Source organism: Silurus meridionalis, chromosome 24 (assembly GCF_014805685.1).
Source record: "Silurus meridionalis isolate SWU-2019-XX chromosome 24, ASM1480568v1, whole genome shotgun sequence".
Taxonomy (NCBI): Eukaryota; Metazoa; Chordata; class Actinopteri; order Siluriformes; family Siluridae; genus Silurus; species Silurus meridionalis.
In genome coordinates this window covers 12,232,541-12,288,521 of record NC_060907.1, presented here as the reverse complement: position 1 = coordinate 12,288,521, position 55,981 = coordinate 12,232,541, and the positions used below count along the sequence as shown (strand labels likewise).

At 39.4% G+C, this 55,981-nt stretch overlaps 1 protein-coding gene and 1 long non-coding RNA gene across 3 annotated transcripts; both read left to right on the top strand.

The window, feature by feature from the left end:
- Positions 1–10,965: 10,965 nt before the first annotated feature.
- LOC124377793 lies at positions 10,966–14,458 on the top strand. Its single transcript, XR_006924113.1, has 4 exons — positions 10,966–11,108; positions 11,394–11,452; positions 12,812–12,899; positions 14,380–14,458. It is a non-coding gene; the product is annotated as an uncharacterized LOC124377793 (long non-coding RNA).
- A 5,965-nt stretch (positions 14,459–20,423) lies between these two features.
- gsk3bb (glycogen synthase kinase 3 beta, genome duplicate b) lies at positions 20,424–51,038 on the top strand. Of its 2 annotated transcripts, none has more exons than XM_046837457.1 (11): positions 20,424–21,366; positions 35,287–35,480; positions 36,956–37,039; positions 43,448–43,558; positions 43,665–43,795; positions 44,129–44,235; positions 45,024–45,121; positions 45,554–45,649; positions 46,112–46,298; positions 47,193–47,291; positions 47,487–51,038. In XM_046837457.1, the coding sequence occupies exons 1-11, from the start codon at positions 21,276–21,278 to the stop codon at positions 47,555–47,557; spliced, it is 1,269 nt and encodes a 422-aa protein (XP_046693413.1). In that variant the 5' UTR covers positions 20,424–21,275; the 3' UTR covers positions 47,558–51,038. The 2 variants fall into 2 exon arrangements, with proteins under 2 accessions (XP_046693413.1, XP_046693414.1); XM_046837458.1 differs by lacking the exon at positions 20,424–21,366 and adding an exon at positions 27,919–28,141.
- Positions 51,039–55,981: the final 4,943 nt, after the last annotated feature.

The window sequence follows — 55,981 nt, the reverse complement described above, 5'->3', positions numbered from 1 at the left end:
GTATATTTCACACTGTGGTGTGTAACAGACGTAAAGTGAACAGTAACAAAAAATGTAAACAAATGTAAACAAAATGATAAGTCACACACGAGTCCCTTCTGAATCAGGCAGGTTATTTATGAATCTGTCCTTAGTGGTCGGAACAATAGTGATACCAGGTCGATAGCGTGGTGCAACACGGCTAATCTGCTCTACCGGTAGTGTGTACAGTATAAGATAATGGTCTGTGATGTCATCACTCTGAGGTAAAATATCTATATCAGTGACGTCTGCGACGTGGGATATTATTAAGTCTAATGTGTGGTTAAAGCGATGAGTTGGTCTGGTGACGTTTTGTTTAACCCCAAAAGAGTTTAATAAGTCGACAAATGATAATCCTAGAGCATCGTTTACATTCTCTACATGAATATTAAAATCTCCTACGAGCAGCACTTTATCAAAATTGATCAAGAGGTCTGAAAGAAAACAAGCAAACTCTTGAAGGGCCCTGGGAGTCTGTAAACGGTGACCAGAGCGAGTTTTCTATGTATGTCTGAAAGTACAATTTTAAGGACGAGCACTTCAAATGATTTAAAGCTGAATCCTAATCTCTGACTAACATTAAGAGAGGCACTATAAATGGTTCCTACACCCCCCCCGTCGAAAAGGGACGTCGAACCGCCGCATGGCCGCAAAGGGGAAGTCGTACCGCCGTCTCCAAGTACCCCACAAGGCTACGTCTCGCCCCCAAGTCTCCCTGAAGGCGACGTCTCGCCCCCACATCTCCCTGAAGGCGACGTCTCGCCCCCAAGTTCCCCACAGGGCGACGTCTCGCCTCCAAGTTCCCCACAGGGCGACGTCTCGCCTCCAAGTTCCCCACAGGGCGACGTCTAGCCTCCAAGTTCCCCACACGGTGATATCTCGCCTCCAAGTTCCCCACAGGGCAACATCTCACCTCCAAGTTCCCCACAGGGCGACAACTCGCCTCCAAGCTTCCCAGAAGGCAACGTCTTGCCTCCGAGCCTCTCTGACGGTGACGTCACGCCTCCTCTTTTCTCCAAGTTCCGCTTCAGGCGACATCTCTCGGCGAGGTTCCTCTGAAGGCGACAAAGCACTCCCGAGACCTGCCGTGGACGTTGTCACCCCCCCGAGTTCCTCTGAGGGGGTCGCTTTACTGATCTCCGCTGTGGGCGTTGCACGGCCTCTGAACCCCGCCGTGGGCGTTGCTTGGCCTCCGAACTCCGCCAAGGATGTCGCTCCAACTCTAACCTCCGCTGAGGATGTTGTTCAGCTCCAGATCTCTGTGATGGGCGTCACTCTGTTCCAGATCTCCATCATGGGCGTCGCCCCGTTCCAGACCTCTGCAGAGGACATCGCATTGTTCCAGATCTCCATGATGGGTGTCGCTCCGTTCCTGATCTCCATGATGGGCGTCACTCTCTTCCAGATCTTCACAAAGGATGCTGCTTGCCTTGGGTTCTTTCCGGTTTTCCCATGTCCCACGGCGATGCTAACCGGGCCTCTTTCAACCCTGGACGGTTGGAGAGGCCTTCATCGGAGTGCCCTGGCCCACCTGGCATAGGTGGGTTTTGGGGCGTCGGGTGTCACCCCTGGAGGGGGGGTAATGTCAGGGATACACCTGCCATGCCCCCCATGGTAGCTGTCACGCTGCCTTCGCTATGCCTCAGCCGGCTTTGATTCCCGAGAGCTGTGACTCGTTAAGGAAACGGCTATATAAACTCACGTTCTCGAGTCACAGGCTGTCGGTTCTTGAATGTCATGCTGGTGATCCGTGGATCCTCAACCGCCAGCCTTCCCGCTGGTTCTGTCTCCTGACTCTGTCTTTCCGTTGGATATTTCTTTCCTTTGTGTATTACTCGTCCCGATCGGATACTTTCAGTTTGTGAATCTTCACGGCTAATGTGAGTGTTTTGTTTAAATGCTTTTCTGAAATAAAGACATGACTGAGCTACTTCCGCTTCCGCTTCGTGATCGCCACCCTGACAAAGTACTGGGTAAAAGATGTTCGCTTTTAAAAGCAAAGCATTCGCTCAGACTTCCAATCATTTTTAAAGCAATATAATTTGCCCTCTGTGGTCAGATTGACATGAGATGACTGTGCACTAGTCAAAGTGGTAACGTGAAGTATCATCATGAAGCAAAACACAACTTGAAAGTGTCTCAAACTGTTACCGATGTTATATCAATTCTAATAACAGTATCACCGTACAGATTTATATTCGGGGTATAACGGTACACAAAATTCACGATTCGCTACGTACATTGCTCAGTTTCTGTACAATTTCGGTACGGTCAGGGGGAAGAAATGCAAAACAAAAAATAGCTTTAAGTTTTTTTTTTTTACTAAAGCAGATTATTATTATTATTATTATTATTATTATTATATTATTATTATTATTATTATTATTATTATTATTATTATTATTGTTATTTTTCAACATCAACATTTGAAGAGTTTACATTTTTAAAACAATTTAAAATAAAATGGCTGCTTTGTTAAATAATATATCAAATATCTGATATTTTTATAGAAGCAATATAAAATGACTAAAAATAATTTACATTTTTTTTATTATATTGATCAAATTGAATGATCAATTAAATTGACACAAATGACATTGAATTAATAAAACTGAATAAATGGAAATATGAAATTAAATAGTTTAAATTTGTTAGACCCTATTTGGGTAAAATAGATGTGTGTGTGTGTGTGTGTGTGTGTTGTACATATAATATTTAGTTTTCTAAAGATCTGATCTACTTAAATGTTCTTAATTCAGTGTACTTTAACAAATGTCTTCATTCCTTCCTTCTTTCATTCATTTCCTTCAAAATGTGAAATTGTCAGGATTTTCTTCTTCTTAGAGAAATTCTTGAAGCTGAACATAAGTCCGAGGCGGAGACTAAACAAACTTAATACGTTTCTGAGGGAACTCAGATTTTAACCATTTTGCGCACGTAAAAAGGATTGTATTCGGTACACGTTGTTAGGAAGTTTTCCTATCTAGCTCGAATGACCAAATGTTAGGAAGTTTTCCTATCTAGCTCTAAAGACCATATAAGGATTCTCACTATCTGGTATGCGCTGATCAGGGGATTGTACTCGCCCCAGCGCGTCAGTAAAAACACGATACAGGATTCAGAACACTCTACTTTACTGGGTATAGAATTGATTGTATATGAGGTGATTCTTGCTGTCTTCTGCTAGCTGCTGTTCAGTGGGTTGCGTGATGCAGAATGCATGCCGCAGCTCCGTGTTCTGGCCTTTTATACTCTTGGTGGAGGACGGTGTACTTTGATGTCACGGGTAGCTTGTCATTGCTTAATAAACTGCATATCTGCCTCTAGTGGTGAAGCACGGAAATACAACTAAATAGGAATCCTTTCTTTCACTGCCGCCCCCAAATATGCATAGCATATTTGCTTCTAAATCGGTTTGATCTTGGTGTCGTCTTCAACTGTTATCTCTGGTAGATTAATGAGTCGGGTAACTGGCCGTGTATATAATCGACCTTTAACGTTGACATCAGGGAATGTCTTTGACACTATCCCAATCAACCAAAGGGCTCGTGGTAACTGGGGATCAACAATCATGACGACAGACCCAACTGCAAGGGTTTTAGTCTCTGCATGCCATTTGTGGCGTAGTTGGAGATTGGGTAAGTAGTGTCTCACAAAGCTTGACCAAAAATGATCAGAGAGAACTTGACTTGGTCTCCATCTACGTCGTCCTATGGATTCATCGGCAGGGTATATCACTTGAGGTAAAGAGCTGTCTAGCCGCCCCATGAGCAGATGATTTGGGGTGATTGCATCTAAATCTGCTACATTGGAGGAGACATAACCTGAAGGTTTGCTATTAAGGATTCCCTCTATTTCGATAAGTACTGTTTGAAGAACTTCTTCTGGTACTGTTTGTTCACCTACTACTGTACGGAGGGCATTTTTAAGAGATCGGATCTCCTTTTCCCAGCTGCCACCAAAGTAAGGGGCATTAGGTGGGTTGAACCGAAATTCGATCTTCTGCTTGGCTAGATGCCATTGAAGTTCTTGGCTGCAATTCTTTAAGGCATCTCTTAACTCTCTCTCTCCACCCTGGAAGTTAGTGCCTTGGTCATATATCAGTTCTGAGGGGGTGCCTCTACGTGCTATAAATCTCCTCAGAGCCATGAGGAAGGAATCAGTGTCTATAGCTGTGAGAAGCTCAATGTGTACACATCGAGTTGTAAGACACTTAAAGATTATTCCCCATCTTTTCTCCAGGCGCCTGCCTATTTTGGTTTGGAAAGGTCCAAAACAATCCATAACAGTACTGTAAAAGGGTGGTTTATAAAGTCTCAAGCGTGCTGGAGGAAGGTCAGCCATTTTAGGGTTCTCAGGTTTAGCCTTCCACTTATGACATTCCATACAATTATGTTGGGATTTTCTAATTGCTTCACAACCTCTTTGTATCCAGACACTTCTCCTCATTTCAGCAAATACTTGTTCTGGTCCTGGGTGGCACAGCTTACTATCATGATCTTGAATGAGTAATTTGGTGGCTCGATGATGTGGGTCTAGGACAATAGGGTGAACTGTTTGGAGTTCCAAGCCCTCAGCACGACGTAGGCATCCTCCTACCTGTATAAGCTGACTGGCTTTGTCGAATTCTGGAGCTAATGTGAGTAATCTACTTGTAGGGGATACGGGCTTACCAGAGTTTAGTTGCTCGTATTCCTCTGGAAAACGATCTTGTTGAATATTACGGAGAAGGAGATGTTCTGCTGTCAATTGTCCTTAGCTGTAAGTATACTAGATTGATATAAATCACTTTGACGTTGCTGAACTGTGGCTTCGATGAGGTCTTTCTAAGAATTGTATTTACTGGGATCTAAGGGCTTTGATGTTCGCGTGACACCGCAGAATATTCTGGCTCTCCTTTCCACTTTATCTTCAGGGGTTTTAAGGGATGGCAGGATTGGCCACTCTGATTCAGCTTGAAGTAAAAAGGGTGGACCTTGACTCCACCTGTTTGGTGTAACAAGTTCTAGTCTCTCAATCTCTTCATTATATACAACTGCCTTTTCAGGATCCTTTGCCAATCGCCGCTCTATGCTTTTTAGTTGGGCATAACGGAGTCCTTAGTGGTACAGAGTTGCGGCATATTAGCTTTCCTTAAAAGGGCGGTTGCATAACGATCCATCTACCATCACTCTAGTTGTTCTGGTTCGTAGTAAATCCATTGCCACTTGATCCTACTTTGATCGCGTGACTTATTTCTCATTTCTGTGTGGAAGAGTATCACTTTGCCAGAGTCTCTCTACGTTTCGGGATAGTTCTTCCATTTGGGGAGTGATAGAGATATGTAAGCATTGTTAAGGCTGTATCTGTTGCTGCAGAAAGCGTGTTGGACCTTGTAGTGTCCAGCCTAATCTAGTTCTAATGGCTGCTGGACCTCCAGGGGGCCCTAGGCGTACAGGCTCAACGGGTGTTATAAGGTGGGGATGGTCTGCTCCTATCAAAAGGAGTGGTTGTACTTTATCTATGGGCTGTAAAGGAATGTCCTTTAGGTGTTGGTATCTCTGCTGGAGTGTTGCAATGGGATAAGAGTGTTCAGCTAAACCTAAATGCTCAGAGGTAAAGGCATTCTGGATCCAGTAACTCTGTTGGTGCTGCGATATAGAACATACTCTAAAGAAAACTGCCGCCCGATTGAGTTTCTTGATATCTTGTCGAATAGTTCTTTATGTTAAATCTTCCTTCTGTCCTTGTAACCCTAGTTTCTTAACTGCAGCTGGGAGTAACATAGTCCTTTCGGATCCGTCATCAAGTACTGCATAAGTGTTCAGGGCTCGATTGTTGTGCTGTAATACAACGGGAATCACTTTCAGCAGGACACGCTTGGAACCTTCTGGCCTGTCTAGATACAGAGTTTTGTTAGTGGAACTCACTAGACAGGTACTCTCCCTTTGAGGTCGGCTATTAACCTCATGAAGGATTTGAAGATGTTTCCCACTGCACAGACGACAGGGCTTCTTTAGCGTACAATCTTTTGCTAGGTGTGATCAGCCACATTTCCAACAACGCTTGTTGTCTTTGATCCATTTGATCATCTGCTTTGTACTAAACGCCTGGAAAGTGGTACACTGGCTTAAATAATGTTCGGTACTTTGGCAGTATGAGCACAGAGGTCTGCTCTGTTCAGATCCCCGTGCTGTTTCTGGTGGTCGGTCAGCTCCATGCAGGACAGAAGCGAGTTTATGCTTTCCCACTGGGCCTGGTTTGGGCCGTACCATCTTACTTCTCTGTTCCTTTGTCTGATTTGAATTCTCAGAGTCTTGACACCGGGATTCAAGCTTGAGCCACTCTGCCAGATCTGGTAGGGTGTAGGAATTATGATAAGGTAGGTGTCGTTTGAATGCAGCACGCAAATCCGGGGGTAACTTGGTGAGTAAGCGGGCTGCATGTGAGGCGCACCCTAGTTCACCTTCTCCCTGAGAGCCTAATGAGTTCAGGAGACCCACGAGAGCCTGAATTTCAAGGGCGAACAGATTGAAACTAGTTGTATCTCCAGTCTGTACATTAGGAGCATCCATGACTTCTGCTATCTTAGCTAGGGCTAACTGGAAAGGTAGTCCATATTGGTCATTAAGCATAGTCATAGTGTCTGTGTATGGCTGAGGGGAATTCAGGAATGTGTCTGCTATTAGGCGAGCCTCTCTAAATTTGAGGTGTCCTAAAAGAATCTGATACTTGAAGAGTTCATTTGCATCGGGGGGAAGAATGTTATCAAGGGCTAACTTTAGATTAGTGAACTCTCTAGGGTCTGGACTGGTGAAATCTGGAATTGTTGGATGCGGGCCCCTATAAAACATGTCCGGAGATGTGGCACTCTGAAGCCCCCATCAAGGGTGGATATTGTGAATTAGGTAGATGGGCATATGTATCTACTTCTGACTTTAAGGGACTCTTACTAGGGGGCACTTGAAGTTTGCTGGGGCTAGTTTGTGGAGTATAAGGCACTGGCTTAGGCGCTGCTCCTGCAGGTGGTTTATTGATAGTCGGGGGCAATGGGACCGGGGTCTCTCTGACTCGATGTTGCCGAGGAGCCAGCAGCTTTACTGTTAACTTCTGCATATCCTTGTAAAAGACCTTAAGTTCTCGGAGTTCCTCCAGAATGGCCGCCTTATCTTCACGGAGTTGCCTAATTTCCCTCTCCATGTCATGACACTTTGACCTATGCCTAAAGGGTGTGAGGGCAGCCTCGTCCTCCTGTGAAGAAGGCTCCTCCTCTTCATCACTTTCAAAAGGCTGTGTGTTATTATTATATCCATATGACAATTCCACAGTCTCATAGGTTTAAAACATGATTATAATTTGCAGTTGCAGTAGACTGGAAATGCTGCCGTGCTCGTGTGGTTATTAACTATTAGGATTAGCTAGAGGAAAACCTTTGCGATCTTCATAGATTCAGGTGTGTGGCGCCTGTGTCCACTCACAGTAGACTTCTGTTGACTCTTTGGAGTGGTACTTGACACGTCTTCTGCTGTCGTAGCTCATCCACTTCAATGTTTGGCATGTTATTTGTTCTGAGATTCTTTTCTGCTCACCACGTTGGTAAAGAGTAGCTGTTTGAGGTACTGAAGTGGTAGATATGTGGTTAAAATGCTGGATTTCTGATCTGAGGCTGAATGTTGGGCTAAGGAATGTTGGGCTAAGGAATAATGTGATTGATGTGAGAATCAACCAGGAAGTAGTTCCTTTGCTTATTTCAGTAGGACGTGAGGAGGGCAGGACTTCCTGTTAAGCGCTCACAGAGTGAAGGGCACGAGTTCAGTAGAAGACGAGGTCTCGATTGCAAGGTGAAGAAGGTTGTGTTTTGAACGAGTATTCTTTAAATGTGTATTATTATTATTATTATTATTATTATTATTATTATTATTATTATTATTATTAAAACTGTTAAATTAGATTTAAAGATATTCATGTTGTGTGCGGTGCATGTAGAGCGCAAATGCTAGTTTGCTAGCATGGTTTATTTATTGTTGTACTTTATCAAAGGACATTCCTTTACAGACCATTAATAAAGTACAACCCCTCCTTTTGATAGGAGCAGACCATCCTCACCTTATAACACACGTTGAGCCTGTACGCCTAGGGCCCCCTTGAGGTCCAGCAGCTATCAGAACTAGACTAGGCTGGATACTACAAGGTTAGGTGCACAAACAGTAACAGAAGAAGTTCTACAAACAGTACTTATCGAGATAGAGGGAATCCTTAATAGCAAACCTCTAGGTTACATCTCCACCAATGTAGCAGATTTAGACCCAATTACCCCAAATCTTCTGCTCATGGGGCGGTCAGACAATTCTTTACCTCAAGTGATATACCCTGCCGATGAATCCATAGGACGACGTAGATGGAGACAAAGTCAAGTTCTCACTGATCATTTTTGGTCAAGCTTCGTGAGACACTATTTACCCAATCTCCAACTACGACACAAATGGCATGTGTTAGATTTTTATCATGCCCAAACGAAACTTAATTCTTGGAGAGGTTTTCCATGCGACCTGCTATGCCCGTGGTACCTTTCTGATATCAGGGAAGAAGAAATACACAGCACACAGAATGCATGTTCTTCCTCTTCCTCTTTATTGCAGGTAGCAGAACATATTTATACACATACAGAGAAAAGAAACCTGACCTAGTTGTTTCCTGTTTAGACAAGAGGATATACTAGCTGGTGATGTGTGAGTCCAGATAAGACTCCCTGTTTACCTTACAGACTAACATCGTAAATATTCTATAGACACTGAACAGACAAAGGAATGTGTGTGAAACAGTGTGAAAACCATCTTAACACTAACAGCATGCAGAGACTAAAACCCTTGCAGTTGGGTCTGTTGTTATGATTGTTGATCCCCAGTTACCACGAGCCCATTGGTTGATCGGGAGAGTGTTTAAGACATTCCCTGGAGCAGATGGACAAGTAAGGTCTGCAGAAGTCAACGTTAAGGGTCGCTTATACACACGGCCAGTTACCTGTCTCATTAATCTACCAGAGATAGCAGATGAGGACGACACCAAGATCAAACTGACAGACCTTTATCTTAGATTTAGGAGCAAATATGCCATGCATATTTGGGGGCGGCAGTGTAAGAAAGGATTCCTATTCAGTTGTATTTCCACGCTTCACCACTATAGGCAGACATACAGTTTACCAAGCAATAACAAGTTACCTATGACCAGAGGTGGCAAAAGTACACACATCTATTACTTAAGTAGAAGTACAGATACTCATGTTTTAAAATACTCGGGTAAAAGTTGAAGTACTGATTAAACTTTTTTACTTAAGTGAAAGTAAAGAAGTCTTGGCTCTGACATGTACTTAAGTAAAAAGTAGTTATTACTTCTACCTGTTTTAGCTGTTAACTGGACCTCACATCATATTAGATAGATAGATAGATAGATAGATAGATAGATAGATAGATAGATAGATAGATAGATAGATAGATAGATAGATAGATAGATAGATAGATAGATCGATCTTAATTGTCATTGCATTGTACAGGTACACAGCAACGAAATGCAGTTTGGCATTCTTCTACCAGAAGTGCAAAAAGTAGCAATCGTGCAAATAGTGCAGATAAATATGTAGCATATTTACAGCATGTGAGATATATATCTATATATGTAAGCATATGTACAGTGAATAAATATAAAGGCTGTAGCAGTGCAGAGATGTGTGGCCATCATTAAGAGCCTTTGCTATGTTTCCACACGGACAGTTAATGAGGTGATACCGGTGCAACTCTTCGAATCAAGTCGAGAAGTTTTTATATATAAAATCATAGACATTTTACAGATTTGAATGATGTATTCTTTTTATCTCTACGATCAATAAAGACAGTAATTTAAGTTTGTGTCGCCATTATGAGGGAAAAACCCACAAAACGCCACCCAGAGGGTTAATTGTGTAAAACATGGTGGATTTGGTGTTTGATTTGAGACTTCACGCAAAAATAAAACAAATGTTTACTGATTAAAAATATTTTTATCTGGAGTTTATTTATTTATTTTAGATCTAAGTAAAGAAAGGATTTCGTGGATAAATGTATTTTTTGCCGAAGGTTTTAATTTTGCCTCTTTTATATTTAGTTATTTATTTATGTATTTATACTTTTTATAAACATGGTAAAAACAGAAATGCGCGCTGAATTGATAGCGCGTTAATAACATTTAGTGCCGTTTACAATAATTTTAATTTTGACAGCGAAATATATATATATATATATATATATATATATATATATATATATATATATATATATATATATATATATATATATATACTGTATATATTTGTATATTAATACAAAACTAATTAAAAATGTTACCTAATGAATGTATCCAAGCTGAATATTCACGTATAGAACACAAGCAGAGAAAAGATGATGATGATCATGAATGTGTCTGTTCTCAGTCATGTTTACATCACTGACTCCCTCTGTCTCATCCACGTTAACCCCAAACTTCTTACTGCCTTCTGCCTGCTCATTCTTAGCTCTTAGCTTCGTAAACTAGTCTAGATCTGTGGTAAATGAGAGTCAGGACTTTATACACCAGCGGATTGAAAAAGACACGCAGTAACAGGAAATCGGTTGTCCGGCTGAAATCGGCGCAGTGAAAATAAAAAATATTGATTTCACCAAATTAATGGATTAAAACTAAAGTAACGAGCTGGTTTAAAAAATGTAAGAAGTAAAAAGTACAGATATTTGTGTAAAAATGTAAAAGTAAAAAGTTGTCTGAAAAATAAATAGTGGAGTAAAGTACTGATACCAGAAAAATCTACTTAAGGACAGTAACGAAGTATTTGTACTCCGTTACTTCCCACCTCTGCCTATGACATCACAGTGCACCGTCCTCAATCAAGAGTATAAAAGGCCAGACCACTGAGCATTCAGCATTCATTCTGCATTACGCAACCTATCGAATCACCTCATATAGGATACATTCTATACCCAGTTAAGTTGAGTGTTCGGAATCCCATACCGTGTTTTTACTGACACGCTGGGGCAAGTACCATCCCCTGATCAGCGCACACAAGATTGTGAAAATCTTTATATGTATGTATATCCTTATATATTCGAGCTAGAGAAGAAAACTTCCTAACAGCATGTTACAGCCTTATATTTGTTTAGTGCGTATAAAGTGATGTTTAAAATCATTGATCTGAATGAAGATCGCTGATTATTAAGTGTTAGCTGGCTGTAGAAAGCTCTGCACTTGACATATTTGTGTGTGTCTGTGTGTGTGTGTGTGTGTGTGTGTGTGTGTGTGTGTGTGTGTGTAAGAGATTTCTGAATCCCCTCTGGTCCAATCATTAACTTGACCTTTATTATGGTGAACAGCATCATGGCAGGTCACGGCCAAGTACTTCAACTCCTACACCATCACTGGAAGGAGGAATGTAAGTCCTGACCTTCTCATTATCCTCAACACTTCACTCTGATGACTGTTTTTCATTTAGGACTAAATGATTGTCACTGTATATGAAGTGTGCTTCAAGATCAGTGACGTCAAACTAAGTGATCCAAAATGACATACTGGGTCAAAACAGGACAGATGGGATAGAGAATTATCATCATCATCATCATAATCTTGTGGCTGCTCCCATAAGGGGTCTGCCACGCTTGGGTCCCTTGAGTGAGGCCCTTAAACATCTGTGTTGTGACTCCAGCTTCCTAACATCACAAGGATATGCAAAGAAGCATTTCACTGCTCTGTTATGTACATGTGACCAGTATAGAGCACCTTTTCTTTTTTCTTTACATTTCCAAAAAGTGTTCAAGCTTTAGTTAGCCATAGTTTCAGGTGTGAATCATAAAGTGTTAAGAGTCAAACTTCACAAGTTATAATAGAAATGTGACCTCGCAGCCCAGATATACTGAACCCACAGGCTTCCAGTGGTCTGGGGGTCTTGAGTTTGACATGTCTACATAGATGGTCAAACATTACATGGGAGCTGGAAGTTTGAACTCTCAATGAAGTGGGAACAGGCAGTCAGGAGCTCAGAGGACAAAGGCCACATTGATTAACAGAGCATCCTGGGAGCATATTGGGTCAAATTTGCTGTGTTTTTTTGGGAATAGACGACTAATTAATTTGTACAAAATATGTGGAAGTTTGTGAGGAAATGGAATTTAAAGCCACGTGAGCTTGTTGATCTTGGAACCAGTGTTGGACGAGTTAAAGTAGAGATACACTTAGTACAATATCACTCCAGTGAAAGTGCCCCCTTTAAACCTTCACAGGAGTAAAAGTACAAAAGTATTTGTTTTTAAATTAAGTATCCAAAGTACTAATTTTTATGGTTCCTATTATCTTGTGACACTTTTTTCCTTTATCAACTTATTATTTTCTTGTGTCTGTTACTCTTAGCACAACAATCTATAAATCGAAAATAAATAAAATAAAACAGAGCACGCTCTGCCCTGATTATTTGACCGGATACATTTTTGTTTCTTGTATTTAAAAAAAATTAGTAAAAAAAAGTAAGATTTTTTTTTTACTGGAACTACATTTCAAAGTCTCGCCAAATAGAAATACTTCAGTAAAGTACAGATTCACGAAAAACCTCAAGTTTAGTAACAAATTACTTTTACTTTGTTACTGTGCACCACTGCCTTGAACCATCAATCATACCACAATAGTGCAGCATTTAAGTGTAACACCAAAACCCACTGACGTCACATGATTTTATAATCAACAGTAGTTGAATACATTTTTCCGCAATTAAGTTCATCGTTGCATTTGTCTGCATTTACAGTGCGTCTTGGCCACGTATGCCAGCATCGCCACCCTTATCCTGTTCTTCAAACTGAAGCCTAAGAAGAAAGCTGCAACGGTGAGCTGAGGTACTGTAGCGAATTTGAGAGAAGAAAAAAATGTATAAAGATAAAATAAAATAAGTGGTCTGTTCTTCACCATTTTATTAATTCTATAAAAGAGGTATCTCCCTGGCCAAGAAAGACGCGACCCCCCTTTACTTTATACCATACAATTAATAGAGCATGTAGTTCAGATCTAATGTTACAGGAAACTTGAAATGTGAGCGGCACTCAGAGACAATCACTTATGAAAAATACGGCGTTTAATGAAAGAGACAAACACGACATAAAACTAACTACACAAACATACAAAAGAAATAAAGAAAATTAAAATAAACAAAAAAATAAACAAAAAGTTAAAATTAGGAAAAAGGAGACTGTGGTATACCAACATTTAATAAAAGTGTAATCCGTGGTGCTCATCCTTTGATTGAAAAGCAGATGTCAAGGGTTAAAAGGAATGCCTGGGACATGAAATCTAAATGACCTGTCCCAGACGTTACAGTACACAATCAGATCCGAGTCGAATTTCATTTTTAATACTTAAAGGTAGGGCTGTGCAATTAATCGCAATCACAAAAAAAAAAAAAATCTCGATTTAAGCACGATTTCTAAACCGCATAAGGCTGCGATTTTATCTATTAATTTATTTATATTTTTATTCAGAATACATTCTTGTGCGCATGTTTTTAAGATGTTAACCAATCAGAGCTCACGCAGTGCACCGCGCAAATTACAGCTAAGCTGAGCGGAAGAAAGATGTTAACCAATCAGAGCTTACTCCGCACACGACGTAGCCGAGCGGAAGAACCGAACAGGCGAGCGGGAGGAAAGAACATAAAATATGGATGCAGGTCAAAATAAAAATGATTTGGTGCCAAAGAGAAATTTTGGGAGTTTGGGAGTATTTTGGATTCAGGAGAGAGGATGTATCACAAAGCAAGGTAATTTGCAAGACTTGTGAAATGATTATTCCAATGAAACAGAGCAATACTACAAATGTGTTCCAACACTTAAAACAGCGCCATAAAAAACTGCATGATCAATGCATGTCGACATCGAAACAAACAAAAGCACACATTAAAGCCAGCCCGAACAGATTAAACAAGTATCCATTGTTTTTTTGGTTTTGATTTCTGTTTTTATTTATTGTTATGACTGGAGTTGAGGTTAGTTAATCTTAATTTATTTTATGTTGTCTGTTTTAAAGACAATTTTACTACAGTTTTCTTTATTAAACAATTAATACCATGTTATTTCATTGTGAAATGTTTTGTCATGCACTTCTTGTGCACTGAATACATTTGGAAAAAGCATGTTTGAAAAAGTTTGAAAAAAGCAAAAACAATTGCGAAAATCGCAAATAAAATCGCAATCGCAATATTCATGTAGAAAATCGCAATATGATTATTTTGTCCATATTGCACAGCCCTATTTAAAGGTAATAATGATTAGCTTATAATAATAATAATAATAATAATAATAATAAATTTTTCCACTTTTGCAGGCTTTGTGAATGTTGCTGTACAGGATGAAGATTCAACAAACAGTTGTTTTGATTCACAATGTTAAATAAAACTTGTACCAAACTCTAATACATAGAAAACTGTTATTTACACAATTATAAAAGACTGTACAGTAAATGAGGCTCTGCTAAATCCTGTATGGAATTGATGGAGATGCACACATGGGGAAAGTCCAGTAGGTTGAGCCGCTTCACATTATTAGTCTAATTAAGAAATGAGGGTGAGTGGTGCAATACTGATGCCTCTAAATTTTTGTCTGGCCACTGGTGATGGAAGCTGTGGTACTGGGGTCACTAGATGTATGCACCGGCAGCCAGGAGCAGTGGATTTAGTCAGGTACGTCCCCAGTAATAAAACTTTATTTCGGCTTCTCCCGTTAGGGGTCGCCACAGCGGATACTCTGCATGTTTGATTTGGAACATGTTTTTACGCTGGATGCCCTTCCTAACGCAACCCTCCCCAATTTATCCGGGCTTGGGACCGGCACTAAGAGTGGCTGGGGTCGGTTCCCTGACCGGGGATCGAACCCGGGCCGCACCACTAGACCCCAGTAATACCTCCTGGAAATTGTCGGGTAATTGAACGTGACCGTTGGCTGCTGTAAAGTCATCCGTTTCCACGTCGTCCACGGCTTTTGCGAAGTCCCACAGCCGGACTGTGTTGTCCATGGAACCGGCAGTGAGGAAAGATGATGGAAGTTTGGGTGGAAGCGGGTGGAGGTGACGTCAGAGAGATGCCCAGCGAAAAAACGCAGTGTTTGGTGTTGATCCAATGCCCACAACCTACAGAGAAAATGGCAAGATAATTTTCATTTGATATGAATGATAATTTTATATGACCAATTGATAGTGTCTATTAAACAAAAAAAGAAAGAAAAAAAAATCTCTGACCGTGCCACTCTGTCATGTCCTCCAGAGACAAAATAATATCCATGTGCACAAAACTGAGTGTCCCACACTGGGTAAATGTGTCCTTTATAAGCTACTAGACAGGTAAATGTTTGCAAGCTCCACAGCCTGATGGTGCCATCTTTGGGTTTCATTAAGAAACCTAATTTGGATCCAAACACGCTATTGAATTACAGACCCATTTCAAATCTCCCATTTATGTCTAAGATTTTAGAAAAGATTGTCGCGTCGCTGCCCAGTTATGTTCCCACTTACAAGAGAACAATATCTTTGAAGAGTTTCAGTTAGGTTTAAGGCCCCATCATAGCACAGAAACTGCTCTAGTTAATGACCTGTTTTTAGCTTCAGACCAAGGCTTCATCTCGCTGTTAGTTTTACTAGATCTTAGTGCTGCATTTGACACTATAGATCATGATCTCCTTCTAGATCGATTACAAAATTATATTGTCATTCAGGGACAGGCATTAAGCTGGTTTGAATCCTACCTGTTCGATCGTTACTATTTCATAGGCTTAAATGGAGAGCTATCCAGGTTGATGCTAGTAAATTATGGCATGCCACAAGGTTCAGTTCTAGGACCCCTGCTTTTCACAATATAAATGCTTCCCTTAGGAAAAATTATTAGAAGCCATAGAATTAGCTTCCAATGTTATGCTGATGATACCCAGCTATATATCTCATCTAAACCAGGCGATATAGCTCAATTAGCTCTGAGTGTGTTAAAGAAATAAGAAATTGGATGACTCATAACTTTCTACTATTAAATTCTGATAAGACAGAGATTTTGCTCATCGGCCCAAAAACCAGTACACAGAAGCTCTAGCATTTCAAGCTGAATTTAGATGGATGTTTTGTAACCACTAGTTCAATGGAAAAAGACCGGGGAGTTATTTTAGACAGCAACTTGTCTTTCAAATATCATATCAACCAAGTTACAAAACAGCCTTCTTTCACCTTAGAAATATTTCTAAGCTAAGAAACATGATGTCTATATCTGATGCAGAGAAGCTCGTCCATGCGTTCATGACCTCCAGAATAGACTACTGTAATGCATTACTAGGTGGATGTCCTGCATCATTAATAAACAAGCTTCAGTTAGTTCAGAATGCGGCAGCCAGAGTTCTCCCAAGGTCAAGAAAATATGATCACATAACCCCAATCTTATCGTCCCTACACTGGTTACCTGTTAAGTTTCGAATTGACTGCAAACTACTGCTTCTTACTTATAAAGCACTAAATGGATTGGCTCCCATCTATCCAGTCTTCTAACACACTACAAACCGTCACGCTCCCCGAGATCTCAAAACTCTGGACTTCTAGTAGTTCCTAGAATAGCAAAGTCCACTAAAGGTGGTAGAGCATTTTCATATTTAGCTCCTAAACTTTGGAATAGTCTTCCTGACAGTGTTCGGGGCTCAGACACACTCTCCCAATTTAAGTGCAGATTAAAAACGTATCTTTTTAGCAAAGCCTACACATAACATCACATATCATAACCTTGGGTTCTAGAACATCTGATCACATGCACATTATCAACTTGTGCTTGTGGACTTAATATCATGAACAGCAGCTACGCTAATTTCTCTCCACTGCTTCTCTTTCTCTACCCATCCCGAGGCTTCCTGAGGTTGCTCCAGCTCCAGTCACGTCCCACCTCATGAAGATTATGGACCTTTAAAGAAGTAGACGCCAAACTCGCAAACATCCCAAACCATCTGGAGACGTACCAGTGCCAATTGGATCCCACTACATGTGTGAAGTTTTGACATTGGACCTCCTGGAGTGTTTAAAGGTTCTGGCATGGAGAAGCTGGTTTTGGATCTGTGATGATCACAAATGTTGAGCTATTTTATATAATTATATATTAATATATATAATATATTATCAATATAAAAAACCCATTAAAAACTAAACCACGGTAGAATCGGCAAATCCCCCTGCTATTAGACTTGAGTCGTCTGTAATGTCCACCGCCGTCAGACCCTATGATCAGACATCGAACATCAGTTCAGCTGCAACTCACAGAATTCTATTCTACCCTTCCTAACGATATAAAAAATAAATATGCTTGGTGTCTTCAAAAGAATAAATACATCTGGACTTGTCCAGTAACACAAAATGATTAACCATCAATTATTACAAAAAATCTGCTGATTTGCTGCCTACATGGCAACCAAAATATTTCAGGTTGGCTACAGTATCACACAATAAGTTTAAGGCACAGATAAAACAAAACATTTAATATAACACACGATGATGTAAAGACGTGTGTCTTATTTACATTGGGTCGAAATGAGCCTTCGTTTCTATTTGACGAGGAAACTAAACCCTCACGATCCACAGCAAAACAATTATTAGTTTGTGGACACCTGACCCTAAAATTCGTATGTGCTTTTTCCTATTCCATATTTAGTCCCCATTTGCTTTTATAATAACCTCCACTTTTCTAGGAAGATCTTCCACTGGATTTTGGAGTGTGCTGAGATCAGTGCTCATTCAGCCACAAGGGTTAGGGTTAGGGTTTAAAGCGCTGGCTTTGTGGACAGGGCCACTGTCATGCTGGAACAGATTTGGGTCTCCTAGTTCAAGTGTCCAGAGTGTTACAAATGTTTGCCTCCAAAATTGCGATAACAGTTTGGAAAAGAACCACATATGGCTGGAAAAGTCAGGTGTCCCAATACTTTCGTCTATATAGTGTACGTAGAAGCGAACCTGATTTACCTGGTAGGCATTGAGAAACGCGTAGAAGCATATTGAGGGAAGGGTCTCTGTGCCTAGACGTACACACTTAAGAAACTATCATCCAATACAAAACTTTCCATAGACACTGAACTAAAGCTTTAAAAATAAAGTTGCATTATTACGCAGATTACAGTCATGTTTTCTATTTGTTTTTAAATATTATCAAATAAATGAGAGCAACCAAGACAACTTCAATATTAATATCAATATCAAGTTGAAATTTTGGCCCTTCGAAGGAATATTTTTGGGCAAAAAATCACTTTATATCAAATTAATAAAAAATATTTTTTGACAATGTGCTTTTAATTATGTTTATAGGTAATATGCTTTATAACTTAAACCTTTTAGTTTATTGGTATCGGTCAAGTGCAGAATACTAAATCATTTTATATACTTATGAAATATGCAAATGTTAACAGCATCATGGAACAGGTGCAATGTAACTTTTTCTTTTGCTTTTGTTTAATATATTGCTTTTTCATGATTTCATAAAACCAGAGAACCAAGAAATCCAAAAGTACACCATGTAAAAACTTATACTAATGCCAAGCTCAGGATCAAGCCAAGAACCCTGTACCCACTACACCATCATGTCCCAATCACATTATTACTTTTCTACAGCTTAAACATACAGAACATAACAGAAAAACACCTTAAATAACAGCTGTTCTTCTCGCACCCCATCTTCACAGTGGAACACCCCTGATCAAATAGTATAAGGACAGAAAAAAGGGTATACATCAGCATAGGCAACAGCAGAAAAGGTAATGAATTACAGTATCTCACAAAAGTAATTACACCCCTCACATTTCAGCAACCGTGTTTATGTTTCAATATAATTTTGGTCCATGAATATGTATGAAATTATTCACACTCGTCTCATAGAGTTTCTCTCAGGTGTGCTGCTCCTTGAGTGTAATTTTCGGTGAGAGTTTCTATCTCATCAGACTTCGGCTGTCACATGTTGCTGGGGTCAAAGGTATCTGTCTGCTGTAAGTCCTTCACGGTCAGCACCTGTAGGCTCTTTGTGCGTAAACTCCATGTTGCTTGAAGCTGTTGCTTTTAACCAATCAGAGAGGCATTTTATGAGGTTAATATCGATGCTAGAAATGATGTAAGCAGGGCAGTGCAGCTGTGGCTGCAATGAAAGGAGACTTGCTGAATGAAATATATATATTGCTGAATACTGCGTTTCTCTCTAATATTGATGTTTCATTTAATTTCGATATATTTATTTGAAGTTGTGCATACACTAATTAGGCATTATGATCAAGTCAAAAGCTTTTATTGTCATTTCAACCATATATAGCTGACGCATTACACAGTGAAATAAAACAACATTCCTCCTGAACCCTGGTGCTACATACAACAACAATCACTGAAAACAGAAAACACAGGGTTAAGGACTAGTCAATGTCCTCGTCACATAAAGTGCATCGTGTGCAACCTGGTGCAAACAGTGCAAAGACAACACAAGACAGTACAAGACAAATACATAAAATACAAAAATAGCTCCGCCAGTAAACCTGTTGTATATTTCACACTGTGGTGTGTAAGAGACGTAAAGTGAACAGTAACAAAAAATGTAAACAAAATGTTGTGCAAAAGAGCAAATAGCAATGATGATATAACATTTTTATAATAGCATTGATATAACATTATGAGCGGTGAAGTGAATGTCACTGATTATCTCTTCTTCATGGTGCCTGTTAGTAGGTGGTGTGTATATTAGGCTGCAAGTGAACATTTTGTCCTCAAATTTGACGTGTTAGAAGCAGGAAGAATGGGCGAGCGTAAGAATTGTGAGTTAGTTTTCCAAATTGCGATAGCTAGACGACTTGTTTAGAGCATCCCCAAAACTCTTGTGTGATGTTCCTGGTCTGCAGTGGTCAGTATCTATCAGAAGTGCTCCAAGGAAGGACCAGTGGTAAACAGAGTCATGGATGGCCCAAGGCTTACTAATGCACGTGGGGAGTTAAGGCCGGCCTGATGATGGTCTGATGAGCTGCAGAAGCTGAAATCGCTGAAGAAGTGAATGCTGTTAATGCTCAGGACATGTTTTGGTACCAAAATGCAACACAATATTAGGTAGGTGGTCATAATGGTTTTCCTGCTCGGTGTGTTATAGTATACTGCACATCCCAGCATGCGCGAGCTTTGCCGCAACGCCGCTTCTCGCGCTGTGCTCCTTTTCGACGCCAGGGGTCGCATTAAGCGAGCGCTGGGTGGGGGGGGTGGGGTTTTGTTGTTTGGCCACGCCCACCCATCACACGCTCCTCTTTTCCGATTGGTCCGCGCCGAAGCCGCGCGTGCACAACGCCCCGATTCCCGAACGCGTTTCCCTGTTACTTGTTTTTTTGCGTAACGCGCGCGCACCAACCGCGGTGCGGAAAAACCGGCTGTTTGACGCAGGCCGCGGAAGAAGCGTAACTTCAGTCCGGGTCCGGGCGCAGAGCAGAGAAGAGCAGGAGGAGAAAAGAGAGAGGGACGGAAAGGAAAGGCAGGATTCAGCGCAGAGCATTTTTTTCTCTATACACTAGCTGGCCTTCTTCAGTGTGAAGATCCCTAACAGAGCTTCTCAGCCATCAACTGACAATCATTTCAGGGTTTATGGATGGTGGAAATCGGGATTCGGTTCCTCACGGTTTTTATCCCCTGACTGTTTTTTTCCTTTCCTGCGTTTTATACGTTGGGCACAGCTGAACCAGGCACAGCCGCCATGGCCAGTGGATGGAGCGTGGATCCTGTCGGTTTTAGCAAAGCTAGCTAGCTTCATTCGGAGAACATAGTTAGCTACCTCAACCTATTTCAAGTGGAAAAAGATAACGCCTTAAGAAGATTTTTGCTCATTTTTTCTCATTTTAACTCCTAATTTTACGAAACCGGTCATTTTTTTTCTTGTATAGTTTCTTACCTCTTGCTAGCTAACTCGCTAAGTCTAAACGGACCGTTTTTTCCCCTCAGTCTTAGTTACTGTGAATTCGGCTACGTCCCGTGTTAGTGTCGGACTGTTTTACTTATTTATTGATTATATAAATGATATAAATTGAAATAAATCGAGGTTTTGGAGTAGGAAGAACCGCCCTGGTCTCTACCGCCAGCCGGAGGAGGAATTTAGCTGATCAGCACAGAAGCGTTAAAGAGGACGAGACGCAGGGTTTTTTCTGCTCAAGAACCATTATTAAGAAAGACGCCCAAGGAAAAGAGGGAAAGATTTTGGCTAAAAGATGTCTGGTCGACCCAGAACCACGTCGTTTGCTGAAAGCTGTAAACCCGCCGTGCCGCAGCCTTCAGCCTTTGGGAACATGAAAGTCAGCAGTGAGTATCAGTTTCCTCCTTCTCACACAAATGTCAGCTGAAGGAACCATCAGCTCATGTCTTTTTAAAGTCTTTTCGTCCATCCAGGTTTCTCTAAAACCATCTAGATTGGGAAGGAAACGAGAATCTTGAATGAACCTCCATCCTTGGGTGTGTTAAAACCCCTAATTCATAGTGTAGAAATATATATCCCATTATGAAGAACTTTAAAAAGAACTGGTCTCTCGCATCTAAATTGTCTGAGATGTCTCCACTTTCAGGAAGATGTCAGATCGATCTGATGAGTCACACACACGAGTCCCTTCTGATTGTTCCCCATGCTGGAAAGTTGATGGAGCGTGCATTGATTCTGGTAAACCCGAGTGATGGGATCCTCAGAGAGAGAGATATCTTGAACGTCAATCAGTTAACACAGCTCACACTTTTCTGCTCCGAGGACGCAATGGAGACGTTTTGGGAAAAAATCCAGGTTTAGATGTCTATCGATTCTAGAATAGATCTCAGGACGGGGAATGAAAGCTTCTTTTGAACCCTTGCTTGCAGGAGGTTTGGGAAAATTGATGGTCAGATGATGAAATTCGTGCTGGTTTGAATCGATTCCATGCGTAATCGTACAAATCGTTACGCAATATGCTTTGTTTTTTATTCCCCCTTTGCTTTCCGAAGCTTCAGAACATTTATGTGGGACCCGTGAGAACACTCAGGAATTTCCCAGTCAGCCTGCGACAATATCAGCATTACAAAGGCTCAAACGATAGCGTTATAAATGAGCGCTATAACGCACACCCCTGATGCATATTCACGGATTGGGCCGGTGCTGGATAACGGCTCGAGCTCCTCAGGGACTTTAGACCGGTATCCAGTTGCTTGGAGAGTGTGGGGATTGGCTGTGGAGTGATGTTCTCTACTGCAATGAAACATCGCTGCAGCTGTAATGTGGCTTAGAGATTTAGAGATGATTGATTTAACAGTTTAAATGCTGCGTGTGTGTGTGTTGGGGGGGGGATGAACTACGTACTGCTTTGTCATTAATCATCATGTGTCATGCATTTTTAGGAAGAACAGGTCACTGGATTGAGTCATTGGCTTTGTCCCAACTGACCTTCAAATCCTGTCCTAGTGCCCTGTTAGTAACATACTTGGCAGGTTACATGGGACATGTTGCACAGCTGTTTAATTTCCAGGTTTGGGGTGAAGCGTTTTGTGATTGCAGCATGGATTAAGGTTTGGGTTCTTGGGTTTAGATTTACACAAGATTTATATTGTATTATAGCATTGGAGGATGGAAAAAGTCATAGCTATAATTATTAGAAGTATCCATCATGCCAGCATTCATCACCAGGCATTAAAACTATAAAAGTGGACTGAACTAAGTATTTAGAAGGGGATAAAAGTATTGAAGCAAAGCTGATGACTATATCATGCAGCCAATAACTTGTATTTATGTAAGTACAGAGTAAAATACAAAAAATTCGCTTTAAAATCCAGAGCATTCGCACAGACTTCCAATCATTTTTTAAGCAATATAATTTGCCCTCTGTGGTCAGATTGACATGACGTGACTGTGCACTAGTCAAAGTGGTAACATGAAGAATTTTATGAAGCAAAACACAACTTGAAAGTGTCTCACACTGTTACCGATTCTATATCAATTCTAATAACGGTATCACCGTAGGGATTAATATTAGGGGTGTAACGGTACACAAAATTTACGGATCGGTACGTACCTCACGGTTTCGGTAAAAAACTTTTATCAACGTAGTTTATTATTACTATTATTATTATTATTATTATTATTTTTCAACATCAACATTTAAATAGTTTACATTTTTAAAACAATTGAAAATGAAATTGCTGCTTGGTTAAATAATATATCACATATTTGATATTTTATAGCAGTAATATAGAATTAATAAAATGAATTATATTAACTTTATTATATTGATTAAAATTGAATGATCAATTAAATTTACACAAATTACATTGATTAAATACAATTAAATAAATGGAAAAATGAAATTGAATAGTTTACATTTGTTAGACCCTATTTGGGTAAAATAGGTGTGTGTGTGTTTACATGATATTTAGTTTTCTAAATATCTGATCTACTTAAATATTCTTATTTAAATGTACTTTAACAAACGTCTTCATTCCTTCCTTCTTTCATTTATTCACTCCTTTGAAATGTGAAATTGTCAGAATGTTCACACGTAAAAAGGATTGTATTTGGTACACGTGTACCGTAACCGAAATCCCTGTAGCGAAAAGTTTTGGTACGGATACGTCTATCGTTACACCCCTAATATATACCTTACCAAAAGCCACCGTTCCGATTATTATACCCATATTACAATTCCACAGTCTCGTAGGTTTAAAAGCATGATTATAATTTGCAGTTGCAGTAGACTGGAAATGCTGCTGTGCTCTGCCCCACACTCCTGACAGAGATGTACTGTAGCACAGATTTGTACTCGGCACGTGGGTTGGATAATGCAGAAATCCCACTGATCTTTATTACGGCTCAATCAGCCTCCTCTGGTACGGAGCTCATTGCCGGCTGGCGCAGGTCTTCAGCAGTTCAGCTTCTCTTTCTGCTTTGATGTGTGTGCGGAAAGGAGAAAAACGACTGCCGAAGCTGTTGCCTTTGATTAGTGGCTCTAAACATTTAGCATTTCCACTGGAAAAGCATTTCCTTATAACATCTATAGGGGAATTGGGGCAATGCGCCATATCAGCATGGTTCACCACATCCAGACCCCGCCTTGTTTTCAAAGCTGACCAATCAGCAGTCTTCGATTGATATCCAAAGTTTTTTTTTTCCATATTCACGGTGAATCTGGCTGTGATGAATACCGGCTAGACGTGTGGTTATTAACTAGTAGGATTAACTAGAGAAAACCTTTTCAATCTTCATTGATCCAGTTGTGTGTCCACCCACAGTAGACATCTGTTGACTCATTGGAGTGGTACTTGACACAAGTCTTCTGCTGTCGTAGCTCATCCTCTTCAATGTTTGGCGTGTTATTTGTTCTGAGATTCTTTTCTTCTCACCACGTTGGTAAAGAGTAGCTGTTTGAGGTACTGAAGTGGTAGATCTGTGGTTAAGATGCTGGATTTCTGATCTGAGGCTGAATGTTGGGCTCTTTTGATTAAGGCCCTTAACCCTCAAGTGGCTCCTCACACTTCTATCAACTGGGTGTTTCTGCTAGAAAAACATCCATCCATCCATCCATCCATCCATCCATCCATCCATCCATCCATCCATCCATCCATCCATCCATCCATCCATCCATCCATCCATCCATCCATCCATCCATCCATCCATCCATCCATCCATCCATCCATCCATCCATCCATCCATCCATCCATCCATCCATCCATCCATCCATCCATCCATCCATCCATCCTGTTGCATTTGATTAAGTAAATACACAATGCTAAATCCAGACTTGATACATTTCAATGTGTAAAGGAAACAGATGTAAAGAGGAATTTGGTGCGTATTTCTGTGTTTCTGAAAGTGACACTTAAACAAAGGACGATACGTTGAAGGAAAAACATATTCAGCTCTCATATGATAGCGGGTCGTATGTGTGTTGCTCCACCTGAACTTCTTTAGAGTGTGAGAGATTGCTCAACATTACCAAACCTTGAAGGAGTCTCCAGCTGTCTTAAAACACATACTTACACACTTACACTACTCTTGAGTGGCTCTAAGTGTTCTAAGCTTGTTCTCACTTGCAAATACTAAAAAATAAATACATCCTGTGAATGGGAGTGTATTTACTGAGAAAATGCAGTGTGGAGCTGTGGGTGTTTTTCTGCATCCTTAAGTCTGATGTTGAATTGGTAAAGAACGAGTGATTCCCGATCAGATATAATATGAAATATAATGGAACACTTGAAGACATTTCTGGATGTGCACCTGGATGTTAATGCAGTCATCCAGTCATGTGACAGGCTTCATGCAGAATGGAAAAACTCTTTATAACAGTAGCAGAAAAGCAAGTTCTCAGGACACTGAACACAAGGTCCCATAGTGCGTGTCCTCTGTTCCCCATAAGTTCCCGATCATGCGGTGATCTGCATTTGTTGCTTTTCTGCGCATCGCGGTTGTAACGATTGATTCAAGATTTAAGACACATCGTATTTGTACAAACTGAAGGTTTTCTTCTTGGTGAAGCGCTGCTCTGTAGATGTTTTTTTTGTTTGTTTGTTTTTCATGCTATTCTGGGTAAATGCTGAAGATAGACGTGTGTGTGAAAATTCCAGGAGATCAGCACTTGAAATACTCAAAACAGTCAGACACAACCATTGTCTCTGAGGTTGTATTCTTTCTACATTGTTCTGATGTTTTGACCTGTATCTGCATGACTTTTTGCGTTTTGCTGAGCGTATTGGTTTGCTGAGAAACATCCAGGGAAATGATCACATTGCATAACATTTGTCAAACAGTGAGTGGTGACTTGTCACATTTTTTTTATACAACAGGGGAATAGTGGGAATCCAAATCAGCCGACTCCACTTAGTCTCTTAAAAGCTTATTGTCATCATATCTTAATATTAATCTTTTTATTATTATATTGTCCAGCTTTATAGGGAACTGCAAATTCAATTACTTTATCTTCTCAGGGTTTATGGAAATTGTAGATAGGTTTTTTTTTTGTGAAAGTCCGTGTATGTCAGTAGCAATTACCACAAAAATGAGTAGACGGACAAATCAACCAGACTATAAACCAAAGACAATTCCTGAACTTCCATTTGAAATCCAGACATGACCAGACCATATACTCAAGGTGCTGTATTGAACAATCCAGACTCTCGCACGCTTTCCTGCTAAACGAAGAAGAACCCTCCTGTCATCAATGTAAAACAAACATGAACATAAAACACACATTAATGGACTGTAATGCAAAAAAACACAGCTTTTCTGCTCAAAATGCCACCAAAGAAAATCCAAAAATACTTACGGAACATTAAACTGGAGGACTTTATATAACCACAGAAATCTTCTCTCGTCTAAACTAAAATGCAATCAACATATCATACCCACCTTGATCTTGCCATGGAAATAGGCACTGATACTGGCATGGTATTAGACAGACAGAGAGATAACGTGGACAAAAGTTTGTGGACATGAACGTAAGCTTGCTATTTGCTTTGCTATGTCGTTTTCTTTGGTGTGAATCTTCTCTTCGCCCCTCGCTGTTTTCTCCCCGTTCCTCCATTTTTCAATCGCAGCGTGATCTGTGTTGTATGGAAGCCCGTTTTCACCAAAAAAAAAAAAAAATTGCCGACTTTTTCTTGTAAACATCCAACATTTCTGGTGCATCCATAAAGCTGTTGGTGGTGTATGAACGAGGCTTCATCTGCTTCATCAGTGGTATTCCGTCTCCTCCAAAGCTGATTGTTAGATGTTAGCATTCTCTCCAGGCATCGGAGGCTTAGCCGGGGTCAGAGTGCAGGGTCAGTCACGATAGAGTGCCCCTTGAGGACAGAGTGTTTAAGTTCATTGCACAAGAGTGGCAGCTTGGTGATTCTGGGCTTTGAACCCTGTTTTTTTTTTTTTTAATCCTGAGCCCAGATCCTTAACCACTTAGCTTCCCTAAATCAGGTGAATGGAGATTAAACGTTACCGCATCCAAAGACAATTGTGTGCCAAATTTGTGATAATAGTTTGGGGAAAAACCACATTTGGCGCATAAGTCAGGTGTCCTAATACGTTTGTCTACATGTTGTAAATAGATCTGTTTGAAGCCCATCAGACTGATCAGACACATTGTCTCGCTTTCAGTTCCTTATATAACCCTTTACTATTTCTGTGAGCAGCCTCGAAGCAGACGTTCTTAAACTGGGTGTGGTTTAGCTGGAGGTGTGTGATGCCTGCTGCTACATTTCAAAGCCAGCGTGTGTGCAGACATGCTCTTTCAGACCACATCTTTTAAATACAGTATATCTCTATCTGGATTATATCAAAAGTCCTTCATGCAAACTGCTGCTGTGCATAAATCCTTCCGAGGTAAGGTAAGGTATTTTGGGATGCGTGTGTGTTCGTGTTTAAGACTGCTTGTTAATCTGATCGGTTTTCGACTCCGAATGTCACGCGTAAAGCAAAGGGGCACAGTAACCTAAGACCTAAAATCCAACGCACAAATGCAGAAACGCTGACCGCGTGTGCGCACGTCAGAATGTGTGGGCGTGTACTCTGACCCCTCACATGACACGGCTCAGTCGATGGTTCGTGCTCTTTGTCCCCTTCCTTACATATACGTGTACGCACAGGAAATTAAGAAATGTAATCTGCTTAGAAAGGTCCAAAGGAAAAGAATATCACAGCATGCGGTCTTGATTAAAAAAAAAAAAAAGCATGACCTTAATTTTCACTCCGTGTTTATTAAAAGCTTCCCCGAGCTCTTTCCTAAAGTATGAATGAACTCTGCTAGGTTTCGTTCTCTCAGCCTCACAGCTTTGCATTTTCAGGCTGGTCTGACCAGTTTAGAATTTTTTACTAGGTGAGGTAGTGCTAGCAAGCAGACCGATCTTCATGTCTGTCGCAGTGAGGTCGTTTTCACGAACGACATAACCAACGAGCGCAAGCGTCTGTTTTCTTCTGTTTTCTTGCGCTCGAAATAACATGACTGCGCCTGAACGCACGCAAGGTCAACATAAAGACAAAGTCGCAACCCATGTGGCTTCATGGTGATGGTTTTGAAGGAATTGTGTTTACTTCACTGAGAGACAATGGGGAGTAAAGAGTGCAAACCCTCAGACAAAGGTGGGTCTCCTGCTAATAATAATAGTTTGATAAATCTGAGATTTCTTCGATCTTTTTGGATAAATGGCTGAAATATTCCCGCTTAGAACTGTATTCGTGAGACTGTCGGGTTGTCGTTCGGAGCGTCGCGTTCTTAAATATTAAAATTGCGCATCCCGGCCATGTAAAACCTACGGGAAAATATTGTCAGTATTGAACCATGTGATATTGTCCACAAGAGTGTGGAGTATGTGTGTACTATTAAAGTTATTGAGTATGAACATTTGAACTAAACATGTTCCCCATCATTGGAATTCCAAAAGCTTTGGCCACCTTTAAACCTACTGAAAATTCTGATATGTTTTTTTTTTTTTTTCTGGATTTCCTGAATTTGTAGATATATTTAAGTGTAAATTCAGATTTTTTTTAATGTAGACACGACGATCATGTTGCCAAAGTTTTAATAAGAAATGGAGGTCGTCACTACTGTGTATGAAACCAGAAGGATGGGAAAGTTTTGGCAACGTTTTTCCACGTGCTTTTAATTCTTTCGATGTGCATAAAGAATGCACTTTGATTACGTCATCGATTACGGTCATGTTGCTGCTGCTTCTACACGCATTAACCTGGCCGTAATTCAACCCGTTCAGTCGAGTACACAGTACAAATGTGTGCAAATCTGTGGTTTAATCAAATCATGTGACTGAACTAGTTTTTTTATTTATAGCGATCTGACGGGGAAGTTGTTTTAGAAGCTGGTGTATGAGTCAGTTGTATTGTTTCTCTCGCAGAAAAAAATTTCATTCAGTATGTACACCGATCAGGCCTAACATTGATATTATAACATTATGGTGAAGTGATTAACACTGATTATCTCTTCATCATGGCACCTGTTAGTGGGTGGTGTATTTATTAAGCAGCAAGTGAACATTTTGTTCTCAAAGTTGACGTGCTCGAAGCGGAAAAAATGGGCAAGCGTAAGGATTTGCGCGAGTTCGACAAATTGCGATGGTTAGACGACTGAGTCAGAGCATCTCCAAACCTGCAGCTCGTGTGAGATGTTCCTGGTCTGCAGTGCTCAGTATCTATCAAAATTGCTCCAAGGAAGGAACAGTGGTGAACCAGCGACAGGTTCATGGGCGGTGGTGGGCAGTAACGAAGTAAATTAAATTTGTTACTCTACTGAAGTAGTTTTTCACGAATCCGTAGTTTGCACTAGTGGTCCCCAACCCCTGGGCCGTGGGTCAATTGGTACCGGGCCGCACAGAAAGAATACATAATTTACATTATTTCCGTTTTATTTATTATCTGATTCTGAACGATGTTTTATTTTGCAAAATTCACCACATCTGTCTATAACTCACTCTTGATGCATGTCATGATGTTTGCCTCGGTCACATGTCTTACCAACATCCACTACCTTCTTAAAGCTGCTCCGGCCGCTAACACATAATGCATCACTGCTAAATTTAAACTCCCAAGCTAGCAAAATGAACAAAAAACAACACCGTGGATTCACGTTTATTATTATATTTAGAAAATATCAGTTTTTATGGTGCTTGTATCATTTTACTTTGTTGTATTTATCAACAAAATAAAAATAGTGGCTGACATTAAACTGGTTCGTGGTTCAAAAAGGTTGGGGACCGCTGCTTTACACATTTCCAAGTCAAATATCTTACTTTTTACTTGACTACATTTCAGGAAATCAGTCGTTCTTTTTTTTATTTATTTACGAGTGGATAAAATCTGGTCAAGTACGCAGCAAGCCATCGAATCAGTGTTGAGCCCACGGTCTGTATTAAACCTTTGGTTGCTGCTCGGCATCTTGCCAATTGTTTATTTTTACCGCTCGTTTGCACGCTCACGTCCATTATTATATCATGTCAAGGTCAATAAACCTGGTTGGGACTCGGGAGTGCTCACCCATCGCCCCGAGACGTTGGTTGTTGTGGTTTCTGACTGAAGAACTGACAAACCCTGGAGTGACGTCACAGTACTCAAGAGAAAGTTTAAAGGGAGCACTTTTACTGGAGCAATATTTCACCTACTGTATCTCTACTTTTACTTAAGTAGCAACCACAATGTTGTCACTATAGCACTCCTTCTGAATCCCACCCCTTGGACACTAGACAGCGTCTGAACACGTCCATACTCTTGATGAGACAAAGTACGACGTTAGCCCTCGCTCTCATACAGAGGTGATTCTGGACACAAGCCTCAGAGATGTTCCAGATTCATTTATCTTCACTAAAGCGATTAATCTCGATCAGGCACACAGCTGCTTCCTCATCCATCAATCATATTTTAAAGACCGGTTAGAAGGCATGCCAGGCATTCTTCCACACTGACCTGAACATTTCCTTAAAGGAAGCTGAGGTGCATCTGGGACGAAGGAGAGACAGACATAAAGTCTGTGGGAGTCTTCGCTGTAGTCTGCAGTAGTGGTGGAACTTTCTCTGCAGTGCGGCTGAAATCTCGTCTCCATACTGTTGCGTGGAACATTTTTGTCCGGTGTCTGTGATTTTCATAACTGCATCTATTCTTAATATTCAGTGTAATGTTGCAACTATTTGCACCACTTTTTTTTTTCTGTTAATAGGAGTTTTATTTTGGCTCTTCATGATGCAGGGATTTGTGGTTTCCTTGTTATCATGATGAGCTTTTAGAGTAAAGGAGAAGAGAAGCTTCTCACAAGCTCAGTTCGTTTTTTTTTCTACTGCATTCATCGTTATGAATTCAACGTTCAACTTGCTTTTAAAAATACACGAAATGGACAAAAGTATTGGGACACTTGAATTTCTTTCTTTTTTTTTTTCTTTTTTAATCAGACATGGATCTTTCCCCAAAGTGTTGAAAGTTGAAAGCTCTCGATTGTAGAGTAAGTTTTCGGATGAGGTTGCATCAAATATTCTCTTCACTCAAACTAGGAGATCCAAACCTATTTAATTAAACGTTGGGGTGAAAGATCTTGAATGGCCTGCTATAGAGCACCAACCTTAATCTTAATGACCACCTGACTTTACTAACGCCCTTGTGGATGAATGAGCACAATATCCAAAAATCTAGTGGAAGCTTTAGTGCTTTAAAAAAAACAACCCTCTAACTTTAATATAACTTTGAAAATAGTTTGTTTTAATACTCTGTTGTCCAGAATTTACAATTTTTACAAATCAAGATATGATGTTTATTCAGTCGGAGACACTGCGTCTTCATTATTATGTTCATGTTTGTGTTGTGCCACCTATGATCTTTTAAACGTAGCATATACTGCGGTTGTACAGAGACACTTCAACTATAGTCAAATTGAAACAGAAATCAAAGTCTGATTTGCAGTCGTACCTAAAGAATGTAAAATCTCTGGATATTCTCGATGTGTGAGGCAGTGAAAAGAAAACAGTTTTTGTATCCGGGTTGTTGTTGATAAACGCTTTCTGTCTGTGTTTCTATTAAATAAATTTTATTGAACTTTTTTTTTTCCCATAACAATTTTTTTTAATGTACAATTTGACCCCTTTCTTAAATTTATTTATTTAAATTAGTTCAAATTAAAACTCATCAGAGCATCTGTAAAATGTCTCACTGCTACTGATGAAATCAGTTTGTTCTCTTTATTCGGCCCTTAGGGTGTACAAACTGCACATTTATCAGCGTGAATCATTGGGATTGCTCTTTAGATTTGCTCAGGGGGAAAAAATGAGTCATTTTCTGAACACCATTCAACAACAGTTGCGCCGTCACAAGCACCGACACGCGGAATTTTCTGGTCTTCGTCAGGAGAATCGGGTGTTCATGACGTGTTTATTCATAACACTGGAGTAATCGGCCTACATCGTGTATGAGCATCCTCACTGCCTCAACGTGTGTGTGAGGCTTTAGGAATGTAAAAGTGGAAGGATTGTCTTTGTATGACTCGTTCAAAATTTTTTATGTTTCAATGACTCATCACTTCATTCATGCCTGAATAGGGGAGTGGTGGATCTGTCACACACTCGCACACCTATTTTCTGTCCTCTGGGGCAGGAGAACATTTTGTAATGTTAAATGTAATTATATTAGGGGTGTAACGGTACATAAAATTGAAGTTTCGGTACAAAATGCCTGCTTGGTTAAATAATATATGAAATGATATTTTATAAAATAAAAAAAATAAAATTAATGAAATAAACTTTATTATATTGATTAAATTGAGTAATCGTTCAAAAAGCACTAATTGGTTTGATTCAATAAAGTTAAATAAATGGAAAGATTTAATAAAAGTGTACATTTGTTGGACCCCATTTGGGTAATACAGGTGTTTTTTTTTTTTTTTTTCCCCCACATTTAATATTTTTTCCATCCTTCATTTATTCACTCCCTCGTTATGCAGAATAGTCAGGGTTTCCTCCTTTTAAAAGAAAATATAAAATATAAAATGCAAAAGAACTGTCGTAAAAACGGATGTGGCAGGGATTTACTTGCGCATGCTCTCTTCAATCATACATTTATTGTTAAAAAAAAAAAAAAAATACCTTTACACATCAGGCTGCATCACATGATCCGTTCATTGATAATTCTTTTAGAACAACTTACTCCGGCTTGTTTTATTCACTTTGCATATTATAAACTTCAGACTAACAGTCAATGGAAATCATTATAAATGCGTTCGTACTCATTTCTTTAATAAAATGACGACTCTACCATGCCGCAGGTCACAAGACTTTCACAGTCAAAGGATCTTAGAATAATTCAACACTGAGTTATACAAAATCTGTCATGTTTGACACCCCTGCTGTTTTATACCTTTAATATGTGATCTGCCAATAGGTGAATCAATTGTTCATTCTTTTTTTGACTCAGATGGATGAGTATACAGACAAGTTTGAGGCCTTTAATAGATTTTTTTTGTTGAATAAAGGAATCAATGACATAAAACCAGTATAGATACAGTGTGATCAATCTCTTCAAACCAGTTGGTGAGAACTCTAGCTTGATTTCAGCATTTGACGAACCGCTTTTCCTTTTACAGTCTCAAAAAAACATGCAAAACATGTTGTTCTCTGCTTTTGCCATTGTTCATGAGCACCAATGTTTATCTTTCGAATGGTGAGAGTTTATTAGTGTTAGGGTTGCAAAGGGGTGGAACATTTCCAGGAAATTTCCAGTAACTTTCCATAGAAACTTCATCTGGGGAATTTTTTGGAAATATTCAAAGTTGGAAACTTACCAGGGACTTATAGTAATTTATGGGAAGTAATTTGATTGACTATCCTGCAAGATTTTATATATATATATATATATATATATATATATATATATATATATATATATATATATATATGTGTATGTGTATGTGTATGTGTATATGTGTGTGTATATATAATTTTTTTTAACTATATTTGTTCCTTCTTATAGTGTAACCTGCAATTTTGTAAATTCCCAGTTAATTCCCATTTTGAAATTTCCTGGAATTCTGCTAACCCTAATTAGCAACAACCTTTTTTTTTTTTTTTTTTTTTTCTTTCTTCAAACGACTGCATGTCTTCAGAGAAATTACGCTCCTTGTCCCACATGTACAGTTCCAGTCTCATAGTCCGTGTGCCATGCAGCATTGAACCTCCTCTGGCAGCTCAGAGTCTCAACACCCCACTAAGAAGCTTAATTTTTAATTTGTCACCCATGTGTAGAACGAATGAAAACGATTGACTCATAAAACTATTTTCACCTCATGCGATCATGTTCCAGCTCATGCTGCCGTACCGTTTTTTTTCTCCCTTTCGCGTTTTTCCTCAGATGACACGTCTACAGCTTTGGTGTTAAGTTGTGTGCGAGTGTCTGTTGAATTACTGCTGGTGCTTAACAAGTACCGATCCCACTGCTGCATAAATAGTTAGTCTGTGTGTGTGTTTTTATTTCATGCCAAGGACTGCATTATGGTTCAGTCAGTGGGTTAGGGAGGAATTCCTTTTTGTTTACAGCTTGAGGGCAGTATATCACATCGTACAATAATTGTACACCTCAAATCGACGTGAATATCTGATCACGTGACGCTAGGCGACGTATGCGCGGTGTACACGTTAACAGACAGCATTTTGCTGATAATGATCTAGGCAAAGACCAGCACATGGCAGACTGTTGTTTTGTGGAAATGGTAAAGAAGCAGAAATACATCATTTGCCGCAGCGAAGTGCTCTGCGTTTTCCCAAGCAATTGTTTAGGTTCCTGGTTTCTGTACTAAATCAGTGAGGACCAAAATCATGTCCTTGCACTTGTACAAGTCCTAAAATAATAGCCTCCCTGTTTATTTTTGGAATCGTGTGTGTGAAATTGTAATCCTGCAAGCAATCGCAGAGACGATAAGGCTACAGTCTAATTTGTGCTGCTTCATTTGAGCTCCTGTGTGTGTTTGCAAAAGAGAGTTTAAGAGAAATGAGTACTGATAGCGCAGTGAAATATCGCCGCCACCACAGGCGAAGAATTATGCATTTAATATGGAAACATTACGGAAAGCGATTCTGCAGCCATCCTATGCGTAGTTTGTTTAAGCGAACGCAATGACCGGGATTTTTCTCCCCGTCTTTCTGCTATAACGTGGCCCCTAGAAAGCCTTTAGAAGCAGCTGCTTGTGTCCTGAATTGAACCTTTCCCTTTTCCACAATGCTGATCCAGGCTCATCTCTCACATCAACACATGCAGCTCGCTTCATTAGTATGTAAAACGCAAAACCTGATCTCGGATTAGCACACCGGCTGCGAAGACGAGTGTTAATCATGTGACCGGAGATTCACTTCTTAGATGGCTGGTATTCCGAGGAGGGAATATGTGCCATCCAGGCCGTGAGCGCAGGTGTGAACGTCTCATTACGCCTCTGTCTCTCTCCCTCTCTCTGTCTCCTGATTCCTGAGCATCCCAATTTTCACCTTTCAAACACTAATTTGCGGAAGAACTTGCTCATGGGGGCCGGCGTGAATTGAAATCGCACCAAAAACATAGATTTTGCGTTTGGGGCGCAGAATCCATTCTGCCCCCAAACGAACATGTAGTAACACTTCACGTGATAGGATGAGAAGAGCCGTGTTTTAGACTAATGGTTGTATTTATTAAAATGATAATATTGGCATGTACATTGTCAGTGATTTGCTTCCTAACAAAGCACAAATCAATATTGAAATGTTTTCTGTTCTCAGGAGATAAGGATGGCAGTAAGGTGACGACCGTCGGCGCGACCCCCGGCCAAGGTCCCGATCGACCTCAGGAGGTCAGCTACACGGACACCAAGGTCATCGGAAACGGCTCATTCGGAGTGGTGTACCAGGCCAAGCTGTGTGACACTGGAGAACTGGTGGCCATCAAGAAAGTTCTGCAAGACAAAAGGTTTAAAGTAAGGATGGAGTCTCGACTGTTTTTGCTGTGGAGGAAGATCAGGATGAGAGAATAAGATTCTTGTTCTGAATAAACTTGAATTATGTGATGTCTTGAGGAAATGCATGAACCACGAATGAAGAGCAGCACATAAATAACTGAGTCTAGTTAATCTCTTAAAAGTTTAATTCATTTTTATTTGTAAATCGCTTTTAACAGTGAGCATTCTTATAGCAGCTTTACACAGAAATGTTCTTTATAAGTGTAAGTACTTAGTGTCATCGTTTTCTCAATATTAATCTTATTATTTTTATACTTTATAAGGATCTGCACATTCAATCACTTCAACTCTGGAATGTTGCTAATTGTTCCCATGTAGTTAGGGAGGTTTTGTAAAATTCTGTGTATGTACCTGGCATATACCAGTTATATAAAAATGAGTAGACAGACATTAGATGGATTAGATTAGACGTGCTTGTGAAGTTTTCAGCCACAAAGGTGTTAGTAAGGTACTGTCAGGTACTGATGTAGGGGATATGAGGAGGTCTGGGGTGCAGTCAGCGTTTCTATTTCATCCCAAAGGTGTACTTATATATATATATATATATATATTTTTAAAATAGAAAAAATATATTTATAAAAAATATATTGATTTATTTTTATATAAAAATATATTGATTTATTTTATATAAAAATATATTGATTTATTTTATATAAAAATATATTGATTTATTTTATATAAAAATATATTGATTTATTTTATATAAAAATATATTGATTTATTTTATATAAAAATATATTGATTTATTTTTATATAAAAATATATATTTTTTTAAATCTAAAATATCAATGGTTTGGCCCAAGTTCCTTTTACTATTCCTAGAGTTTTTTTTGTTTTTGTTTTTTATTTTAACAAAAATGTGTCTGGTTCTTTATATAATGATGAGCACATGTTATTTATATTTGATTATTGTTAGATTTATGGTTTAAAACATTCCCAAGCCTTTTGTTCCTGTAATTGTAGCTTTCAGTGTCCTACACTGATATTGGCACTTTGCACATAACAGCAAAGAAGTCTGGAAAAAAATAAAAATGATTGTTTAACCCTTTGTTGTTAAATATATGTGTGGCTCAATTATTGGCCCACTTTTAGACAGTGCTTTGTGTTATTCCTCTTTTACTGAGCATCTTCTATAATGCAGAGTAATACTACAATAATAATACATGGCAAGGAATCTGAGACCATTCCTTCTTACAGAATTGATCCAGATCCACAGTTTTGTTTCTTTGATCAAAAGATAAGGCACATTTTTTTCTTTGTACGTAATTACCACAGATGCTACTATTAGTGGAGAGCGCTGTGCTAGCTAATGTTGTAGTGTCTGTCAATGTGCTTCAGTGTTGTGAATTCGATTTATATAAAATCAAGATCTTTATGTTAATTGATTAGAATTTTTCTTTTTTTAATCCCTGTCAATTCTCTCTCCAATGCAGAATCGCGAGCTGCAGATCATGAGGAAGCTGGACCACTGCAACATTGTACGTCTCCGCTATTTCTTCTACTCCAGTGGGGATAAGGTGGGTGTCTCTCTTTTTCTTTTCTTTTTATTTTTTATCCTGTCTTCTCTCTTGTGTAATATTTAGTTTACTTTGAGTGGCAGTGTAACAGCAGGTGAGAGTTTCATTCAGAAAACTGTTTATAATATAGAAAACCGTGCTATTGACATCCTCAGGAGAGCCATGCAAGACTACAGGTGCCCCAGTTTGATTTTGAAAACGAGTTTCAGTGGTCCTTGATGACCTTCTTTCAGCACTGGTATGCCATGTATTTTTATTTTATTCTGTAACAGAGTGTGAATTTAAGTATTTACACATACTCCAAACTAGGACGTCTGTATAGAATTGTTTGTTAATATGCACTCTATGTGAAACTTAATCCCAATTTTGCAAGCATGCAGGGAGTGAGGTTTAGTGTCCATTGATTCTATAACAAGTAGAAAAGTGTCAGGTCAGCAAGTTCTGCTTTTTTAATCACATTGTGTTTGGTTTTTAAAAAAAAAAATTATCTCAGTGTGATGAGGGATGTCGTAAATAACATGAAATGCACACATTATACATTTACATTACGTTTACTGTATTTGGCAGAAACCCTTTTCCAGAGGGACTTGCATTTATCTCAGCTTTGGGCCGCTTAAGGGCCTTTCTAAGGGAACCTGGAGTGGTAGCCTGACCATGGTGTGGCTGGGATTTGAACTTATGACCTTCTGATCCCAATTCGAATATCTTAACCACCAAGTTACCACCTCCCCCATTATTATTACATTATCGTCATGTAATAATCATAATACATTATATAATGTATAATTACATTATTATTATAGATTATTGATCAGTATCATGCACGTTACCAGCACTGAAAGCAACGGTCTGGAAATAAGTGCGCAAGAAATACAGGTTTTCTTACAGACTTTTCAGAGAAAGATTTGTATTTGATATGTATTTATTTGTTTTTTGCCTTATTTTGGAAATTTCATTCTAACTGTCCTCAGATGGTTTATATAATCATGATTAGCATTTGGGTCAATGAGCCAGGGTTCCTCCACATTTTGGAAAAGTACGAAAAAGTGTGATTTGAGTGATTTCCAGGTCTGGATTCATATGAAGAAAAGAACAGAGTATTGAAAATTGTGATTCCATACTATTGCCCTATTGGAATTGGATATAAATTTAAGGATTTGTAAAAATATTCCTTGGTTTTTATTTTTTGTTTATCTTTATAAAACAAAGGCTAATCCGTGAACATTTTAAAAAGCTCCGCCTCCACACTTTCTCTTTAAATGGTTTACCAAAAGTCGCTCATTCACACCGAGACGTCTGAAAACGCTTTCATCCCTGTACCGCGCACGAGCAAAACACAAGATGCCTCGACCCGCGTCATTTCCGCCTGCCGTTTATATACTTTCCATCCTTTTTTAAATGTCAGGCCAGTGACTAAAAATGCAAAAACGGCGTATTCACATGTATCCGCTTTGGAGAGCGTTTTCTGAAATCGAAGTTTTCGCCGTCTCTGTGTGAACTGAAGATCAAACAAAAACGTTTTTAGTGTGGACATGGCCATAAGGTGTTAATCGACTTCAGTTACGTTTTTCTTGCAGTTCTTGCAGTTTCTTGCTTCTGTTGCTGTAAGACTGAAGTCTTACATTTTAAAAATGTTAGTAAATTAATAAGATTGCACTGTTTTTAAAATTGCAGTTTTGAGCAAATACTCTACATTGAACGTGGTTTGGTTTCTGTGTTCAATTGTTTAACATTAGCAACAAACATCCGGCAATTATTTTGCAATATGATTGCAATCATCAGAGATTCTGACATACAGATCAAGAGATTATGTACGCCATGTTGTTGTAATTTAAAATATGGTCTTAAAAATCTTTACGATGATAAAAAATTATAAGAAAATACGTAGTAGCCCTGATGAGCTGCTTCTTAGTGTATTTTTACCTGCTACGGACATGGTTAAAGAAGACCCATTTGTCATGACCCTGGTTTTAGATCCCCTTTACACCCAAAATTCACCTGAAACCAACTGTGACCAAGAATAGCCAAAAACCTGTCATTCGTGTGGCACCTTTTGGCTTGTCTGTATGTTTGCTGCTTATGCAATGCTGCTCCTAGCACCGCTTTGAAAGCGGAACACATTGCTGTGTCATACCAGTAGCCATGCTTGTCAGCAGTGGGTCTTCAGGGGAATCCCATCATGCCATTCACTCAACCCGCAGGGGCTCAGAGGCATTTGATTGGCAGGTGGTTTACATGGGAACAGCCCTATTTTTAATCTGGGAACATCGGTTGACGTCAAATAATGGCTTTAGAGGTTTCCATTTGGCCGACACCTAGAACAACATGAATGTAAGAGAGGATTTAAAGGCTCAGCTGGTTGTGTTCCTGACTGTCATTAAATGTTCTGTGCATTACTACAATTTGCTACTCCATAATCACAGTTTTGCTTTCACACTTTTTTTTTCTGAATTCTGGGACACTTGGGAGGCATCTGTCTGTTTAATTAGAGTTATACTATATAGCCAAATGTTTGTGGACACCTGATCATTACACCCGTATGTGGAATTTATACAAGATGTTCCACAAATTTTGTAGAACACAACTGTATAGGATGTCTTGTGACCCTGGAACCGCTTTGGAACATTTTGTTTCAGTGACGGCACAAACGCGGTGAGTTCTGTGAAGACATCCCTCCCTGACCTTGAGCCCACCGAACACCCTCGGAATGAGCTGGAATGCCGACCGCACCCTTTACCCGTCATCAGTGCTCGACCTCATTAACGCTTTTTTTAGCTGAATAAACACAAAATTTACACGGCCACAGTAAAAAGAAATCTAGCAGAAGAGTGGAGGTTTTATGTTACAGCAAATGGGGGACTGAATTTATAATGGGATATTCAGCAAGAGGGTGTGATGGTCAGGGTCCACAATCTTTTTGCCATATAATAAAACTTTTTTGGTACCACTTCAAGCAGAAGTGATTTTCGAATGCTTGTTATTGTGCAGAAATGTTACAAGCCAGCAGCCGTACGCTAATTACGCTAATTACACTAGCCTCGAGCTAATTACAGAGCTCCAGTCCTATGAAATTCTGCTATAATAGATCAATGAGGCATTGCGTCTCCTCCGATCGTAACCCTTTCCCTGCCTCTATGAAACCCCGAATTAGAAAGTAATGCCACAGAAATCCTGTGGCTGTATATGCAGAGCTCTAGATTACTATTTTCAGTTTTCTGGACCGCTTCCAGACTCGACAACAGCTTTCACACGTTATCAGAAGTACCATGGCAAAAGGCCCAGAGTGTGGAAATGACCCAAGACTTCCAGCATCGAATGAACATGGATGCATTGCACGGTTGCGGCCCAGGGAGTCCTGCAGCAAGCAGAAAACTAGAACACACCCAAAATAGAACAATATTTCTTTAGACTTTTATTTGCGTCCGTTTTGGAAAAGATGCAAGATGGAGATCCCTTACAAGGCGCTTTACGTCTCTAGATTTATGCTTAGGGAAATAAGGCAAGGTAAATTTCAGAAAGCAAAGCAGTCAATAAGCAGGTGTCCGGGAGGTGTAAAATGTTGCGAAAAGCCGATAGTAGTGAATGTGAACGAACTTGTGGGAAAGTTCTCGTCTGGCTGACTTGACTGAGTGCTCTGAACCCAGTGACTTCCCTGCAGCCCCCTAAGTGCAGCGTGCTGCTGCTTTTCCTGGACAGCTAGAAGCCTTAGCTCACAAACCATGATTAGAATGGGATTTATGATGATAGGGTGCACACACACACACACACACACACACACACACACACACACACACACACACACACTTGCATGCAGTTATCCAGCTTGGCAGAGCGCCATAGCCAGTGTACTCAAAACTAATTCTTGCGTACTCGGTGTGTATACGACAGAAATGAAATGCTCTGTATGCACACGGAAGTGGAATTTTAAAGATTGGCACAGTGATAGGGGCATGACCCGTCACGTATTCAGAAACACGCCATCCTGTTTTGTTTCTGCTCTTTGCTCTGAAGAGAATGAGGTAATACAGAAAAAGTCAGAGGTCTAAAATTGGCTTGCATAAGTATCCCCCCCCCTAAAATTAGGGTTTAATTGGGATTATTTGATATGGAGCTACACATAAAAAAATCACAGGATATTTGATCTAATTATCAAAATGATTTACAAACCAAAACATCCTGGTTAACATGAACTTATTGTACTGATGAGCTTAGTATTCATCTATCAGATATTGGAAGGATACTTATATTCCTTCTTACTCACCATTTATTTATTTATTTTGTTTAAACAGTATATTGAGTCAGAAAGTCGTGACTGATATGATAGAGATCCAGGAGAGAGACAAGGAGAGAGATGAAAATGGGGGATTGTTTAAAACTAAGCAGATTTAAGTAGTATGAGAGAAAATGGAGCGAGTTGAGAAATTAGTGAGTGATCAATTGGGAAAGTTAAGACGTGTGTGAGAGAGAGAGAGGCTGAGATTACCGGTAAGAGGATAAGGGCTTTGCTGTTTGTATTATATTTTGTTTAGTTTTACATATTGATGTATTTGGTTTCCTGAAGTGTTACTCTTGAAGTCAACTATTTGCCATTTAACATTTGCTTCCTTCGTTCCGTTCAGTTGGTTCATTTGACCCGTCTTGGCCTTTGTTTTCTAAGTGTAATTCTTCGTTTCTCTCACACACAGACGCACACAAATCTAATCCTGCGTCTGCGGATGACACGCGGCTGCTCGTTGTAATCATGGAGCATCTGTGCCTCAAAGGGCCAATCGTACGTCGTCGTTCGGCGCACACCATTAAGATGAGCCAATCGCGTCACTCTACGCAAACCGTCCAGCCAGTAGGAGCGTAATTGTGGAGCTGCTGTTGTGAGGCAGAAAGTGACTCATCATCTTCAGTCGGGGTTTTTTTTCCCCCTGGCCACGCAGCAACAGGAGGGCGTTTTATATATAAAAAAAAACACAAAAGCAAGCGGTAAAATCGTAGCAAGTGAAAGATTTCAGTGACCGTAACCATCGAGCTGCATACACACATGCACTCCATATATAGAAAAGCACTCTGGCCCCACAGACAGACAATTACTGTGACACACAAGTAGTTTGACATTGTGATGAGTCATACGCCATATATCAGCATTTCTAATTTTACAGTTATGATCAGTGATGCGTAAGCAGGAAAGCAGGGAAAGCCACTAAGTGCTTTAGATATTTTTGTGCGTGTTCCTTTGGCTCCTCAAACACCTTTACTGACTTACAAGATCGGTGTAATGAACCATCATTACACCGATCTTGTAAGTCAGTAAAGGTGTTTGAGGAGCCAAAGGAACACGCACAAAAATATCTAAAGCACTTAGTATAATTGCAGCACTGTTCTTTTATAGACAGATTTTCAAATAGAAGCATTTATAAGTATAAGCACATGAATGGCACCGTTAGCAATATATATATGTGAAGCAACCCTACTGCAAGGGCAGTGAGCAGCATCATAAAACATCAGACAAAATAATGGAGCTCTGTTGCCTTGATCATCAGCCGCTGTCTATTGTGCGAGTCAAGGGGTCCTACTTGGATTTACTTTACACTAGACCAGGGCGTAACCAAGAACAGGCTGATAAGTTTTATACAGCATTTTATGCGTATGTCGCACAAATCGTGAAACTTTTTCTTAATACACATTGTTTGATATATATAGTTGAATAAATTCTACATGAGCAATACAAGGCTTCAAATAGACCCTGCAATTGGTGATTGTATCGGAGATCGCCCGCTTAATCGATCCCACTATGAGAACCATTGCTCTTAAAATTAAGCGTATTTGAATTGTCGTCTTGACGATCCTGCCCCTAAACAATACGTTTACAAAGTGTGCGCAGGTTACACGTTACGCAAAAGATGTGCGTTACCGCGAGTGGGGGTGTGAGAGGACAGGAATGCAGCGGGGCAAAAAGTAAACGAGAAATAAAAGAAAGCTCTATCTGTTGAACCATCGCCTGTCGTCTTTTTCTTCCAACCCGGAACCAGATCTGTTACAGATTTGTCATATCAAATTATAGTGAATTTAACTGAAAATCTTGCACAGTTCCTCTCTCTGCTCAGTGTTGGTGATCTTAAAGATAAAATATCACCATATAACAAAGGTTCATTTCTTTCTTTGCTCTTTTTTTTTCTTTATAATGCCGATTTAAAATTTTTAGTAGATCAGTTCGGGATAATCAAAACCATCTTTTAATAGAAATGTCACATTTTCTGCTATTTGTTTAGTTTTTCTTGAGGTTCGTGTATTTAAGTTCTAATGGTACTCAAGGTCCCTTTTAATGAAGCCTTATAAAAATATATCAATTTCATGTGTATTTATTATTGCCTGATTTTCTTACCTAATTTTTTATTTGTAATTTTTTTCGTCTGGCAGAAGGATGAGGTGTATCTGAACCTGGTCCTGGACTACGTTCCTGAGACGGTGTACCGAGTGTCCCGCCACTACAACCGAGCCAAGCAGATCCTCCCAGTGATCTACGTGAAGGTCTTTTACATCTTTCATTCTCATGGAATTTGGTGAAAAGTGATGCTTTATGCAACGGCAACATCATCCGACGAAAAATGAAAATAAATTGCTGTTTGCGTTTCAGCTGTACATGTACCAGTTGTTCCGAAGCCTGGCATACATACACTCGTTCGGCATCTGTCATCGAGACATCAAGCCCCAGAACCTGCTGCTGGACCCGGAGACTGCTGTGCTAAAGCTCTGTGACTTTGGGAGGTGGGAGGGGAAGAAAAAAAAAAAGAGAACTAATAACAAAATGCCGAGATTTACAGTCCGACTCTTTAAAGTTCTGCAAGTCAAATGGACTGAATTCCAGCTCTTCATTTTTTTAACTACATATCCAGTCACCTTGACTTTATTCTGATGGACATTTTATGATCTTTATAACTGACGGCCTTAATTCAGGAACCTCACCCCAGTAGTAAAACGAGAAACATAAACCCACAATTACTGTAATAAAGAGTAATATCGGTTGCAGTGGTGACGAAGAATAATTTGCCATAGTAACAGTTATTTTTTTTTCTTTTTCTTTTTTTTCCCTCCCTGCAGTGCTAAGCAGCTGGTACGTGGTGAGCCCAATGTCTCCTACATCTGCTCTCGTTACTACCGAGCCCCAGAGCTCATCTTTGGAGCTACAGACTACACTTCCAGCATAGGTATCTCCCTATTTACCACTAATCTGTGTGTGTGTGTGTGTGTGTGTGTATTTGGATATACTTGTGTTTTATGATATATTTATACACAACACAACTTTTCTAAAACCCTTTATTTTTATATTAATTTCTTAAAAGAAAGCATTCTACATTATATGGACAAAAGTTTTGGGACACTTTACCTTTCCTGCCATTTGTAGTTCTAGTATAGGGTTTCTTTGGATGCGAAATAATATTTTGCGTTTACTTCAACTTGGAAATCCAAACCTGTTGGCAATGGCCCTGTGGCACAAAGTAAACTCCATGAAGATATGGTTTTCATGCTTTGGAGAGGAAGATCTTGAATGAAGCTCTGATCTGAACACCTTTGGGATGAAGTGGAACACTGACTGCACCCCAGACCTCCATCACCTCACCTACATCAATACCTTTTGGCTGATGAACACAAATGTCCACAAAGACACATTAAAAGATCCAGTGAAACATCTTCCCAGAAGAGTGAAAGGAGAAATAAAAGCAAATTAAGCTTGTTTGTGGAATGCGATGCTGAAAAATCACATACCGTAATTATGACCAGGTGTCCGCAAGCTTTTGGCAGGATAGTGTGTTTAGTTGGAACAGAAATAGTGATCGCATATAAAAGGAGTTCAGGTATGTGTATAAGCAGTTACTCAGTAGTGTATCTGCCGCATTACTGAAAGATTTAGCTTAGAAGGTGATCATTTCACCACTATAAGAATATTTATATCGTTAGTTCTTGTTGTGTATGTGATCATGTCTCTGTTGTGTAGATGTTTGGTCAGCTGGATGTGTGTTAGCCGAGCTGCTGCTTGGACAGCCCATCTTCCCCGGCGACAGCGGAGTGGACCAACTAGTTGAGATCATAAAGGTATGCTTCAACTATTATTATTATTAATTCTTTCTTAATTCAGAAGTTGCTTTGCAGTTTTGAAAAACCTATACGTAGCCTTGCTGACCACATGCTTGGATTAAACTACCCAAGATCCTGCTGTGGTTCAGATCGACAGCTAAATAAACACAGTCAGCATTATTTACAGGGGATCTATGATTTGTTTTCTCTTTGGTGCTCATTGTAATATATTACCGTTTCTATAGTAACAGCTTATTCGCAGGCACTTGTATAGTCGGAATGATTCGTCTATATATTTGAAATGTATTCTTAAATAAGACCGAGGCTTTTTGTAAGGAGCTGTTTATTTATCGTTAATGTAAGAAGTCTTTATCATCTGTTCATTCTAATAGTAGAAACTTCAGGATGTGCTTATTTGTAATCAGCGTGTATGTGTATGCACATGTTCAGGTGTTGGGGACTCCCACACGTGAGCAGATCCGTGAGATGAACCCCAACTACACAGAGTTTAAGTTCCCTCAAATAAAAGCCCACCCATGGACTAAGGTGAGTCAGCGTTCATATAAAATTAGGACTACTTTTTTTTTCTGCCTTTAATTTGCTGAAACACATTCATATGCTGATCATGTCTGATGGCTTTTAAAACCTGTTGCTAATGTCGAAGCTCCCCCTTGTGGCTCTGTGGTCATGATTCAGTTTGCACAGATATTCTGTACATTTACAGCAAGATGCCATTTCCGAAGCAAGGTACAGAAGTGGATTAAAATATCTGGCAATAAAGATTTCCTCATGCTAGTACAGAAGCTAGGACTAGGCTACGGCTCTACGGATACATAAGACTGAAACGTGTTGAGACTTCTGTCATAAATGTCTCTTTCCCACCTGTAGCTATCTTTTGTTTAATGTCATTTGGAAAACCAGTAAAATAATAAAAAGAATTGAACAAAACTACAGAGCTAAAACATTGAATTCCTTTAGATTTTTCTAATGATATAATGTTTGTGTTAGGTGTTCCGGCCAAAGACCATTCCAGAGGCAATCGCTTTGTGTTCTCGGTTGCTGGAGTACACACCCACGGCACGTCTCACTCCTCTGGAGGCTTGCGCACACACTTTCTTTGATGAGCTACGCACTCCTCCTCTAAAGCTCCCAAACGGTCGCGACAGACCCCCACTGTTCAACTTCACCACGCAGGGTATGATTACAACAAACATCACATGTGAACAAACCTCACTGTTGTTATACACAGTCTCTCGTGAAACTATGGCAACATCAGAGCCAATTTTTTGGGTTTCTGTATTTCAGCTTGAATTTCCTGGTAATTAGATTTAAATGTGTTAAACAACTTTTTAACAACTCTATCTTTAGGTGAGCTGTCTTATAAAACCAGTTTTAAAGTGTGTGCATGTGAACAGCACTTAATATTTGGTTGCATTTTGGGACATTGTCCACCAAGCTCGACTGATGATTTAGTACGTTTTAGACCATGAACATATTCTTTCTGTGTTCATACTTTGGAGGTTTTTCTTTACAAAATCCAATATGCCCTTCTCAAGCCAGAAGTAGAAATAAAAAGCTATTAATTATTTAAATTGTCGGTGTCCTAACAGGAAACACTTGGGCAACAAGAAACGCCCGTCAGTCACACGGGCCAATGTTTTTGGTCACAATATGCCTGGGATCAAAATAAAATATGTTCCAAGTTGTTTAACACATTCTTATGTTAATATCCAAAAATGAAAGACACAATTTTGATCTCCCTCCTACTTTTCTCATCTCAAACCCCAATGTCTTCATTATCTAGTAAAAGCACTTTTGGCCTTTTTGTAAACGTGTCTATCTTGCGCATTCCTGTCTGGTTTATTGGGAACTTCTGTACACCGTCACATTCATGAAGTTATCTAATCAACAAGTCATGTGGCATCACTTCAGCACTTGTGCAGAAACAGGGCAAGAACTTTGGACCCCCAACCCCTTCAAACCATTGTGGTGGTGCCACATGCACGTACACGTTTAGATAATTGCAGGAATGCACAGTAAAGTAGGTGATGTGTGTGTGAGATTAACGATTGTTGGTCTGGTTTGTCAGAGTTGTCCAGTAACCCTTCGTTGGCATCTACACTCATCCCTGCGCACGTCCGCAACCAACCCGGAGCCTCCTCTCCATCTAATGCCTCTTCTACTGCAGGTTAATGCTACAATTTTTCTGTGCATTTCTTTTATACAGAATGTATGACATCACTTCCTAAAGCAGAATCTAGAACAAAGAGGATTGTTGATGTGGTTACATTAACCCTAATCTTAATTTTTTTAAATTTTGTATATTTTACATAGTAACCTAATATTTATCAGCCGTGTGTCCTTTTTTTCCTCTCGCTCTCAGATCCCAGCAGTGGCGAACGTGGCCCAGGCCCGAACGCCGCCTCTGGATCCGCCCCCAACCCATCGACCTGAGCACCACCTGCTCCTCGACAGGCCAATCCCATGCTGCTGCTCATTAACCACGCCCACTCTCCCTAATGTCAGGGGTCGGGCTATGAAAAAGAAAGAAAACAACACAACAAAAAAAAAAGATATGGATGAACCAACTGAACTTTATAACCTTCTTCCTCCCACCCTCTCAACTCCTTTTGTCATTTTGATTCTTTTCGTTTGTTGTTTTATATTTATTTATACTAAAGGACAGGAAGGATGTCTTTTAAAAGCCTCTTCTCATTTCCAGGCTCTGGGAGAAGAGCGACGGACTATGGAGAAGTTTAGATGATAATATATATAAATCTATACATGTTTGCTTATAAAGAGATGCAGATATCTAGAATTATGAGTATGCTACGACTTTCTGTGCGTCTCTTATGATTGAGATTTCTTTTTCATTTGGTTAAACCACAGTAGCATTCGTTGCTGCGTGTACTGATAGGAAATGCAGATTTGAGGCCCAACACCGTGGCCCTTTGCCTATTGACCCAGGCCCCATGAGAACAAAGTGTGAGGCTGCCTATCTGTGCTCCTCAAAAGAAAGGACAGAGTCAGCAGTCCTTGGTGTGGATTTTTTTTTCTTCCCCAGCTTGTGGATGAACTTTTTGGTTTAGTGCTGATCTGAGGTGTGTGTGTGTGTGTGTGTGTGTGTGTGTGTGTGTGTGTGTGTGTGTGTGTGTGTGTGTGTGTGTGTGTGTGTGTGTGTGTGTGTGTGTTGAAATAGGATCAGCATCCTCCTGTCTGTTAAGCGACCAAAACCGATCCTAGAACAGAGACGTTTAACACGTGTCGCTGTTGATTTGCTCATGGTTAAGGTAATGTATCGAGTTGGATTCGATCACTGATCCCAGATCAGCTTTAAAGGGCTACTACCACCGGAAACGTAAATGGCGAGAGCAGTATCCCCAGGCTTCACACGTAGTAGGTTCTCATGTATGATCTTGTGAATGATGTAGCTTTTTTTTCGGGTTTCTCACGCTGCTTCATTCATTTCTTCATAAAGTATCCATGTTGTTTATCGAGGGAGTATAGTTTTGGTTTCCTTCTCTATTCGCTAGTCTTCCCATCGTTTACTCTGTACAGCCCCCAAAACACTTGTATGTGAATTGCATACAAAAATCCAGGTTCACCGTGTGTGTGTGTGTGTGTGTGTGTGTGTGTGTGTGTGTGTGTGTGTGTGTGTGTGTATGTGCGTGCATGGGCACGCATGCTGTATAACTACTGTATTTAAAAGAAAACCGACAATGAACAAAGGCGGAAATGATTTAATTGTGAACTATGGATGAGCCACTTCCTGTTAGCCGTAGAGTCCAAAATGTCTGAAAGACCTGTGGAGGATGCATCTGTTTAGTGTTTGTTGGAGTGTTTTACTTTCATGTTTTTTTTGTTTTTTTCTTTCTTTGTTTAATTTCTGGTCCTATAATCTAATCTAAGTAGGACAGGGTTTTTTCCCCCTTATTTTGTATTTTATTTGATTTTTATATTACAAGTGCAACGATTGTTTCAGGTGAACTCTTCTAGCATTGAGTAAACTAGCATTAAGTTTGTGTTAGTGGCCAGCATCTATACGATCATGCTGCTGATTAAGCCGAATTGCAATGGCTGTAAACGTTGCTGATTCAAGAGCGTGCAATGGATCACAGCCGGTCGTTTGCTGCTGATCCGGGATCAGTTAACTGGTCCTGAGTCAGATTTCCCTGAAGTGCTGCTGGAAAGGTGCTGCTCTTATGTTGTATCATGTGCGGTTCTCGCATTGTCGCCTGGGTCATTATTGTAGCGTTGGGCCAACGAAGTATCGCACATCTCTATTACGAATTTAGCATTATGAGTTAGCATAGTTTGTGAAGCATGACATCAGTTTATTTTGTCTACACTTTAAAGAAGGGGTTTGCACAATTTTTCACAGTGCTAATGTTGTGAATTTAGCCATAAAATCTTCGGCTGATTTATTGTTTTGTAAGTAATCATCTCAGTCTGATATTCTTTAATGGCTTGAATGTTTACAAGCTTTTTTTTGTTTCTTTACAAACATCTTCACTACATCAATTCCAGTATATTTCGGCCTTCAAGTTGTAGGAGATTCCAAGTCTGTTGTCTAAAATGACTGCCCCTGTAAAATGCATTCAACTGCCCTATAAGGATTTGTACAGCAGTTGTGTACGAGTCTTTTATTACATTATCCATGCAACTAAACAAACATTTTATTGGATTTTCTTGGCTCTGAATGGTGGAAAAATGTGCAAATTTTCCCCCTTTCTTTATTTCATGCTTAAAGTGAGTTTGCTAGACTGAGTCTTGCTTCATAATCCATGCGTTTTCGTATATATTCCTACAACAGGATGCAAAGGGTAAAATCTAGTTCTGGATGGCACAGTGTTTATTACAGTAAGATTTAGAAGATCTATTAAAATACAGAGAACGAACTTGTGGACATGCAACTTTTCTTGCTTTGAAGAATTTGTTTTTAATTCAATGCTGAACTACAGTCAGATCTGTTTCCTGTGACACTGCACTGATGCTGAGACTTTTTTATTTTTTGTATCTCCCCTTCCAATGGTGCTCATGTGTTACTTTCCCCATTCCTGCAGTGTACTTTTACTCACGAGAGACTCGGTGGTAACGGAACAACGCGCTTATTTTGTTCATTCAGCCGAAACAAGAACCGTTTTAATGACGTACTCACTTGAGTTTTAGCAGTTTTCTTTGTTTGTGTTTTTACCCTCTAACCAGTAAGAAAGGGATGTGATCTCTGATGTACGATTTCATGTTCTGCAGTATTACCTAATCAAACTCAATGGCAATAAGTATTACACAAGTGGATGTTGGGATTTTATTTGTACTATTATTCATTTGTTTACAATGCTCTAACATGTGCTTTCAGTGGCACCCAATCAGAAGAGAGATGTCATGTAGCACTAAGTACATAATTAAAAAGAAAGAATAATTAGAACACATTTAAGAGTATGTAAATGCTTTCTGCCTGTAAAATCTACAGCCATAAATGTTGCTTCCTTAAACGACTACGGAACCGATCACGTTTCTAGTTAAGTTTTTTTTTTGTCTCGGAACCTGTACAGGTTGGATGAACGTGATGAAATGGGGGGAAAAAAAAAAACACAAGGTAAATAAAGTAAAATATATTCACTGCATATTTGGACACTTGTGTTTAGCTGTTGTTGGTTGTAAGAGACTCTGTACCTACAGACAGAACAGATTAAGATGTTGCTATTACTTGAATGCCTGTTGACAAAATTTTATTTAATTCTTATTTTTTTATTCCTTTTTTTTTTTTTTTTTTTTTTTTAAAAACAATTCACTCTAAACAGATTTGTTTTTCTCTCCTGTGATGATTATGCTAAATGTCTCTCTCTGTAAATATCCCTTCCTCTGTGTAAAATGGTTCAGAGACGTAGTTACCCGGTACTGTCATTTGCATTGAATAAAGTGTAGGTTAGCCTGATAAAGGTCTATCATATTTTTTTTTTTTCAACTTTCCTTACTCGGTATATTTACCTAAATAAGATGTTCATATTAACCTCTGTCATATCTTGGGGTTGGGGTAATTTTACCAGCAAAATACCATTAGCTGGTCAGACATGACTTCATCCTGTTCAGAGAACACGGCAAATGAAAGTTTCTCATTCTATCCTTCACACAAGCTGTATTTTAAAGAAAAACCAAAACTTGTAGTTCTTATCTGATGTAACCCCACCCACCTTAAGAGACAATGGAGGGGTATTTTGCAGGACAACTGTCATGTTGACACCCATGAGAAAGGCATTGTTAACCTTGAAAAGCTTAATCAAGTTGTGTGATGACTTCCTGGAATGACACGCGTCTGAACTCCTTGTTGAATGGTATGTTGCGGTAGGAACTTGTCATCCAATCGGCCAGTCTTTGTAGGGAGAGGAAGGACTGCCGTCTTTCCTCAATGACTGATGGACCTGTTGGATCCGATGGCCAATGTTCAGGTTAAGCACCAATATACAGCTTGCAATTTATACAACAAAGAATAGGTTGGAGGATCGTCTTCCTTTGGAGTGCTACAATGTCTTTAAAATATTTTGAGGTTTTTTCCTCAGGTATTCCCTTTACAGACTAATTCTGCAGTCATCTGTCAATCAAACTCAATCCTCTCACAGACGGATATACAGTTCTCTCAGGAAGAATGACGAGTGTTCTTAACAGGTGCCCTCCACAGTGCAGTGGTGAGCAGCAGTGGCCTTCGTGTAGATATTTAGTGTGGATCAGGACTTTGTATCGTCCTTTTAAGAAGTGTATTTTTCAAACATAACAGTGGCTACCAAGGCCTTGCCCATCGTCTCTGAGTCATAAGCAGGACGTGAACGTGTAACGTGAAGGATATAAGCATTATGTTCTGGTCATAATTAAATAAAAGGTTTCATGGCTGGATGAACTTGTATATCAACAGCAGCACATACAATGAGAATAGTGGGCAGGGCTTGAAACACTGCAATGGGGAAAACAACTGAATACATCACAACCAGAAACTACAACCAGAAACTACAGTAAACACAAAACTGCTATTCTCACCAAACAAAAGTCATTCCGAGTCTAGAAAACAAGAGTGGTATTAATTCATTATTAATTATTCTGAACAAAAAGACTGGGTAAGAATAAGATTAGCTTTGGAGGAACTACTGAAAGTAACTAGACAAGGAGCATCAAGTTAGAAGATTCAACCTGTGAAGGACAAACAGCCACAATGATAAAGAGGAGTACGGTGACTCCGTGGTCTGGATGTTGGGGACTGATGGAACTGGATATGAGAAATAAAGTCAACTACAAATGGTACATACAATTCATGGTTCGGTACGTAACTCAATTTCTAAGTTATGGTTTTGGTACAGTTGGTGGAAGAAATGTAAAACATAAAAATGCTTGTTTATTCACCTTTTTTTTTTTTAAACCCTTATCAACATTTGTGAGCATCAACAGTTTACATTTTTAAATAAAATATTTAATTTCTAAAGATTTATAATATATACTGCCAAAAGTATTGGGTCACCTGGTCAGAAGTATTGTATGTGATTTTTGAGTATTGCAGTCCACATTTAGTCTCAATTTGCTCTAATAATTCTCTCCACTGTTCTGGGAAGATGTTCCACTAGATCTTAGTGTTCTTATGGATATTTGTGTTCATCATCCACAAGTATATTATGAAAGGCAGGCACTGATGCAGGTGAGGAGATCTGGGGTGCAGTCAGCGTTCCAATTCATCCCAAAGGTGTTTAGTAGGGATGAGATCAAAACTCTATAGGAGACCACTCAAGATCATCATCTCCAAACCATGTAAACCAGATCTTCAAGGAGCTCACCTTGTGCACAGGGGCATCACCATGCTGAAACTGGTTCGGGTTTCCAAGTTCAAGTGAATTTATTATAGTGCATCTAAAGACCTTCCATACATTTGAGTGCTTCCAGTTTTGGTGTAACAGTTTGGAAAACAACCACATACAACAGGAAAGGTCAGGTGACCCAATACTTTTGGAAATATAGTGAATGTTCTGCTTATTTCAGCATACTTTAACAAATGTCTTTATTTAAGAAACACAAGATAATTATTTCTTCATTCAAATTATTTGCTCTCAATTGATTTCTTCCATCCTTCATACATTTATTCACTTTCTCGATATACAGAATTGCTTTTATTTCTGCTTTTAAAAAGGAATTCTTAAAGCTGTACATAAAACGCGAAAAAATCCATATCGCTATTCTGTATGAATACATGTACCGTTACACCCCTAGACTCAATACATAGATCATTTAATAAACACAGTAAAATTACATATGGGGTCAATATCATTTGTTTAAACGTTCAACCTGCACTTTTTTCTGGATGTTCTTCTCACTGTCTCAGTCAAGCATTTGTTTGAAAATAGCCACCTAGTTATGGTAAACCCTCAGCCACTGATCTTCAAACTCCTGTTCTTGACTGACAAAAGGAAATCGATGAGGTGAGATTTTGCTGTTGTCGCTCATCTGCCTTAAGGTTTGACGTGCATTTTGAGCTGCTTGTCTTCTCGCCATGGTTCTAGTTGTTTTAGTAGTTGAATTTCCATACACTTCCTGTCTACTTAGACCAATCGGGGCCTCCTCTTCTGATCTCTGTCATCAACAAGGAGTTTTCAACTGTCAGTAAAGATGAGTTTTTGTTTTTTGTTCTTGAGAGAGAATGGTGTGTTTGAAATCAATGAATCTCTGCAATACTCTAGACCAGGGGTCACCAACATGGTGCCCGTAAGGACCAAATGAGTCGCCCTTGGGCTTTTTCTAAAAAAAAAAATAGTTTACCATAGCGCCACTTACCAGTGAGCTGCATCCTATTTTTTTTATTGTTGCTATTCTTTTTGAAATCACACTTGCATTGGTGTGAATTTGAAAATGACAATATTAAAATATAGACGACTAGATAGAGATGAATATGATTAATTATTCATAATAACAATTAAAGGTAAATTGAGCAAATTTTTTATTTCAGGAGTGTGTATCAAACTGGTAGCCCTTCACATTAATCGGTACCCAAGAAGTAGCTCTCAGTCTCAAAAAGGTTGGTGACCCCTGCTCTGGACGAACTCATTTGATACCGATAACATGCCATCCGTTTTTTTTACTTTCCTGCATCTGCATAATTTTATTCATTGTGCTGCTGAAACATAATTGATGGATTGGATACCTATTATAGTAGCTGACAGTGTGTTTTGTTGTTTAATCTGTTGGACTAAAAAATTACTCAGGTTTACCACACAGGACACACAGAACACACAGGACATGGCCATATTGCCCATTTAATTGTTCGCTTTCCCTGGCTTTTTCTGCTTCACTTTCTATATCTGGTCTCTATATTCTTGTTCATAAAATATACTAATCCATGAACTTAAAAAAAAAAAATCCACAAGTGTACCAGTTTGTAAGAATCTCAAAAGATGATGTGTTGCTTGAGAAACAATATCACATCTAAACTTCTACAATGTTTATCTTCACAGTAGCCCTGCTTTATTACACTAAAAAAAACACAAATGCTTGAGCCTGTTCCAGCTTCTACCAAAGAAAATGAACAGAAGAATGAACCTCGAGACTTCCAGTGAAACTTCATCTCTCTCTTGTCAATCAGTTCTTCCTAAATGATTGACAGTAACCAAAGCCTGAAGCCTGGTTTTTAAATCTTATATATTTCTGTCAACACAATTACCACCACTAACATAATTCTAGAAGTGTTTGAGATGAGCTTGTTGTTTTGCTAATTGCATTATTAAGGTCAGAGGTGGGAAGTATTGAAGTACAAATACTTTGTTACTGTACTTAAGTAGATTTTTCTGGTATCAGTACTTTACTTCACTATTTATTGGACAAATTTTTACTTTCACTCATTATATTTTAACACAAATATTTGTACTTTCTACTTCTTACATTTTCAAAACAGACTTGTTGCTTTGGTTCAAATCTATTTGGTGACATGTTCAATATTTTTTCTTCTAACTGAATGTTGTTTTCAGCCCATTAACCCATTTCCTGTCATTGCAGTGCTTTTTCAATCTATCACTGGTCTATCATTTCCTTTCCCTCACACACCACAGATTAGATTTTTTTTTATATTAATATGATGAGAGCTCCAGTTACCAGCATGACACTAAAACCAGTGCTGGAATTGAGGGGGGCTGAGTAGATCCAGGACTCCCCCATAAAATACACTTAGGGGGTCCCCAAGATTATTTTAGTAAAAGATATATGAATTACACAAGAACTGGGGACTAGATAAGACTTGACTCAATTCGAGCACTGACTAAAACACGCAGTGGTAACGACTACTTTTTACTTAAGTACATGTCAGAGCCCAAACTTCTTTACTTCTTTACTCTAAAAGTGTAGCCGGTACTTCAACTTTTACTTTCAGTACTTTGAGTCTTTAAAAACATTAGTATCTGCACTTCTACTTGAGTGAACAATGTGTGTAATATTGGCATCTCTGATTAAGGTTAATTGCTATGAGAATTTTCATCATCAACCTAATGCACCTCACCACCACCTCTATATACATACACACCTCAAGTATTCTATAATACACACTACTGTTGGGCAGAAATATACAGTCTGAATAAAAAAAAGCATCTGCAGGTGTGATATGAATAACCCCTATTACGATGCAGATCCGATTTCGATTTGATTCAATACAATGTGATGCAATATTAAAAAATGTGATGCTATGCAATTCAATATGGCACTGACAGACTAATTTATAGATTTACTTAAGTGCCTTCTAACTTCGGACTAGTGCAAAAGAAAAAAAAAAAGATTAAATAAAAGCAGATGTTTTTATCCAGTTTTCTACAGCTCTACCTCTGCCATGTTAATCTATAAGTTTTTTTCTACTGATGAAAATGT

Coding starts and splice junctions, on each gene's coding strand:
- gsk3bb (XM_046837457.1), top strand. CDS start 21,276: ATGTCTGGTCGACCCAGAACCACGTCGTTTGCTGAAAGCTGTAAACCC. Junction 37,040..43,447: donor TCTACTCCAGTGGGGATAAG/GTGGGTGTCTCT, acceptor TTCGTCTGGCAG/AAGGATGAGGTGTATCTGAA. Junction 43,796..44,128: donor AAGCTCTGTGACTTTGGGAG/GTGGGAGGGGAA, acceptor CCCTCCCTGCAG/TGCTAAGCAGCTGGTACGTG.